This window comes from Pelobates fuscus, chromosome 7, assembly GCF_036172605.1.
Source record: "Pelobates fuscus isolate aPelFus1 chromosome 7, aPelFus1.pri, whole genome shotgun sequence".
NCBI classification, from domain to species: domain Eukaryota; kingdom Metazoa; phylum Chordata; class Amphibia; order Anura; family Pelobatidae; genus Pelobates; species Pelobates fuscus.
The window spans coordinates 83,144,215-83,216,303 of record NC_086323.1 but is presented as its reverse complement, the minus strand read 5'-3'; the positions used below and the strand labels follow the sequence as shown (position 1 = coordinate 83,216,303).

The 72,089-nt window shown below is 41.8% G+C and overlaps 1 protein-coding gene across 1 annotated transcript; it reads left to right on the top strand.

Moving 5' to 3' along the window:
• The first annotated feature begins 15,251 nt into the window (after nt 1–15,251).
• Nucleotides 15,252–46,110, top strand: NUF2 (NUF2 component of NDC80 kinetochore complex). Its single transcript, XM_063427346.1, has 14 exons — nt 15,252–15,307; nt 17,183–17,360; nt 19,254–19,328; nt 21,104–21,180; nt 21,638–21,699; nt 21,801–21,898; nt 37,419–37,492; nt 37,736–37,832; nt 40,154–40,216; nt 40,442–40,579; nt 41,779–41,919; nt 42,023–42,198; nt 43,433–43,568; nt 45,897–46,110. The coding sequence occupies exons 2-14, from the start codon at nt 17,238–17,240 to the stop codon at nt 46,023–46,025; spliced, it is 1,389 nt and encodes a 462-aa protein (XP_063283416.1). The 5' UTR covers nt 15,252–15,307; nt 17,183–17,237; the 3' UTR covers nt 46,026–46,110.
• The last annotated feature ends 25,979 nt before the right edge of the window (nt 46,111–72,089 follow it).

Sequence of the window (72,089 nt, the reverse complement as noted above, 5' to 3'; positions counted from 1 at the left end):
CAAAATGGAACCGAACGCTAGCTCTCTCGATGACGTTCACATGAACCAAACCCACAAATGGTCCACAGCGTTACTTGGCCACGACCGATATGGAACTAATTTCGGCATGAGGAATTTGTGAGTTCTTGGCCACCTCAGAGGGACTTAGCCGCGAATGTTATGGAACTGTTTTTGGCATGAGGTGAACGTACGGTTCCCGGACAACTTGGTTCATAGTATTGAACAACTTTGAAATTCATTAGGAGAGCGCTTTTTGGAGGGAAGGTGTCTGAGACTAAGGGGAAAAAACGCTACCTGAGAAATTAGACGGAGCACCCCATATTGAGGCCGCAGGAGCTCGCTTAAAGTTGACCGGCAAAAGCACCAAACGCCCTGGAATTACTTGGGACATAGGACCACATGTGTGGCCAGTCAAAATTTTTACATGGTACCATTTCACCTACATTGAATGGATCTAAGCGCTATTTGGAGAACTTGGGTGCTGAGATCATGGCTATTTGAAGATGTATTATTTGTGGGGTTATTTAATGTTTTTATTATGTTTTGGGGTACTTTTAGGTTTTTATATTTTTGTGTTTGTCTCTCTGTTTCTGGGAGATATTTAGCTTACTGGTCTTTAACGCATTTATCTCCCAGGCCCATACATTTTGGGTGCTGAGATCACGGCTATTTGAAGATGTTTTATTTGTGGGGTTATTTAATGTTTTTATTATGTTTTGGGGTACTTTTTGGTTTTTTTTTTTTTTTTTCAATTCTTTATTTTTGCTGTGCATGGTTTAATATTCGTATAGCAGTAATGCCACAACAGCATTCAAAAACAAATTTAACAAGCACTTATTCACTAACTGCTGAACAGCATCAGAGAAAACGCACAATTTTTGGTTAATAATACAGGCAAATTACAAGCTGGGTAACTACGTCTGCCTTTGTGAATTAGTTATCGATTAGTGACAGTAGCTTAAGGTTGATTCTGTAGGAGTCATCGCTTTAGAGTCATTGATATGGTTGTGCATGACTATATTGAAGCGAGGGACATACGTTTAGTTCAGTAACATCCTAACATGCGATAGGTAAGACATTAATTTACGTTAATATAGATTACACAGTGCAGACTAAAGAGTATGATATGCTATGGTTAACTTTACGCTTGGCATCAGCAAGAGAAATATGCCAGGTTGCAAGGGCGCAGAACAATGCTTTATAAGAAAGGAGATATATAAATTAGTGCTGCTTAGCAGATTGTTTGTCACTGCTGATTAGTAGAAGTACAGGATTGACTATAAAACATGAATAAAACAGTTTAACTCTTGTGCCGCTGGGTTGTGTGTAGCCTCGGTTAAGGACCCTGTTCAGAGACAGTTCACGGCTAGCATCCAGCTCCCCTAGGTGATCAGTCATCCGATTCCCTGGCTGGGGTTCCACCGTCCTTGCGTGCCATGTCCAGGATTTTCCCGCTTGGGTGAGAGTTGGTCGAACCGAAGGCAGCTCAGGTCCGTGAACAGTCTGCTGTGACCTGTGTTGAGGGCTGCTGTGTGCTGTGCTGTATTGTGCTTAATAGGGATTGCCTGGGCAGTCGACAGGGAGGTAGGTCGTGCACGCTGGCGGTTCTCATTTTGGAGCTTGGGAGCGCAGGTGATCTTGCCCAGCAACCCCGGCGCCGCTCTCTGTAGTGCCGGTCCTCCGCTTTGCTTCCCTCGGGGGGCCACGCCGGAGCCGCGAGGGGGTTTCACATCTAGGTGGCGCCGTGCTGCCGGGCGGATCCAGGCCGTCGCCTCTTTCAACGCCAGCCTGAAGGCCCGTCTCCGGGTGTGTAGCTGCTTCCAGAGGTTGGCACGAAGCCGGTCACAGAACTCCCAGATGAGCGCGGGAGGCTTGGTAAGTGTACTCTTTTTCTTGAGCTGAGTTAGGGTTGCCATCTTGGTTTTGAGCGTTGTTCGTGTCGCTTGATCAGGCTTTAATGCCAGGGCATTTATCTCCAGCTTGGACCGGGATGTCCCCCGCCGGTCCAGAGGGGGGGGAAGCAGGGCTGTGCTTTGTTCATGCTTAGAGGCACAGCCCGCGCCGGGGGATCGGCCGCCTCCCCCTGACCGCGGGCCCCGCTCTGGTTTAGGCCGCATGGTCGGCGTTAGACTTTCCGTAGCGCTTCGGCTCCAGGAAGGTATCGTTCTGTAGTTCTCGGTGTCGCGGGTCGGTTCCCGGCCACCTTGTGTCGCCAGCGTCGGCAATTCCGCCGTTTTTGTTGGGATTATGCCCGTTATGCCCGGAGCTTGCAGATTGTGCGGCCGGCCATCTTGGCTGTCAGGCCCCGCCCCTACTTTTTGGTTTTTATATTTTTGTGTTTGTCTCTCTGTTCCTGGGAGATATTTAGCTTACTAGTCTTTAACGCATTTATCTCCCAGGCCTATAAATTTTTAGGAGGGACTTGTGCTGAATACAATGGAGGCCACCTGCCTAGTTTGGCTCATTAAAATCAGTTGTACTCCCAGAACTATGTGTCTTCAAGTTGCTGGGAAGGGAAGGGCCAAAATTTACTGCTCAGCATCTTGTTCCAGCTCATGGAGGATTCAGTGGGGAAAGTCCTTGTAAGCACTAGAGCACTAGAGACTGTGTGTCGTCCAGTCTCTGGGAGGGAATAGAGCAAGTCCCCTATCCTGTTCAAGTATGGAGAGGCTCCAGGAGGACTTCAGTCAAGCCACGGCGACTGGGGCAGAAGCGCTGAGGTTTTCCCCTGTTCCAGCTAGGAAGAGTTCCTTGGCAGAGGTACCCAGCCGGTACCAAGGTAAGAAAGGCTGAATGGGCCAAGGTAAGATGGCCAAGGTAAGAAAGGCTGAAAGACGACCACCACTGAACAAGACACACAAGCTGAAACGTCAAGACTGGGCCAAGAAATATCTCAAGACTGATTTTTCTAAGGTTTTATGGACTGATGAAATGAGAGTGAGTCTTGATGGGCCAGATGGATGGGCCCGTGGCTGGATTGGTAAAGGGCAGAGAGCTCCAGTCCGACTCAGACGCCAGCAAGGTGGAGGTGGAGTACTGGTTTGGGCTGGTATCATCAAAGATGAGCTTGTGGGGCCTTTTCGGGTTGAGGATGGAGTCCAGCTCAACTCCCAGTCCTACTGCCAGTTTCTGGAAGACTCCTTCTTCAAGCAGTGGTACAGGAAGAAGTCTGCATCCTTCAAGAAAAACATGATTTTCATGCAGGACAATGTTCCATCACACGCGTCCAAGTACTCCACAGCGTGGCTGGCAAGAAAGGGTATAAAAGAAGAAAATCTAATGACATGGCCTCCTTGTTCACCTGATCTGAACCCCATTGAGAACCTGTGGTCCATCATCAAATGTGAGATTTACAAGGAGGGAAAACAGTACACCTCTCTGAACAGTGTCTGGGAGGCTGTGGTTGCTTCTGCACGCAATGTTGATGGTGAACAGATCAAAACACTGACAGAATCCATGGATGGCAGGCTTTTGAGTGTCCTTGCAAAGAAAGGTGGCTATATTGGTCACTGATTTGTTTTTGTTTTGTTTTTTAATGTCAGAAATGTATATTTGTGAATGTTGAGATGTTATATTGGTTTCACTGGTAAAAATAAATAATTGAAATGGGTATATATTTGTTTTTTGTTAAGTTGCCTAATAATTATGCACAGTAATAGTCACCTGCACACACAGATATCCCCCTAAAATAGCTAAAACTAAAAACAAACTAAAAACTACTTCCAAAAATATTCAGCTTTGATATTAATGAGTTTTTTGGGTTCATTGAGAACATGGTTGTTGTTCAATAATAAAATTAATCCTCAAAAATACAACTTGCCTAATAATTCTGCACTCCCTGTATAGACACATCAGCATTAAATGTTACATTAAAAGGGCACTATAAGCATCATAACGATCATTGTCTAGAGATCATTGTCTCTGGGTGCCATCTGCCCCAATTTTCTATCAAACTATTTTGTAGCAGTCTGACAAATCAGGGGTATCCCCAGCACACAATACCAAGCCCCTCGGCAGTGGACTCATTATGCGGAAAATTCGCATTAATCAATACCAGTCTAATTCCGGTTTGACAATGGCAGGCTCCGAGTACTATGGGAAGGCAAGCCGAGAAATCTAAGACAATCACCGCTATTCAAGAGAATATTGATAATTTATTATAGATTCATAGCAAATGCCTTTTCATACACAGCAGAACAGAATATGTTTTTTTTAAACTTTCAAGCCACTTCAGTGGAGTTCCTTTGTTAGGTCCTGTTAAATTGAGAATATTCTTACAAACAAAACAGCTCTCTCTTTATTAGAAGAACCATTTCTAAACATTGTAGTATGCAGTATACAAAAAAAACCCAAAAAAACAGATTAGTCTCCATCACACTATTCACAGGCATACACCTACATAACTGCAGACAATAGCTATAACACATATTTCATGTTCTGCTAGACGCAGGCATAGGCAACCTTCGGCACTCCAGATGTTTTGGACTACACCTTCCATGATGCTTTGCCAGCATTATGGGTGTAAGAGCATTATGGGGGATGTAGTCCACAACAACTGGAGTGCCGAAGGTTGCCTATGCCTGTCCGCTAGAGTATAAACGCCTTGACCCTTTACATAGATCACCAAGGGAGATTTTATTAATGAGCTGATATCAACATATTTTACACTTAAACCCATTGATTAGCTCATAAAATTTAAGTTAAACAATGCATCAATAAAAAGTGAACTTAGAACAATGAAATAGAATAAACTGCTAGAAGACTCTTTGCTGAACAGAACAATCCTGCCATCTAGTGGCAAGAATCAGGTAGTATTATATGGTTAGAAAGATGGTAAACCATATAAGTACTTTAAGACCCCCACTAATTAGAGATTTGCTCTAAAAAGTCAAACTGGGTTATTAATTAAAATGGGCATTGCCTAACAAATTGCAAACTTGACTCCAAAATAGTTGAATTGAAGAAAAAAAGTAAGCTGAAGATTTTTTTTATCCAATTCAGCAATTTGACCTAACATTTGTATTTCCATTGTCTCCATAATGCCCATTTCCTGGCCAAACATGGCAGCAACACTTACGGTTAGCTCCTCCCCAGCTGTCAGGACAGGAATAATTACTCAAACTATCAAGACTCCCCGGTCTTTTTTTCCTGTCCCAGCTGACAGGCAGTGATTTTTTGTGGATGCCACATAAAATACATTTTCTTTTCTGTGCTCATTAGTTTAGCCTCTCTCACCCTGAAGAAACCAGTAAACAAGCTGTGTTGGCAGGACTAACTGGTTTGAGTCCCTTGTTAGCACAAGAGACTCCACCATGGGAATGTCACATAAAATACTAGGTTATGCAGCAGGGAAAAAAATAGCCTTATCTCCCCTTTTTTTTCCCTAAGGAGTGTGGGAAGCCACCAACTTATCTTTAGTTGGAGAGGGGAAGGTGAGGAGCGCTCTGGCTCCACTCTTGGGGGGCGGACTATGCCTACAAAGCCAACCTTTGTGCCTTACCCTTTCAAGGGGATAGACTGTTTAATCCTACCAAAGGCCATTTAACATGTCATGGAGAGATAAGCAAAACAAAGAGAGGGCATTTTGTGACAGCAATTCTTATAAGCCTGGAAGGGAGTTCTCTAGACCCTCACAATGGAGGTTTAAACAATCCACCTCCTCCACTCTTCCAGAGCAAGAAGATTCCGACAAACTCCTAAAAACTTTATGAAGGTTGGATCACCCAGACCAGTATGAGCAGAGTTCATCAAGGTCAATTGGGTCTTGAGTATCATCAGAGACGGTTACAGAATAGAGTTCAAAGAATTCCCAAGAATGTATCAATTCCATCAATCAACAGTGTCATCTGGAATAAAACTGAAGGCAATGAAGAGGTGTTTACAACAACTTACAACACAAGGAGTCATCACAGAAGTTCCTCGTCAAGAGAGATACAGAGGATTCTACTCAAATATATTTCAGGCTCCAAAGCCCCAAGGAAAGTGAAGACTTACACTAGACTTGAAAATAATCAACACTTTCCTCAAAAGCATGTAATTCAAGATGGAATCAATTTCCTCTATAAAGCAGACAATTCACCGAGGGGATTGGTTAACATCAATAGATTTTAAAAATGCATAATACCAAATACCAATACATAATTCTCACCAAAAAATGTTTAGACTCTGTATACTGGGGAAACACTACCAGTACCAGGGGATTCCATTTGGGTTAAGTCTAGCACCCAGAACATTTTCAAAAATTTTAATCACGATTGTAGCAGTTTTGAGGAAGAGAGGGATACAAATCTTTCACTATTTGGACGACATCCTAATAGTAGACCAAGAATATCACATGGCTCTTCATCATACAGAAGTTATCCATACTCTGCAGAGTTTTGGCTGGCTGATAAACAAAGAGCAACCCAGAGTTCCATCCAGAAACACAGTATTCTTTGGGGCAAGAATAAATACGGAAGAATCTACAATTTCCTGTCTCACGACCGCATTGCTCGTATAATGAGCTTCTACAAAGCACAAAAGTTCAAGCCAGAATGTACATGAGTACATTAGGGTTCGTCACGTCATCAATAGGTCTGGTTAGACGGGGACATTGGAAGATAAGACCTGCCCAGATGAACTTCCTTAGGCAAAGCAACAAAATTTCCATGAATTGGAATCAGTGCATAGTAATTCCCCAAGCCCACAAACAGCAATTGAGATGGTGGATGAAAGAGCGCAAAATGAACAAGGGATTTCCGCTGGAAGATCCTCCCTGGGAAATGGTAATGAGAGATGCAAGCACATGGGGGAGCCCACCACAAGAATCTAATGTGACGGAGCTCCTGTACCCTGACCGAGTACCTCCGCCCAATTGACGGGACCCTGGAACGCTTCCACCCCAGTTGCTAAAGCTTGACTGGGGTATCTCAGGAGTTCTTCCAACCAACCAGACTACAGCCACGTAGGTAGGTATCGTCCTCTGCCTATTCCGCTGCAGCCCTGCTTCCAGGGCAGGTATCCACATCCGCCTGCAATGTTATAGCTTTTGTCTTTATAAAGACACTTGCGGCCTAGCTCTCTTGCTTTATCCCAGGGCTAGAGGGATCCTGCAGACAGCAAACAGGTCTGAAGACTCAGTCACTGGGATCCCTACAAAGCCACACAGGACACACAGTCCCAAGTGGAATTAACATACAAAACTTTATTTTTCTTGGGACTAGCCCATGTGTTCATTACATAGAGATTACTGTGATAACTCAATAAAAATACAAACAGTCAAATCACATTAGACAACATACAGGAACTTGTAATAACATAATTACATATTTAGAAAGGGGTGGGAAAGACAATAATTAAAAGAAAATATCTCTCCTGCCTGCAGAATTAGCAATATGCAAATCTACCTGAATATGCAAATTAGCCAGCCTTGCTATTCAGGTAGTGCATATAGCTGTTGCTAGATCCTTGTAACAAACATATTGGCTGTACAGGCTCCACAGCCAAATCAATAAAGTTGATTGCAAGCATTAGCAAGAAAGGAGAGCACATTAACATTTAAACCCAAACATCCACATTACACGCACACCCTGCACCCACAATGGACACAGGGTGACTTAAACATAGGAATCACTGAGATACCTAATTGAATTGTCCATCTTAAGCTCTTGGTGATGAGGATTACTGTCACATAGTCGCTCAAAGACAATGGCACATTGATATACATCTTCTCCATTCCAACTTTCTAGAAATGCGTGCAATATACAATGCAATGATGTCATTTGCCACCCACCTGAAGGGGAAAAGAGTGATAATAAAAGAAGACAACAGAGTGGTTGCTGCATACCTGAATCATCAAGGTGAGACAAAGAGCAAGCAGATACTTCTTCAAATGCAACCTATCATGGAGTGGGCTATGATTTACCTAAAGGATCTGAAAGTCGTGTACCTCCCAGTAATAAAAAAATACCCTGGCGTACTTCCTAAGCAGGTCAAGCATGGATCCAGGGGAATGGTACCTGAACAAAGAAGTACCGTATTTATCGGCGTATAACACGCACCGGCGTATAACACGCACCTCATTTTCAGAAGGAAATTCCAGGAAATTTCCCCCCTCCCATAGTATTCCCCCCCCTCATCCCATAGTATTCCCCCCCCTCATCCCATAGTGTCCCCCCCCCTTTCCATAGTTTTCTCCACCCCTCCCATAGTATTCTCCACCCCCTCCCATAGTATTCTCCACCCCCTCGCATAGTGTTCCCCCCCTTTCCATAGTATTCTCCCCCCCTCCCATAGTATTCTCCACCCCCTCATCCCATAGTGTTCCCCCCCTTTCCATAGTATTCTTCCCCCCCTCCCAAAGTATTCTCCACCCCCTCCCATAGTGTTCCCCCCTCCTATAGTGTTCCCCCCCTTTCCATAGTATTCTTCCCCCCCCACCCATAGTATTCTCCACCCCCTCCCATAGTGTTCCCCCCCTCATCCCATAGTGTTCACCCCCCTTTCCATAGTATTCTTCCCCCCCCATAGTATTCTTCCCCCCCCCCTCCCATAGTATTCTCCACCCCCTCCCATAGTGTCCCCTAGTGCACTTTCCCTCTTGTCCCATATTTACTTACCGGTCTTGAAGCGTGGGCCGGCTTCACAGCGCGCATCACGGTACTGGAACTTCAATTTCAGGTTCCGGTTTCCGGCGGGACTGAAAGGAAGTGTGCACACTATTGTGTGCACACTTCCTTTCAGTCCCGCCGGAAACCGGAACCTGAAATTGAAGTTCCAGTACCGCGGTCCGCGCTGAACACCGGCCCACGCTTCAAGACAGGTAAGTAAATATGGTATATCGGCGTATAACACACACACATCATTTCCCCCCTATTTTTAGGGAGAAAAAGTGCGTGTTATACGCCGATAAATACGGTATTTTGTCAAATAGTGGAAATATGGGGAATGCTTCAAATAGATCTGATGGCTTATTTCAGGAATTCACAAACACCAAGATTCTTCTCGAGGTGGAAAGACCCTCAGGCAGAAACCCAGGATGAAAGTAGGTTGGTCTGGTATGCCTAAAGCAACACTCAGGGATGAGGGAGTCTGACTTGAAATGGAGTGCTCAGAACTGGGTGTAGGCAGAAATTTCACCAAAAATCTGTCCCAAAATGTAGAAAGACAATTATATCATTGTGGATGCAATGAAATAGGTAAACCCAGGAGCTAATTCCACCCAAAAAGGCTTGAGTCACCAGTATGGATATGCAGTGTGAATACCACGCAACTGTTATATATATGGTGTGTATGCCTTTAAATCTGCAAGAAAGGACAGAAGCTTTGAGCCGCTGCCTGCAGGAACTCTAACACATAATGAAAGAGTTCCTGCAGGCAGCGGCTCAAAGCTTCTGTCCTTTCTTGCAGATTTAAAGGCATACACACCATATATATAACAGTTGCGTGGTATTCACACTGCATATCCATACTGGTGACTCAAGCCTTTTTGGGTGGAATTAGCTCCTGGGTTTACCTATTTCATTGCATCCACAATGATACAATTGTCTTTCTACAGAAACCCAGGATGCCCTATCCCAGAACTGGGACTTCAAGTTGGCATATGTCTTCCCTCCATTTCCGTTAATTCACAGAGTATTGAAGAAAATTTGGCAGGTGAATTGCAAAGTGATTGCAATACCATCATAGCCAAGGAGACCTTGGTTTCCCCTTCTGTTACGTATGAACCAAGGAGCCCCCATCATACTTTCACAGAGATGGGACCTGTTACTTCAGGGCTCAGCAGTTCATCCAGAGCCCCAATCCCTTCAGCTAGTGATATGGCGCTTGATTAGAGGAACCTTTTAAATTCGGGCTGTCTGAGTCTGTCTCTAATACCCTATTAAAATAAAGAAAGAACTTTACTTCACCATTGACATGGGTGGCAGTCTGGAGACCGGGACCCCTGTATGCCTGATGGTGGTAGGAGTCACAGTGTGCAAAAGAACTATCAGGGTCTAGTGCAAGGTAACCACATGCCCCCTGGTGTTGAGCACCAGGGTTTGTGCGGCCACATACCAGGGCCCTGATGCAGCTTCTGCAGATCCCAGGAGCTTGATATAATGCAGCCATGTATCCAGTACTAGAAACAAGGTACAACTAGAACAGGCACCAAACAAAATAACAAGACAAGACTAGAATAACACAGAACCGGAGCAGGACAGAAAGCAGAATCCAGAACATGTACAGAAGACATGAGGGAAACAAGAACAAGACAAGGACTGTACATGAACTGGGAATACAAAAAAAAACAAGACAAGAGATACAAGGCAATACAAGAGGAGAAATAACTAAGTACTTTATATGTAATAAGCATTGGAGATTTAGACATACATAAATGGCCAAGATGTATGCAGCCCACCACTGTGCCAAAGTACTCCAATTACGGTGGGTCCTAACCGCCTAGATATGCATGACTAAAAGTACAACAATAAAACACACACATTACTTACCTGCAAAGAAAGGAGCAGAGGGATGAGGCCACTGCTAGCAGGGAACACTGAAACAAAAAGGATAAATGGCAAAGGAACGTGTGTGGCAACAAAAAACAAACATTTAAAGCAGGCTTCTCCAAACTCCGGCCCTCCAGATGTTGCTGAACTACAACTTCCATGATTCTATGAATAAAATATCGTCTGAGAATCATGGGAGTTGTAGTTTATCAACATCTGGAGGGCTGGAGTTTGGGGAAGCTTGATTTAAAGGGATCCGGGAGACGGGGAATTCCAGGAACGGAATAAAGGAATGAACCCAGAAAACAGACATAGAATAGAGAACCAGAAAAACCAAGAAAAACTAAAGAATTGGAAAGAGGATATCAGATGGATAAAAAAAAAAGGATATCAGAACCAAAGACAGAAATGATTCGCAACAGGAACAGGATGTGACAAGCCTCCTATCACAAAGTGTGGGAAACTTTCAGAACCTGGAAATTGGAGAATGGAATAGCCAATGAAGAGTCATCAGTGGCTGATAACCTAAATTTCCTCCAGGTAGGTTTGGACAATACAAGTTTCAGCCATTTCTGCTTTAACCAGGTGAGTTCAGAGCGATTCTAAGGAAAAAGCCTCCTACGAAAAAATTTACCCCTCATTGGGACCTTCCGCTGATTTTAAATGCCTTAACAGGCGACCCTTTGAGTATTTGGAAAAATTGTGCATATATTTGCCAACTATTAAATCACTCTTCCTTATTGAAATAGCATCAGCCAGGAGAGTCTTGGAGCTACAGGCACTACGTTTAGTGGAACCATACTGTCACCCGTGACATCCAGACGGTCATCCTGGCTTGTCTGCAGCACTGGGGGCTGGACTTCGTCTATGGCTGTGCTTCACCTGAGATTGATCAGTCATCGGCTGGGTATAAAAGCACCTCCCTGAAAACATTATCAAGTCTTTGATCCTGTTGTGTGTGTTCAGTTCCTGTGTTCCAGTGTCTTGAACTTATACTCCAAATTGACCCCGGCTTCGGTCTTTGTTTATCCTGATCTCTGGCATCACTTGACTTCAGCTACACTTTGTTAATCCTGACATCTGGCATCCTTTGATTTCGGCTATCCCTTGACTATCCTGCTGTTTGCGTCCTTGTCAGTACTGCATTGGAATCACCTTTCCTGCACAGCACAGATTCACAGTCCAGGTGGCTTCTTATCTGGTCACCTTGGACTGTGTATATCTGCAAGGGTGAGCAACATATCTCCACTACAGACTCCCACCTAAGGTAAGAACCCCTGCCACATACACTGTGTTTCCCCAAGATCGAGTGGATCTTATTCCTAGACCTGAATTTCTCCCAAGAGGTGGTTTATAGGTTCCACATTCAACAGGAGATAGTGCTTCCATATTTTTCCCTAATCCATCTGATAAAGTATTCTTTTAAGCAAACAAAGAAGTTTGAATGACTATCTGTTCCTGTCCAAATTAGAGATGTTTAAATTGCGTATACGCAGAAGTAAATTCACACTGACACACGGAGTTCAGGTTAAAAGCACTTCAGGAGATTTATTGGCATCTTTTAAAAAGCAGGCTTGCAAGCCCTTTTAAAGGCAAAATTACATCATTGTAAAAATCAAGATAAAAAGCAAGAAAACATTGTCAATTGGCTAAAGTGTAAAGTGGTCAGTCAAATGCCCTCCCTGTTGGGTGTTACGTCTTATGTCATAACTAACGTCATGATGAGCCCCTCCAGGTTTCAGCGCCATCTTTGCTAGCACGAGGGAGCTTACTCGATGGGAGGGGGGCTTGGCAGCTCTCCATAAGGAGTAGCTGGTACCTTAGTCTTTTCAAGGTTAGCATCTCAAGGCTTCTTTAGCAATTATACATTCTATCAAGACTATCTGCTACAGTTTCATTTAATCAGAAGATTCTAGCATTTTCTGCTGACATGCTGTTTCTACGAACAAAGGAATCTTGTGAAGCTTAAACTATGAGGCCTGAGAGCTGAATATGAGAATATAGTAATAAAGGGGCCCAGTAAGGATTATATAGTTTATAAGGGGTCTAATAATTCTACAACACATCTACCTCGGAAGAAAATCGCTGGAGTAAATTAGATCTGGTAAGTTGACTCAAAAGTCTATGCACTTCAGAAAATCAGAAAGACTATTCATCCTTTCATCCGGCACCAGGAGTGGCAAAGCAGCTTCCATAGCAACGCTCAGAACATGGATCTCCTTGGCAATTACTAAAGTTAATTCCTCCCAGGGTCTCTAAGCTCCCAGCATCATCAGACCACATTCGACCAGAAGTTTGGCGGCCGGTAGAGGATATTTGTAAGGCGGCTACTTGGTCCTCTCATCATACGTTTGTTAGACACTACAAACTGGATTTGTCCTCCTCTAAAGAATCTCGCTTTGAGAAAAGTGTCCTTGCTTCAGTGGCAGTAAGAACCTAATAAACCTTTTGTGTGTTGAGCATCTATGAGGTCTACTGTTTAATTTATTTATCCCACCCTTCATGGGAGCTTGGGTAATATCCATAAGTAATGTTGCCATGTTTGGCCAGGAAAGTAGAAAATTATTTACATACTTACTATAATTTTCTTTTCCTGGCTATTCTGCATGGCAGCATCACGCTCCCTCTCTTCTAAATTCCTCAGCTATTGCTTTTTAACAAGACTGGGGAGTTTGGTGGTGAGGAGGCTTATATTGGCAATTCTTAATTGTTTGATTAATTATTCCTGTCCTGACAGCTGGGGAGGAGCTAACAATAAGTGATGCTGCTATGTAGAATAGCCAGAAAAAGAAAATTACGGTAAGTGTGCAAACAATTTTCTACTTTGCTGGATTACTTTTAAAGGGACACATTGCACATCATGACCATGTCAGCTTAATGAAGTGGTTATGGTGCTTTAAAGGAACAAAATGAAGTGGTTATGGTGCTTTAAAGGAACAAAATATTCCAAATGAAGTCTTGTAAGAGACAAGACTTGCTTGTCTGAGTCAGAGCCCTCACTGAGTGAAGTTAGATTACTTTCATTATGATGCAGTTTTTATTTTTAGTTGGGTCTTTTGCGATTCCCTTATGACATTTAATGCCTCCCCACCAAGGCTCATGGGTAGATAACCACATGTCTACATCCCCTCTGAATATTAACTAGCCCCCACCAATGATTCCCCAAACATGTCTGCATTTATAGGTATGGGAAGGGTTACTGTTTTATGTTTAGGGATACTGAATAATTAGGGTTGGGGTAATTTTATGGTAGGTGCGTGTTTAACCTCTTAAGGACCAAACTTCTGGAATAAAAGGGTATTATGACATGTCAAACATGTCATGTGTCCTTAAGGGGTTAAAGTTAGTGCAAGCATATGGTTAGGGGTAAGGTTTGTATAGGGTTAGTGTTAACTACAAAAATTATCTTGACCTGCCATCTTTGAATTTCTTTATGGCATTTTCCGGAATTCTTCACCTCTGCCCTCTTCATGTCATTGATCACGTAGGGCGGTCTAAAGACTCTCCTGACCATAGAACCTAATGAGGATTGCAATGCGCTTGCCTCGTGTTTTTGCAAGACTCAACACTCAAGCTGTGGGAGGTAAGTAAAGAACTTGACATCCAATGGCAAAGTTTAATAAATGACTTTAAGCTTGATTGAAGCGCCATCTTTTGTCAACCTAAACTTTATACATAAGGAAAAAAAGTCCCTTCTTTTCCATATGTATAACTTTGAAAATATGCAACAATTTAAAAAAAAAAAAAAAAGTTAGCAGAAGGAGGGATTTTAGACATGCCATTGTAAACATAAAAGTGACAGAGCCGCTTTAATGTTTTGTTAGATACACATATTGGATATTAAAAAATAGCCCTTTCTGTAATATTTAAAAAAAAAAAAAAACAATGTGTGATTTATATGGCTGCAGTTAAAGGTTTATTCCAAACATCATAACTACAGCCTAGTGGTAATGATGCCAGGAGTACCATGGCCTGGTTCCCCAGTAATGGGGTAACAGTTTGCCTACTTATCCAGGTCCTCGCAATGCACCGAGGTCCTAACTACTCTGCTAGGAGCTCCTCCGACATGCTTCCTGCTTCTGCAAAAGTTGAATGATTCACCATTCACTGGCTTAGAGCGTCATTCAAAACTAAACGCTGCACACAGAGACTCCAAACACCATAACCACTTCAAATCACTGATATGGTCAGGGTAAAAAAAAAAAACTACAGTGGAGCATAAACACAGTGCAAATTATAGGTTTTCTTTGGACAATGACCTCCATCCTTAAAGGGTTAGAGAGGAACTGTCACCAACCTGGAATCAACTGGCCGCCTTGATTGACCATATAATTTTGCCCATGCATGCTATTTCCATTAGATGGAAATCTGACACCAGAATGACTGAGGAGAGCTCTATTAACTGTATGTGTTCCACAAACCCCAGTAAAATAATACCATGAGGGTATAAGCCTATGTTTATATGTACTTTTCATCTTATAAATATTGTAATGGGTATTACACACACTGCATATTGAGAGGTAAAATATTGTCTCCACTTCTATCTTGTACCCACTGACCGAGACTCACAGTTAAAAAAAAAAAAAAAAAAAATCTCACTACACTGAGCTCGACTACTGCAGTGACGTAATACTCAACGCGACCGAAAGGAACGCGCCCCGCCATCTTGGTTGTGGCAAACTGTTTGCCAGGCCGTCACGTGCTGGCGGAAATCTCACATCGAGGCGTGGAAGTGGTCGTCGCTGTTTAAACGTGTCTTGATGAAGGAGGGGGCGTGGCCGCAAATTTTAAAAAAGTACCCGGGAAGTAAACGGTTGGGTCTGGCATAGAGACAGACGGTGAGTGTTGTCAGTGGAGTGGCTGTGTTTTGTGTGTTCGTATTTATAGCTGGGTATGAAGGCAGGGGGTAAGCAGGTGGATATTAGGCTTGGTACTCCAGCTGTTGTAGACTATGTTTCCCATGATCCTCTGCCATGGCTGAGTGAAGAATGTAGTCCACTACAGCTGGAGTACCAAATATTCATCCCTACTCTGATCACATGTGACTGCAGGGGGCCAGGAGTCCTGTCATTTACCGGGATATGTATGGTTTGATCATGGGCAGCGTGTGAACATTGTTATTATATGATTCATATGCTACAGGAGACAGGTCAGTTCATCAAAGCATTTGGGTGCTTCCTTGATTTTTTTTTTTTTTTCTGAAGAATGTAGTAAAATTGCTCAAAATGTTCATTTTTATTCCTTTACTTTCAGGGCTAACTGTGAATTGTCAGGAAATAAAAGTAAACTTTCCATTTTTAGGACAAAATAACCCAGCTGAAAACCTCTTGCTTTTGAAACTGTCCATAGAATAAATGGAGCCTATGGAAAATGACAAGATGTCGTAGCAGCTGCCCCCATAGTTACATAATACAATGATCGTATTGGGGATCGACCGATTATTATTTTTTGCAGATATTCCCAATTTTTGTGATTTTATTTTTTTGTAAATCTTGGTATTGGCCTATATTCTTACCGATAGTGAGGTGGTCAAAAGCATGCAATTTGTCCTCTCTCCAAGTCTCGCGACTCACGAGGCATTGGCTGTCAAAGCGTTGCCACTGGTTACCACGGCAACGCTCTGCGCAGCAAAACCAGACACATGTTTTTCTGCATTATGGCCAATGGGTTAACTTGGCAATAACCCCTTCTGTCACTTACCTGGGTCCAGCACCGATGTCCCTTTACTAAGATTTAATCTATAGTATGGACTATGTGCAATTGAACATTGTTCTTGTTACCTTTTGACTGAATTTTTTTTTTTCAAAGTGGTCCACTTTGACCAATTGGGGGGGGGTATGTGTGTGTGTGTGTGTGTGTATATATATATATATATATATATATATTTATTGAGAAAAGGGGGTTTACAGAGTGACGGTACAAAACAAGCAAGCGTAGATGTCAATTTCACAAAGTTTCAGTGTCAGGTGAATGCTGTGTACAATTTAAAGGACCACTATAGGCACCCAGACCACTTCAGCTCAATGAAGTGGTCTTGGTGCCAGGTCCATCTAGGGTTAACCATGCCTGCTGTAAACATAGCAGTTTCAGAGAAACTATGTTTGCCTATGGGTTAATCCAGCCTCTAGTGGCTCTCATTGACAGCCGCTAGAGGCGCTTCTCACTGTGATTTTCACAGTGAGAAGACTCCAGCGTCCATAGGAAAGCATTGCGAATGCTTTCTTATGGACTGACTGAATGACGGGGAAAGGAGGCAGAGAGTCATGTGCATTCGGCGGAAGAGGGAGGAGAGTCCCCGGAGCTGGAGAAAGGTAAGCCTTTAACCCCTTCCTCCCCCTAGAGCCCGACGGGAGGGGGGCCATGAGGGTGAGGGGGACCTATTAACACTATAGTGCCAGGAAAATGAGTTTGTTTTCCTGGCACTATAGTGGTCCTTTAAATGTTTGTGGTTCTACCAAACTCTTTCAGGTACAATGTGGTAATGGACATTGTTGACCATAACCAGTGAAATTTCAAGTTGTGTTGTTAATAAACCCTTTAGGCACCTCACTCTCGTATTTCTCTAACCTTTGTTTGTGAGGTCTAACATACATTCATTGACAGAAGTTATAGGTAATTTTTAATTCTGTATGCAATAGAGTAATAATAAAAATAGTGTAATGTTCACAGAAGTGGCCACTCTGATATATAATATTTTTATTTTCATATTACAGGATTTACTGTGGCCTGATCATCTGTCTTTTGGCACATCTCCATAAGTCGCACAATATGGACAAGCTAACCTTCCCTTTGTTTCCAGCCATAGAGCTGGTGAACTTTTTCCGTCAGAATGTTCTAACTGGGACTGAAGCAAAAAACTTTAGCAAAGTTGATATTTATCCCAACCCAAAGGTGAGTAGTGTGTGGATTTATCATTTTTCATTAATGAAACTGTGATAAAACTTTGAATACCACATTCAGTTTTGTCATTCTGTACAAAATTAAACCAAAAGTGTGTAAAAGAAAGCGTCTAGAAGCAGGATTCACTTACATTGGGAGGTAACTTTAGGGTCCGTACAGATTTCAACAAACTGTCACTTTTATGAATTAAACAAAAAATATATAAGTGTGAAACGGTCACCAAAATTCTAAATAAAGTGGGCAGCAGCATACATAAAAAGAGCAACTTTATCACCTGAGATTTAAAACTTCAAATATTGTATGTGCTCTCCAAATACATAAATGGGAGGAAGCAGATCAAATGTATAAAAAAATATACCCTTTTAATAATAGAAATCAGCTTAATAAGAAAAGCTCAAGACATAGATTCCCACAATCAATGTAGAGCTATTCAGGGATAATATATCTCTAAAAATAAGACTAACGGTATATACTCGTGTATAAGTCAAGAAATTTTTGTTGTAAACTTCGTTTTAAAATGCAGAGTTGACATCCACGGGTCAGTGTTAGTTTCATCAGCATTTTGTAAATGTCGACTCCCGAACGCCGTTCTCCTAGCTGGTTGGGGAGTTGAATGGGGCGGGGTTTGCAGGCTTGCGTAGCTGGCTCAGAGATCCATGCCGTCAAAGACCATGTACCGCTGTCTGCGTTCGGGAGACCAGATGCGTTCGTATATACAATTGGCGGCCACCCAGGGAATGCTTGTTTGTGGTTAACAGCCAGGGTGGTCAGTGATTACAAGGTGTTAACAAAGGGGACCACACTGTCTGTTTGGTAACTGAACAGAAGGGGAACAATTCCATTTGAATGCAGGGGGATATCAGACGAATCAAGGTACAAATAAGGGAACACCTACCCTCGACTTATCCACGAGTCATAACATATTTCACAATTGCTGGTCAAAAAAACTGCACTCGACTTATAGAAGAGATCGATTTATAGAAGAGTATATACGGTAAATCACTATATGCAATGTATCAAAAAGTCTTATGCAATTCTAACAAGAAGATAAGTTACATAAACCTCCCAAAAAAGGGAGAAGAAAACCGTGCTACAATTTCAAGTAAAATAAAGCAGCACGTAGCAGCCTAAAGTGAGAGGTTGTTATAGTGAAAACTATCTGGAAACACCCTCCTGACTTAGTGTAAAAGAAAATAAGAAGAGAAAGATCTAAAATAAAAAGGTCCTCTAGAAAGCAAACATTATCCCCAATATCAATCCGGGTATGGGTAAGGATCCAAAGCTCAAAAGTCCCTTCAAGGGCTGTAAACCTGATCATGCCGAGGTGACAAGCAAATGCCACAGACAATATCTTCACAAAATACTGCAGCTACCCTGATGTTATAAAGCACAGCGACTGAAAATCTAGCTGAACATGGTCCACTGAGTCTACAGTTTTTGTCTCTGTCACAAGACATTCTCAAGACTACTTTCATGAATTAACCTTTTTACACCCCCGCAGCGGTCAGAAAACTGGTTGTTTAGTTCAGTATAGCTAAACTCAAAAGACAGGCACTTGACTTGCAAATACTTCTTATTGAGCTGCATTAGGAAGTCTGTAACTGGATAGCCACTGAAAGTCTGGGCTGGGAAGAAGGGGAGGGCTTGCAAAATCTTCTGACAAGAAATATCTAGCTTCTGGAAGCTGGTTTAAGATATCCCTCCCTCCCGTATCCTTTAACCGCAACTAACTCTTTATTAAAAAAAAAGCACCCAGTGTGTTGTAAATGTCACACGCATAACTTATATTGAGATTGGTTCATATTTGGAATGCATATATTCATGTGAATTCATTTTAAACTGACAAGTAGATGGTTTGTCTAACTGTACTAAAATTATTTACAGCCTGAAGTGATTCAAAGACTCTACATGAGAGTCTTGCAACAAGTGTTCAACTATGGGATGGAACACTTCTATATGGTAAGTGTTTTTTGTTTACTCTGGACATATTGAGTCAAATCCTCGTTTAGTTCCACCATGCTGTTATGTAATGCTAGCCTAACTGTTAACATTATTGAAAGTAGTTCCCTCATTACTATGTGTAATCATTTAGTTACTCCTTATTGAATATTTAAATTGTAGTGCTCTTCTCAATGATGGTGTTTTTAGCCTTGCACTGCAAATATATTCGTAGTTAAAGGGACACTATAGTCAATAGAACTACAACTTATTGTAGTTGTTCTGGTGAGTAAAGCCTGTCCTTGCAGCCTTTTTTTTGCTGTAGACACTGCCTTTTCAGAGAAAAAAATGTTTATATTGCTCCATATGGACACATCCAGTGGCCACTCCTCAGATGGCCACTATAGGTGCTTCCTGGGTCACATTTAGTGTCTCCACCCTCTGCATGGAGATGCTGAACTTTAACCATAGAGCTGCAGTGACTCAATGCATCTCTATGAGGAGAATCTGATTTGGCCAAGCTCCTTGACAAACTCAGCGAATCCAAATATTTTGTATTTATTTTTTCCCTTTTTTTTTTTTTTTTTAAATTCTTTATTTTATTTGACAAAATAATATAGAACAAGGCAAGATGTTCCAGTTTAAGCATAAACCGTAGACAAGCATGACATATCATATCACAGTATAGGCATACAGTTGATGAGCGTGGTAGACATTGTTTGCTACAATAAATGCCTAGAGCACAAGACTCTTCATTAGGGGCTTGGACATCATTTTGTGCTGTCAATTTTTGTTATTTCGTAATGCGTCAGCCACGGGCGGCCAGGGTGGGAAGGTGGGTTTCAATGGGCATTCGGCGGTGCCTATCATATCGCTATTGGGGGATTTTGGGGTTTAGTTGGGCTATGAGTTATCGCTCAATGATGCAGTGGAGTCTCTAGCTATGCAAGCTGTGATCTGTCTAGTGGAGCCCGTGTTTGACTCCTGCTTTTTTGTACCTTATGCAGCTAAGTTTTGCTTTGGCATGGCTGGGCCCCCCTCCACTCCCTGGCGCCTACCTGTCTGGCGTGTGATTGCGTGTGGTTTTGCGCTAATAGTTTGCTTAAGTGAGCTATCATTGCCTGCGTGTGCTTTATGTGGATAAAGTATCGAGTAGGCCCTCGTCTAGAGCGAGGGCCAGGGAGAGGAGATAAGTGAAAGGTAGAGTAAAGAGGGGAAGAAAGGCAGAGAGAAGGGGGTGGGTGGACCAGGCGCCTGGTCAGGCAGGGGGAGCCCGAGGGGACAGGGGAAAGGGGAGGTGGGAAGGAGGGGGGGGGGCGGGGCAAGGAGCCAACCAGCATCCTCCGTCGCTCGGACCCCCTGGGCAGTGGCCCCACCCCCTGAAAAGCGCAGGGACGGTTTTCCCTTTTTATATATGGGAAAGCATTGGATTGACTGAGATCATCAATTCTGATGTCAGCCACAGGGGGTGGATCGGGGGCGGGGCCAGCGCTGGCAGCCTCAAAATAACATGTGGGGTGTTTATTTTTTTTATTTTTTCTTGATGTTTAAGGGGGGCAAGCCACCTAAATGATTTTAACACTACAGGGTCAGGAATACGTTTGTGTTCCTGTAGCTATAGTGCTCCCTTAAGGCCGCCACCCCCCCCCACTCCATGTTTATAGAAAAGTTTGCATATATATATATTTTTTTTTTCTCATAACTATTTCTCAATTACATATACAATGTTACTTATATTTGCAAAGTATATTCAAAATGGTTCCATTAACATACACTTATGACTGTACATCTTGCAGGTGCCTATGAATCTTGAAATCCAGTACCCAGAACTTCTTGAAGGCTTTGCACCTGTCGCTAATATTTTGAAGCTTATGTATGTATGTCTGACCGTTTATTAAGTGATAATAATTGTACCACATTGTCTTTGAGATATTGGTATAAAATTTGTATTAGCTACCCCTAATCATAACAAGTAGAGTCACAGGTGTTTCAGCCCCAGAACAGTTGGCCAATTCTGAATATATTTAACTTCAATGTTTTAACTATTTAGTGCAATTATCCTTTAAGGCTATTTTTCTGCTTTTTACACTTTTTTTTTTTTTTCTCTCTTCTTCTTCAAGGTATATACCAAAACCTACTCCTGGATACCCATTAGATTTTATCTAATACTACCCCTGCATATTTGGGGATTTTTAGTAGAGTTACCTACTATTTCCAGACTAGTGGTTTATAAAGCCATATTACTAACTTTTTTTTATATATATATCTCAATCTCTAATATACCCACGGGAGAGTTCGGAAAGTAATTTGGTTTTTTTTATTTTAAAAAGGGTGCGTTTTATGCCTATGTGTCGTGTGCATGATTTCCAGCCATCTGATGTCTTGAATCCCAGTAAGTGTTCTTGTTTATCCATTTATTTATTCTGTAATGTGAATTGGTATAAGTGCTGGATATGTCATGTATCTCACTCTTTTATGTTATCTTACATATAGAAGGAAAACGCACCCTGCAGCTCCTGAGTGGGATTGTCAACTTTTTTCACTTTAGAGACACTCGGAAGGAGGTTTACAACGAATACTGCTTGAGCTATGTAAGATCAGCACTCACCTGCTTTTAAAGTTTAATAGTTGGTTATGTTGTAATGCTAGAACATGTAACAAATGTCATTTTGCCAGCACTATACTGGTAAATGTATAGATTTTATAAAGGTTTGGCGCCTATTCAACCTGTTAATGAACGTTTGTAGGTTTGACTGATACAAGCGTGCAAGATAGCTCTCTCCTGTAACTAGTTCTCATGCTTGCTTTCTTTTGAAATTCTTTATTTATTAAATTTTTCAAGTCAGGGCGGGATACAAAAAAGAAAGAGGGGTAGGGGGAGAAGGGGGGGGGGGTGTTTATCAGGCATCAAATTACAATGTGTGGCATATACAATAGCAGAGCGTCACCTTTCTATGTATCTACCTGAGCGGTTCTCATTCAGGGGCTTGGGGTGTGGCTCATGTGTGCTATTTGTAATATAGGTGAGTCTGTGATTTTCAGGAGGTTATGGTTGTATGTTGGTACCTGTTAGGAGGTTATCATCTTGCATAGGGGGAGGGGGTGGGAGCACCGTGGGCTATAGGTTTTCGGATTCTCGGCCTGGAAGACTGTCAGAGCTCTGGCGATGGACAGTCATGATATGTCACGGACAAGGGGGGGAGGGGAGAGTGTGTCAGGTTCTGGGGTTCATACCATGGTGTAGGGGTGGGGGTAGCCGGCGTGTCTACCAGGGGTCTCTTGGAAGGTTAGGTATGGGGGGTCAAGCCTGTCCCCGTGCGGTATAAGACGTCCAGGGGTACCATAGAAGGGCACATTTGTCCGAGCGTTCCTGCAGGGACGCAATCAACATTTCCATATTGTGGATTTCCTCTACCTTATCCACCATTGTTTGTAGGTGGGTACTGTCTGGCTTTTCCAGTTCAGTGAGATGAGGCTTTTTGTGGCGGAGAGCAGGTGTATCGTGAGGTATTTTTTATATTGTTGTGTTGGTATGGAAGTGTGGTGGAGGAGCATTGGCAGTTGTTGCAGTGGGGGGTCTGAGTCCGTGATTTCCTTGATCTTAGTGTGTATCAAGCGCCAGTATGGAACTATGCGGGGGCATGACCACCAGATGTGGAGGTTGGTGCCCAAGGCAGAGTTACATCTCCAGCATTCTCCAGAGGCTGTGTCGTGCATGTGTCTTAGTGCATCTGGGGTCCTATACCATTGTGTGAGTAGTTTATAGCTCATCTCTTGGTATTTGGAGCTAATGGAGCACTTGTGGGTTAACCCCTTAAGGACCAAACTTCTGGAATAAAAGGGAATCATGACATGTCACACATGTCATGTGTCCTTAAGGGGTTAAAAGAAAGATTTTATCCCACTCCTGGATAGTCAGGTGCGTTCCCGTCTCTCGTTCCCATTTTTCTGTGAACCCTAGCGGGCTTTCATTGCCCAGTGACTGTAGGCTTGTGTAGAGGTTGGATACCGCATGTTCTAAGTGTTTTCTGTCCGTGCATAGTCGTTCGAAGTCAGTCAATTGTCTGTGGATATGATCTTTACCTTGAAGATTTGTGTAGTAAGTTTTTACCTGGTGGTAGTGGAACATGTCGAGTGGGGTCGGTCGCTGAGTCGTTACGACGTCGGGTAGCGATTTGAGGGCCCTATCAACAGTCCATTGGTGTAAGTAAATCCAGTCCGTCTGGTGGAAGTTACGAAAGGCCGCGGGGGGGAGGCCCCCCGCTAAGTTTGGGTTATGGGTGAGCGGGTTAGGTGATTTGGTGAGTCGGTGTGTAAAGCATAGTTTGCACCAGACCCTGAGGGTGGCGTCGATGAGTGGGTTTTGAGTTCGGAGTAGGTGAGCGAGCCTAGCCAAATTTTGGCTGGTACTTCCCCGTGTGTCTGCTGGACCTCCATGGACACCCACCTTTTAGTACTTGGGCGTGCGTGCCAGTCCACTACCCTCTGCAGGTGCGTGGCCTGATAGTATTGCTGCACGGAGGGTAGCCCGCCTCCCCCCGCAGTCTTTGGTCGTTCCAGTGTGGTCCTGCGTATGCGGGATGCGGAGCGGTTCCATATAAAGCTGCGGATTTCTCGTGTCAGGGTGCGGAAAAATGATTGTGGGATAATTGTGGGATGGGAATAGGTACAGTAATCTGGGGAGGACGTTCATCTTTAGCGCTTGTATGCGGCCGAACCAGGTGAGGTATTGCGGCGACCAGCAGAGGAGATCCTTTTGGCTGCTCGCGAGGAGTGGGGGGGGGGAGAGGGGAGTTCAATTGGTAAAGCTGCGTGAGATCACGTGGTAACAATGTGCCCAGGTACTTCAGCTTGACTGGTCGCCAAGAGAAGGCAAACTTAGCGCTCAGGCGGTCGGCCAGCTCACCGTTCTTTAGTAGCGGCATGGCTTCGGATTTGTCCAAGTTTAGTTTCAGATTGGAAACTTGGTGGTATTAGCGAAATGCCTTGAGGAGGATAGGGATCGAGATTAGGGGTTGTTCTAAAAAGAACAGCATATCGTCCGTGTAAGCTGCAAGTTTGTGCACCTCCGTGTCCAGTGTCACTCCCGTGATGCCCCCGTCCCGTCTGACCGCCTCTAGAAATGGTTCCAGGGAGAGGGCAAACAGGAGGGGGGACAGGGGACAGCCTTGCTGATGGGAGAAGGTTGTGTCAGGGTTCCGTTGATGCGGATCCACGCTGTCGGCGTTGTATACAATGCCGACACCCAGGTGCATAGCTGAGGGCTGAATCTGAAGTGGCGGAGCGTAGTTGTAATATACGTCTAGTCTACCTGATCGAACGCCTTTTCGGCGTCCGTCGATAGCAGCACGGCCTCGAGATTCTTGGTTTTCGCCGTATGAATGATGTTGAGTGCCCATATCGTCTCTGGCTTCCCTACCTGGGATGAACCCGACTTGGTCAGGGTGGATAAGGTCCGGGAGGATCAGGGAGATCCTTCGGGCCAGGTCCTTGGCAAAGAGCTTGAGGTCCGAATTCAGGAGAGAAATCGGGCGGTAGCTTGAGCAATTAGTCGGGTCCTTAACATCTTTGGGAATTATTGTGATCGTGGCGGCCAGGGTGTCTGTTGGGAACCAACCGCCCTCGCGAATCAAATTCAGTCCCGTCAGGAGCCTGGGCAGTAGGGTGTCGCTGAAAGCGCGAAGGTATGAGAGCGGCAGCCCGTCTGGGTCGGGTGCCGTGTGGGGTTTCATAGTTTTCAGGGCTCCCATGAGTTCTTCGAGGGTTAGGGGTTGTTCCAGGTCCTCTGTTTGTTCCTGAGAAAGCGTTTTGGTTACGTGTTGGGATAGGTAGTCTGTGATCTTCCGTTGGTGTGTCTGTAGGGCTGTCCCGTGTGTAGTCTGTGTCTGGTTGTATAGGTCTTTGTAATAAGCCTGAAAAGCTTCAAGTATACCTTTTGGGTGTCTAGTGCTACGTTGGTCCCGTGTGTTTATTTTATGGATATGTTGTGCCCTCCTCTTTGCCTGGAGCATTTTTGCTAGGAGTCGACCACTTTTGTTGGAGTGTTCATAGAAGTACCTGGCAGATTTTGTCAGGGTGTGTAACAGCCCCTGAGAGAGGTGGTCTCCAAGTTCTCTCCGGGCTTCAGTCAGTTGTAGGTAGGTATTATCGTCTAGTGTTTGTTTATGTGTGGTTTCCAAGGCGGATACCTTGGATGTGAGGACGGTGATGCGCCTGTGTCTGTCTTTTTTGCGCTGTGTGCAGATGGCGATGTAGTGGCCTCTCACGACACATTTATGTGCTTCCCAGATTGTCAAGGGGAGTGTGTCTGGGTTGTCATTAGTGTTGAAATATTGTGTGATCGTCTGTAGCGCGGATGCGTGGGAGACCGGGTCATTCAGCAGGGTTACGTTAAGCTTCCATTGTCTGTCTCTGGGTTTATAGAGGGGTGAGCTTGTGCGTACTTTAACTGGAGCACGGTCGGAGTGGGTCACGAGTCCAATGTGTGCGTCGTGGAGTAGGGGAAGGTATTCCTGGGGCATAAATATGTAGTCAGTGCGGCTATAGTGGTGGTGGACATGGGAGAAGTGCGTATAGTCCCTGTCGTCTGGGTGTGCGGTTCTCCAGCAGTCTACAAGACCTAATCCGTTCAATGCCCTGGTGGCGGATCGTAGGCAGTGTGGCGGTAGTGTACTAGTTCCGCGGGACGTATCCAGGAGTCAGTCTAGTGGCATGTTCAAGTCCCCTGCTAGTATCAGGAGGCCCTCCCTAAATTTGTTAAGCTTGGTTAAGGTGCGAGAGAGAAAGGTGTGTTGACCACGGTTGGGGCAGTATATGCAGGCGAATGTGTATGTGTGTTCGGCTATTGTGCCCTTGACAAAAAGGTATCTCCCTCCGGGATCTGTGAGGGTCGCGGTATGGCTGAAGGGTACGGTGTGTGCGAGGAGTATCGCTACACCTGCTCTCTTGGAGTCTGGGTGATTGGCGTAGTAAGCCAAGTTGAAGCGTTTACTTTCTAGCTTAGGTGCGTCCGGGCCCCGAAAGTGCGTCTCCTGCAGGAACGCTACGGACACCCTCTCCGCCCAGAGGCGGCGGGGCAGGTGGGAGCGTTTCTCTGGCTGGTTAAGGCCCCCGGTGTTGTTGGACCAGTATGTGAGTAAGGCCAGGCTAACCCCCCATCTTGGGCCGCGGACTGGTTGCTCGGAGGGGGAGGGAGTCCATTTGGGGAGGGGGCGGGGGGGTGAGTATCAGAGGGGGATCAATGCAACGTTTGAACCTGAACCGGTTGGTAGCGTTCGGGAGACTATTGAACTGAAGAGTCTTGTCGAACCCCGGCCCTATGTACAGGGGAGGTCAGTTGCGTGGGGGGCCACCTACAGAGTCTGTTCCTCAAATAAGTGTGTTGGCAGCACCTGTGTCCCGCGGCTCCCAACCCGCCTTGTGAGGTGGCCGATGCGATCCCTGCGAGTCTGGGGGTAGTCGGGGGGAGGAGAGGTGGGCCAGAGTTAATCGAGGTCGCAGAGGTGCCCAGTTGAGTGTCAGGGTGTGGATCTGCCAGTGGGGGGGGGGGGGGAGGGGTGTAGGTGTGGGTCCTTAGGGAGAGCATTCGGTATGCGACGGTAAAATATATCAACAGTGTAAGTATGGAAATAGACAACAAATATTAACATTGCAACCTGCGCCGGGGGCGAAACAGTGGCGTAGTGTGGGCGACCTAAACATTGGTAAACAAAGTTATATAGTGCACAATGTGTGTGTGCAGTCGGCCTCCGATACCGTGCCCCGTGCGTATGATATATAACTAGACGGTGTTATGTCTATGTGCCTGCGCTTTTCTAAGATATGCGGCCCAGTTTCCTCTCCCAAACAGTCCATCTCTTCAGGACCCACCCCGTAAAGACGGCTGTCCCCGTCTCATTGGCTCTCCTTATGGCTGGTTGTCCCCAAGCATCCCACCCATGGTGCCACCCCAAGTCCCGGGTTACTGCTTTGGTGAGCTATGGGTCCCTGTCTCACTACCCAGCGGCCTAACTCTACAGTTCTCACCCCGCCCAGTTCCATGCTCGTAGAGCACCAGAGGCAAGTAGTTAAGCGCCATAGTTCGCTTGTGGCGGTTACTTGGTGTCCCTCTAGGGGGACGGGGCAGCCTAGAGGGTGGCCCTTGGTACCTGGTATGGGAGGTCGGCTTCAGTGTCTCAGGTGGCTACTCCTCCAGGCCGCCTCGGCGCCGCGGTGGTGGTGCAGCGTGCCCTCCCATCAGGTTCTCTGCTGCTGGGTGGGGTTTTCGAGGATCCGGGTTTTCGAGGATTCAGTTCTGTATGTGAACATGTGGTAGGCCTGCGGACTGGAGGAATCGGGGGACGTCATTGGGCCAGTGTAGTGTGTGCCAGCGATTATCAATCATGGCTTGCAGGCTGAACGGAAAACCCCATTTATAGGGGATCCTTCTATCTAACAGCCAGGCATCAAGCGTGAGGGAAGACAGATCTTGAAACAGCGTAACCTGGGAGTCCATGTAGGCAATTAAACGGTGGGTCCTGGCCGCTCTCATAATGGCGTCTTTCTGTTGGAACGATGTGAGGCAGCAAATCATGTCCCTGGGCTGGCCATCTCTTCTGGGGCCACGTAGCGCTCTGTGTGCGCGTTCCATGGGTCTTTCAGGGGGGGCTTCTTCCCCAAGAAGTTGGGTAAAGAGGCCCATCAACAGTTCCCGTGGGGACTCGTCGTCGGCCTCGGGGAGGCCCCGCACTCGTATGTTGTTGCGGCGGCCTCTTGTCCAAGTCTTCGACCTGCCTGCGCATCTCGAGGAGTATGTTCCCCTGTCGTGCGGTTGCCATGTCTGCAGCTTGTTGGTGGTGCGTGGTGTGGAGGCGGTATTCCTCTAATTCATCAACCCTCTGTTCCAGTACCGTTAGATCCCTGCGCACTGCGGCTATTTCTTCGCGAATGACGGAGCGCAATTCAGAGACCAGGGCCGTTCTCTCCCCTCGCGTGAGCATATTGGCGGAGATAGCCACCAGATCGATCGACATCTGGGTCAGTGCATCAGCGCAGGGTGCGTCGGTAGAGGAGCCTGCTACACTGCTGGTGCTCGGGGAAGTAGGCGCCATCTTGTCCGCGCCTCGTGTACCTTTTGAGGTCCTGCGGGGTGGACAGGAATTCGTCCATGGGACTGGGTTGTTGGCTCATGTGGGGTATAGGTTTTTTTTTTAATTATTTTAAAGCAAGCATGTCAAACTTAGTCTAGCACGGGCAAAAGAAGCAAGGTTTAAGTTTGTGGGTCGCAAAAAAAAATTTCATAGAAACGTAGGTTTATTTTGAAACACAGTATAAAAAAAAAAGTAAGCTCCCCCCTCTAGCCAACAAGCAGACTCCACTTACATTGCCGCTGCCAGTATGCGACTCCGGAGTCCGGCTTCTGGTATACCCCAAAAGGCCCCGTCCGCCCCCTGTGCCAAAGCGAATCCTCCCGCTACTTCTTGATACCCTGTGAAGGTGGGTCACATTGGAATGTGATGTGGTGTTGCGTGCCTCCAGGTACTCCGCGGTCATTGCAACACTGACTGACACACAATTTACACATTCTTGCACACACACATCATTCCCTGGGGTCCAGTGGGGATCTTCTATGTGGAGATCTCCTTCATGCTGCTCGCTGCTCCCTCGCGCGCAGTTTAGTGGTGCCGGAATATGATGTCCTATTCCGGCATCACTACAGACCGCACGTGCAAGGGAGCAGGAAGACTGAGCTCCCTTGCTGCCGCCACCGTCCTGCTTCCTCTCCAGCTGGGTAAATTTTAGCAGAGTAGGCATCTGCGATGTGGAGAAAGCAGATGCATTGTCTGCTTTAACACCAAGCATGTGCTTGCTGGGCCGCAAAGATGTCCATTGTGGACCACATGCGGCCCCATGGGCTGGGAGTTTGACATGCTTGTTCTAAACGCTGTAGTATTATGAGGAATTTTACATTAAATAAAAAGAAACTCTCAACATAACGTAATAAGATTTGAAAAAAAAAATTGTTGGTTTTTCTCAGGTGGCAGTTCCTTTTTGAATGGGTACTTAAGCCCACAAATGATTGATTACATTTAATGCTCTTTTGTTTGTTTTGTGTGTTGTTTTTTTTTTTTTTTTCAATACTTCTTTATTCAAAATGTTTTTTCATATTTTATATTACAGTACAATTCGAAAAATACATACATTACAAACATACATATTGCATATTACACCAAATGATATAAATAGTTCCTACTGTATAGAGAGAATACGTTAATTAAGGTGCAACAGGCCATCCCCCACGCAAACACAAAGAGAAAACATGCCAATAAGAAGAAAAAAAAAAAAAAAAATTAACTGAGGAAGTCGTTATTATATTATATACGCAGAGTCTGTGGAAATATGATAGGGAGTATATCCCTAGAAGATAACCACAAACTAAGAAAGCTATTGTCCATAGAGGTATATCTACTGAGTGGTCAGACCCCCGTCCCCTCCCCCGTCACATGAAAAATTTATAAATTGCCATATAGTAGGGAACAGGTGTTTAACCAAAGTAAATACCAGTCTCTTTTTTTTGAGGCCAGTGACCAGGTATTAAGAATATCATTTTCCATTGTTAATTGAAGTTTAACTTGTTTAATTAGAGAGGCCTTCTGAAAAGGCTCGGAAGATTTCCATTGTCTTGCAATGGTAACTTTGGCTGCAATAAAGCAGTGAGTAGCTAAACATCTATATTTACTTGATTTGAAAGGCCAATTCAGATGAAGGAGGGCCGAGGCTGGATTTTTGTTTGAATCATTAAACGAAGCCTCATTCATTGATATTTCCGAAAAGATATTGAAGGTCCAGGCCCATAATGGCTTAAGTGCTGGGCAATACCACCAAATATGAATGTATGTGCCTGAATAGGTGCCACATCTCCAGCAAGTTGAGTCTTGAGAAGTGTACATTTTAGCCAACCTTGTTGGAGTATAATACCACCTATATAAAAGCTTAAAGTGGCACTCAGTCAGGTTCAATCCATGAACAAATTTGTTTACCCAAATTAAGGAGGAAAACCAGTCGTTTGGGGAGATCACTAGATTAAGTTCCTTTTCCCATGTTTTAACCAGTCTATGCGGGAAGGGATCTAAGCCTTTAAGTAGCGAGTTGGCAACCGAGATAATCTTGGGTACAGTTTGAAAAGAGAATAGAGTTTGCAGCTCTTTAACGCATGGGAATGTAGATTGAACAACATGTTTCTGAATATAGTGTTTGATACGAAAGTAAGTAAATATTTCTTTAGATGGAATATGCAAATTATCTACTAACTGTTGAAAGGGTAAAATATTATCACCCTGCATAATATCCGCTATGGTTAAAGTGTCCTTATTAGGCCAGTGTCTCAATGATAAATCTACTACATTAGCTTCTAATATATTTAATTTGCAGGTTCTAAGGATTCGATTGGTTAAACCCAAGATTTTCTTAATTTCTGTCCATATTTCCAAAGTGTGGGCCAGCGATATTGGGGAGTACGGTAGCACTCTCGAGAGCTTACCAGTATCTGACCAGATATAGGAATAAAGGCTAGAAGCGTGTATAGCTTCGGATTCCATTTTATACCAGGGTTCAGTAAAAAATTGTGGTTCTTGTAAAATGTAAATATGTCGTATAATGTTCGCATGATAAAGATTTATGATATTTGGGAAGTTTAGCCCTCCCTGGGACAGTTTTCTTGAAATATTTTTTTGACTTATTCTAGGCTTTTTATTATTCCAAATGAATTTGTTAATAGCCGATTGGATCATTAAAAGCCAACCTTTAGGGATTTTGAGAGGGACCATTGAAAACAGATACAGCCATTTCGGTAAAATATAGGAATTAATAATATTGATTCTACCTGTCCATAAGGTCTCGAGGTTTTTCCATTTTTTTAAATTTTGATTCATATCTTTCATTAAGTGCATTACATTCCTCTCCATTATATGAGAGGCATTTGCTGGAAAACTAAGACCCATATAATTAATTTCTGTGTCAGTCCAAATAAATTGGTATTTTTGGGATAGTCTTTCAACCTGTGTCGAAGATAAATTGATGGTTAAAGCTGTGGATTTAGATACATTTAACTTGAAATTAGAAATATTAGAAAATGTATCTATTTCTTTCATGAGTGCGGCTAATGATTCCTCCGGAGATATGAGAATAACCAAGGCATCGTCAGCATATAGTGCAATCTTTATCTCCTGAGTTTTAGTGGGGACCCCCTTAATTAAATGGTTGTTTCTAATGTTAACCGCGAAAGGTTCGAGAGAAAGAATATATAAAATCGGTGACAGGGGACACCCCTGTCTTGTTCCGTTTTTAAGATCGAACCAGGACGAAGTAATATTGGGACCTACAGTTCTGGCCGAGGGGGAAGAGTACAGTACCATAATTGCAGTATATATCCAACCTTTAAAGCCGTATGCCTTAAGGAGTTCTCTAAGGTAGTCCCACCCGACCCTGTCAAACGCTTTTTCTGCGTCCAGGGACAGGGCCAGGAGGGGCTCCTTATGGTCTTTTGCTGAACCGATAATATCTATAAGCTTTCGAGTATTATTTGATGCCCATCTTCCGGGGATGAACCCTATTTGATCTGGGTGGATCAGTTTTGTAATGACCGTTTTCAATCTCTCAGCAATAATGGCGGAATATATTTTCATATCTACATTAATTAATGCGATCGGTCTGTAGTTTCTTGGGTCCCTACTATCTTTTCCAGATTTTAAAATTGGGACGATATTGGATTGTAATAATTCCTTAGGTATGGCCTCATTTTCTGCGAGTTGATTAAACATTTCCATAAGAGGTTTTAAAAGATAGGATTTCATATATTTGTAATATAAGTTTGAAAAACCATCAGGACCAGGGGTTTTATTTGTAGCTAATCTCTCAATTTGAAATTGTACTTCTTCGGTTGAAATCTTTCTATTTAAATTGGTCAAATCCTGGGAAGAAATTCTCGGCAATTGGGAATTTAATAAATATTCCTTGATGTCTTTAGTTTCTGGGGATAGCCTTAGATTGTAAAGGTCTTGGTAAAACTGGTTAAACTTTTGTCCAATCTCAGATGGAGTGGAGTATACAATATGGTCAACCACCAGCTTTTCTACCCTGTTTTTTGCTTGTTGATTGCGTAATCTCCTAGTTAAGCCTTTACTCGCTCTATTGCCCGAGACATAATGATTTAATTTTAGTTTATATATATTTTGCTTAATTTTTTCCTCTTCTTTTAAGTTAATTTGAGTTTGTAAAACTTTTAATTGGGTTCTCAACTCCGGAGAAGATTTTAATTTATTCTTTTTAGAACATGAGTAGAATTCGATATATAAGTCAGGCAGTATTGTGCCGTTTTTTTTCTTAAGAAAGTGGTCTATTTTAATTAGATAGCCCCTCATTACCGATTTATGAGTGCACCAATTTATTAACGGAGAGGTATCTCCCGGGTCGTTTTCTGCCCAAAAATATTTCATTAATTTGGTAAGGTCCTCCCTATTACTAGGGTCTTTTAAAATGTTATCATTTAGTCTCCAAGTATTACGATGTAGAGGGGGAGAATCCCCAAGATCAAATAGGACGAAACTGTGATCTGACCAAGTGTTTTCCCTTAGATTAATATGGTTAAAGAGCGGAATGGTGTTGGCATTTGTTAAGCAAAAATCTATCCGGGAGTAAGTACCATACACCCCGGATAGATGGGAAAAATCTTTTTCAGAAGGGTGTAATAGTCTCCACATATCGTATAGATTATATTGTTTACAAATATTATTCAATTTTTTTGCTTGTTTGATAGCTCCTTTGTTGTTTGATAAGGGAGATAAAAAAGTTCTATCCATAGCTGGATCACTAACACAGTTAAAGTCCCCGGCAATGATCAAATGTCCCCTGCAGATTTTATCGACTTTATCCATTATCAGGGAAAATTTGGTCATTGGATCGACATTAGGTAAATAAACATTAACCAGAGTAAAAACTCTATCTTCAATCTTACATAATAGAATAATAAACCTCGCTTCTAAATCCAATTCAATATGGAGAATATCCAAGTTAATATCTTTTCTGAATATAATTGCCACACCTCTTTTTTTTTTTTTCTGTTAGTGAGGCCTGAATCACCGTTGCAAAATTTTCTCCACCCCAAGTTTGTTTAGTGTCTTTAAGCCAGTGCGTTTCTTGTAGAAACGCTACCTGTATGTTTAGTTTCATCAATGAATCATACAGTCTGTGCCTTTTCTTATTTGTATTAAGCCCCTGGACATTCAGGGATAAAAAGTTCAACATAGAAATACATATAGACAATATTTTTTGACTTCCTGAAAAAAACAAAACCAAAGATAGCTTGTCACGCTATCATTTAAATAAAAAAAAGGAATACAACACCCAACATGTATACCGTCTGATGGAGGGCACTGAATAAGCCCCCCATCTACATTCAACCATTTAGGTAAAAACCTAATGCTATTGTAGTCATTGAAAGCCATATAGGTACAATGAAAATCGAGTAGCATAGCTACACAAGAGGGGAACCCTGAACCATGCCTGAGTTAGAAACCCGCCCCTGAATTGCCCTCCCTTTGTTGTGCTGCTTCTCTCCCATTATATAGCAGGGGGAGAGAGACAATGAGAGGGAAAGAGAGGAAAAAAAAAAAAAATCCCCAAATTTTTATTTAATTTATAAATATCTTAATTAGTCTATCATTATTTATACATAGTGCACACAATAAGAATATTTTGTGTGTAAACGTTAATTGCTAGTGACTTAAGCTTGTGGAAAAATTGAGTTTGTGTTGAATTATCTCACTTGGGACCACTCCCTAATGTTAGCTTTTAAAGTGTTAATTGATTAGCAGCAGTTTTACATAAGACCTATAAAGTGATAGTGAATTTACTTAGACATGGGTATCCTTCTTATAATACAACACCTATAGGATACCTATGGTGACTAATTTATATTTTTAATACATTATGCAATATGTGAGCGCAAAAAGTGATATCCTATGTTATTTCCCCCTTTTCTTTCCCTTTTTCTTCCCCTTTTCTCTTCCTTCCCCCTTCCGGGTGGTTTTACCCACGAATATAGAATAAGGACAAATTGTAAAGAAAAAAAAAAAAAAAAAAGACAGAGCATTCTTTTATCTATCAATACCTTAATCTTAATGCCTATAATATATATCTAATTTGTTCTTGCAATTGCTATATAATATGTTACATTTGTATACATTCACAAATATATAGTATATTATATACCACCGCCTAGGGCATTGAGAACAGCATTACCTGTCTTTTTTTTTTTTGCTTTTTGTTACCCCCTTTTTTGACATATTAATTAAATCAAATAAGATTTTCTTTAGTACATGTAGAATAATATTGGAGTTATTTACACATGGATATCCATCTAGTGGGGGACGCCCAGGCAGTGTCTACATTATCAAAGAGTAAGATAATTAGCATATTTATAGAGACCCAATGAAAACAAGTGAATGTTGCTTTTTCCTATGTTAAATTGTTAAAAAAAAAAAAAAAAAAAAAAAAATTTGCCTTAATTAATATAATTTTCAAATACCCTCCCCTCCCTCTCTCTCTCTCATCACATTTCTCTTATTCCACTTTCTGACCACCCTTAAGGGCGTTTTTCCCCCTATATTATACGATTATAAATCTACAGCAATAATTTATTGTTTTTGAGCCAATCTATTAGAGATGCATTGGTCTCAAATATTTCTCTCTTGCCTTCAAAGGAAAGGCTGAGTTTTAGAGGGAAAAGCCACTTGTATTTTATATTGTGGCTTCTCAGAGATCGAGTGGCAAAGCTGAATGTTTTTCGTTTTGTTCTAGTTTCGAAGGATAAGTCCTGAAATACTTTGACTTTCTGAAAAGGACCTTCAGAGACTGGGTTGGTTCTTGCAAGTTTCAGGATGGTTTCTTTGAAGTCAAATGAAAAAAAACATGCTATAATGTCTCGAGGAGAATCATTTTGAATAGCTTGTGGTTTGAATGTCCTATGGCATCTTTCGATTATCAAATCTGGAGATTTAAAGGGGACACCCAATATGATTAAGTACTCCGTCACGGATTGCTTAACATCCTCTTGACTGCCTTTTTCTGGAATATCTCTAAAGCGTAGATTTTTCCGTCTAGAGCGATCTTCTAAATCAGATAATTTGTTTTGAAGATTTAGAATGTCCCGCTGAGTTTTATCGTGATCTTCTGTTAAATTTTTTACTTGGGAGTCTAGTTGTTTGAGATGGTCTTCAAAAGTTTCCATTTTTGCAGCGAGAACTTTTATTTCAGTTTTAATATCCAGTTTGATTTCTGCGGCAGTTGAAGCCAATTCTGCTTTGAACTCATCCAGGTTGGTCTTAAAACTAGTTTGGAGCAAGGAAATGGTTATTAACTCTTTATCAGGATTACTTATTGGTCCTGGATCCAAAGTTTCCAAGGTCACATCCATCTCATTTAATCTATGTTTGGAGTTCTTATGTTGCTGGGGGGAAAAATATGTTGTGAGTGATTTATCCTGAGATTTATCTTGGGAGAGGTCTTTTTTGTCTTTCCTAGAAGAGAGTTTGGTTTCATGTGTTTTTTTCGTAGCCATGTTATAGCAATTCACAGCTTATGGAGAGAACAAGCCCACCAATCAATCTTTATTCAGTCTTTAGTCCGACTTGCTTAGATCTTCCTTAAGTCTTTTCCGTTTTCTTTTAGTTTTTCTTTTGCTTGTCTTTTACTTTCTCTTACTTTCTCTTTCTCCCTGCTACCTACAACCTTCTGTGAACTTTTTTTTTCCCCCCCTTTTCCAGCACTGCTCCCCTCCTCTCGTCCTTTCTTTTTTTTAAATGTATTGTCGAATTTGCCTGATATCTATACTGTGATCAAGGTTCTTTCAGCCTTTGCCCCTTATTGCACGGTAATTGGTGCCTCAACCATAGCCAGAAAGAGAAAAAAAATAAAAAACAAATACAAAACCTGTGTGCTTATAGCGATATCGTGTCTCTCTTGTTTTTTTTTTTTTTTTTTTTTTTTTTTCCCCGTATTTTTCCTTTTGCCTTTTTTACTTATTGAGCTGGATTAAGCTCAGAGTATAGAGAGTTCAGGGTATAAATGTCAGCACTTTTGGGTTTACACTCAATATCAGGCAATTAAGGTATGCGTTTGTACTCGCTGCTACGGAGTGCAGAAAAAATGTAAAGGTTTCAAGTATATAAAGTTCTACTTCACCGTATTATTCCCAGCGTATGTACAATAGGGATACATAGTACACTTCCAGCAGGGCTTCAAAACGTCAACCAAGTGGACACAAAGCGAAGTATGTTTTAGAGAGACAGCACTCCGAGTCTTGAGCTGCGGCTGTTGACACACAGTTTTCGGCGGTTATCGTTGGCACTGTTGTTCGGTTCTGCTTCCGTTCCGACACCAAAGGCCAGCATGGGGACACTCCTTGAGGGGAAAATAAACAGGTTGTATGATCGATCTCTTGCACAGCGTGGGAGAGTTTCAGGCGCGGCTACCTCGGCGAGGCATGGCGGGCTCCCCTCCTACTCCGTCATCACGGCGAACGCACGCACTCACGCCCACACGTCATGACGCCCATGTTTCCGGGATTTTGTGTGTTGTTTTTTTTACAATTTTTTTTTGTTTTTTATCCAGTAAAAAAAAAATGACATCATGATCATCAAGGGACACAGTAGAGGTTTCTGGACATTATAGTTCAACTGTAAGCCAACAGTTGAACTATAACTCACAGACCTCTGCTGCCCACAGAGCACCTCTGTGCAAGGAGTTATGGGATATTCTCAGCACTGTCTTATAAAGCTAATGGAGCATTCTGATTGGCCGAGTCAAGGATTTACAACAAATGCAGGCATTTTAGATGAAGCCATATTTATTATTTTTGAATACTGATGAAACCATTTAAGAAAATATACTAATAACATCTATAAGAAAAAAAGAATCGGATCATAAACCTATACTTGTATATGTAAACTTCTGTTTTTGCCGTACACTAAATGCAAATTTAACTAATGGAGGTTTGACCCCTAATATATAGATTCCTATGGCTGTATCAAATATTCTGTTTTATTCTGACAATTCATTTATTTTCTCTTGAACAAGAAATCTGCTTTGGAGACAAAGCATCAGTTGCAGAAAACAATTCAAGAAGCTGAAACCAAGGTTGAGAAGCTTATGTAAGTTTATAGAGTGCTTATCATATATGGCAATTAACAATGAAATATTGCGCACAAAGGGATATGGGAATTAGTTATAAAGCTTATATAAATGAATTCATGCACGGTGTAGTCTGCAAGTGTTTTATGTGACAGTTGTTAACTTTGTGGATGGCAAGTTTGCTTTCAAACTCCCTACTGGGGTTTTGACCTGTTGTTTCCTTGGTTGTGTATGTAATTCCTAAATCAGTCTCATTGTTTCAGGACTGTTCCACCAGAACAACAAGCAGAGTTTAAAGCCCTCTCCGCTGACATCCATGATTTGCAGCAGATATTAAGCCAGGAATATCGTGCAAAAGATGTAAGTGATGCATGAAATAATGAACAGGTCTGTTTTGTGCTCCTTTGTGGTGACCTGACAAAGTATTTTAATGCAAAACAGCTCTTCAATTTGTATATTCCTGTTCAACTTTGCTTTTTAAAACACTGTTCACATATTCATACTTCTTGTCATCAAACAAAGTAAACAGTGCTCCAAATGTAACACTATACTACCAACCAGGCCTTAAAAGGTTGCTTCAACCACCCAGACCACTTGTGCTTTTAGAAACCCTCCTCCTGTGCATAGGGGAGCTTTGTCTGGGTTGAATTCTAAGTAAGGTTTTTAAAGCTTATTTATTAAGGGTTTTTGTTTTCATCTATAACTGGGGACTCTGGTGAATAATGCCTGATTGGGCATTTTACATGTATTAAAGTTGGATAAAAAGGGTTGGAGTAACCTTTTAACGTTGCTTGCCACTGCAAGCCTTGAGGATAAATGGCACTCTAACCTTGGATACATTTCTGCTTGCTTGCTAGTGGAGGGTGGGAATTTTGAGTCCATACACCTACTAACACCAATGAAGGTATGGCTTATTTTTTTATTTTATTTGTTTAAACCGTTGAAGAGGAATTTATTTCAAAATATTTTAAACTTGTATTGTATTGAGCTTTCACTCAAAATCAAATTCCTCAGAAACCAAATTCCCTCCCTGCTCCCCCCTGTATTTTACTGCCAAAAAAAAATCTACTGTGAGAATGTAATGTCACCTGCTAGTCAAATTTTGAAACTTATGTTCACAGTTGAGATGAGGCGCACCCTGCATAACACAGCACAGAAATGAAGAAAAGTAATGCTTCACTGCAGAGCTGCCTAATGGTGCCAGTTAGTTACATGAAGTCCAGTTTAGTTAAGGAATGTTAAAAATGTTGTAACAAACTTAAAGGGACGCTCCAGGCACCCAAACAACTTCACATATATGAAGTTATGGTGGCAGCAGGCCCCTTGAGGCACTTGTACATTAAGAGGTTAAACCGTTCTTGAACGGTTTAACCACTAAGTTGCCTCCAGTGCCGGTCTCCTCTCCTCCCTTAATGGCATCTGGCTTTTACATTTTCATTACAGGAAGTGCGAAATGCCGCTGGCAGGGGCGCCACTAAAAGTGGTCAGCTGACGCTCTCAGCCAATCAGTGAATCACCATTTGCAAAACTGGCTTTGAAAAGGTACTTTTCTTTCCAAACCAGTTTTGTGAATGGGGAGTCACTGATTGGCTGAGAGTCAGCTAACCGCTCTCAGACAATCTGCTGTATTCCTAAAACTACAGTGTCCTTTTCCCCTGCTGCACAAAGAGTGTTTAAACCCTCTCTGCCTCTTCAGCGCAAGGGGGAATAGGCCTTCCTCATATCAATGTTTTCCTATGGGGCATTGAAAGACATTGACATTGTTGGGTTAAGGTAACAGGGATACTGCACCAAGACTAATTGCATGAGATTACGTGTCTTGGGTGCCTATAGTGTCCCTTTAAAGCGGCACTGTCATGCCGAACTTGCCTTTCTCCTATTGATTCCTCTTCTCTCACTCTCTCAGGATCTGTTCATTTCTTCCTGTCTGCTAGTTTTCTTTAAAATACAAGACAAAGTAGGGACTATTTTGTCCTATGTATTTTTCCTACGCTTGACCAGCTTCGACCGCTCCATTTCCTGTGGTCAAAGCAATTTCCCCACAATTCTCACCTTCCTCCTGCTGGTTCATTTGGCATTCGAACGCCATCTAAACTACCGAATTTCGTCCTAACAGAACAGTTTGTCCATTTGTGTTAAGACACAATTCGGGAGTGTGGAGTTTTTGTTCGCATCGGAATTTAATTTGAATGAATGAAACTCCGATCCTATTAGTGCTGCGAGTAGATGGCTCCCTAATTCCCACGATAGTTTCATCAGCGTTCAAACACCAAATTGTGGGAAAATTGCTTTGACCACAGGAAATGGAGCGGACTTTGCTCCTCCCCGGGTCAAAGCTGGTCAAGCATAGGAAAAATACATAGGACAAAATAGTCCCAACTTTGTCTTGTGTTTTAAAGAAAACTAGAGCAGACAGGAAGAACCTGACCCTGAGAGAGGGAGAGCAGAGGAAGCGATTGGGGAAAGGTAGGTTTGGCATGACGGTGCCGCTTTAAGCGATTAGGCAAACACTTTGATATCAAGACCATCCTGGTGTGTTGTTCATGATTGGGTTAAAATCAACCAAAATGCTCTGACTGTACAGCAAACCTATCTGATTACTGAGCTATTTCTGATTACATATTAGCAAAGGACTGTTTGCTATTGTTTCAAACTATCTTTTTTTTTTTTTTTCTCCTTAGATAGCTTTTCAAGAAAAAATTTCACAGCAAAAGGCAGATTTCACAGAAAAGAACAAAAAATTGGTAAGTACCCAGACACTCACCTGGTAGAGTTGAGTCTGCTTGAATTGAGGAGAGATGGGTTTGTTGTGTTTGTGGTCTCTGTGTACAAGGGGTGTATCAGTGTCTGATACTTTCCCCACCTGCTCCTGTCCCAAACACAAGCAAGATCAAGGAATGTGCAGGATCTGTGAATTTAGCAGGATATATTAATTGTACATTCTTGATTTACTTTTCTTTGGCATTCAGAACCAACATAAACTGGCAATTGCTACCATGAAGGAAGAACAAGAGCGCATGAAATCTCAGATTGTGGAATCTCCAGAACAACGGAAAAGTAAAACCGAGAGGATGAAGGAAACTGTGCACAAGCTGAAACAATCAAGGGTACACAAAGTTTGAGTTTAATAGTTTGTGTTGCACTTTGCTTGCATTGGAGAAAAATTGAGCTCAGGTGTTAAGTTCTCTTTAGCAGATTTGGCAAAAAGCTGAAACAGGAGGCTTTCTCTGCAGATTTTGTGTCCCTAATTTATAATGGTCCCACCTCTCTTACATTGCTAAAAACAAATATAACGAAATCTTCATTGGATTTAAAAAAAAATCAATTAAAGCCTATAGTATAGTGCATACACCCGTATAGTACATACAAGTATTTTAACATAAAAAGTTACAAGGTGGCAGATTCTACCTTACCCAACACTGATGTTTTGGCCTTTATCAAGAAAGGTGTGGGATTTTTTTTTCCCCAACTCCCCATTATTTCTTTGTGGTCTCCAATTAATAGGCTTAATTTAGTAAAACATTGAAAATCACTTATAATTCATGTTAATTTTTATTTTATTTTATTTTTTTGAGGTGCTATGTTTTCTCTTAAATTTTATAGTAAAGAAACTGTGTAGTGACAGGAATACAAACCTGTATTCCGGTCACTAGTGTTAATTCATTTTAGGTAACTTGCTGCCCTCCTTTAAAACTCCCCTTTTTTTCAGCACCGGGCGGATCTGCCGCGGCTGACTCCGCCTCCTTGAATCAGATCATCAAAATTGACAATCTCATCCAGTGCTTTCCCACAAGAAAGCATTGGTAGGCTAATATGCACGAGCTGAAAAATGCTGTGCTGTGCCAATCAGCATCTCTACATAGAGATGCAGAATCAATGGATCTCAATGAGGAACATTCAGCGCCTCCATGCAAGGTGGAGACGCTGCACATTGTACAGTACTGACCCAGGAAGCACCTCTATTGGCAATCAAGATCGCAAAGGGGGTGGGGGGAATGGAGACCTTGTTTCATTTCTTCTCTTCTGGGTGCTTTCTCTATGCTTACTGTCAGGAGCAAAGGACAGAGCTTATTATAAAGATCGTCAGGGAGCCAATTGCAGAATAAACCTGTGTGGATTTCTACATTTAATTTTTTACTTCTCACAAATACTTATTTCTTGGATGGGTAAAGATAAACCTACCATTAAAAGTACTGGGATATAACCGTTCCCATTTAATTAATTCAAATCAGTGGCTACTAGATAGAAATGGTGTAACATTTTATTTACCTTGAGGTTTATGCATTATTTCTTTTGTTTTTAACAGCAAGAGACAGGTGAGAAATGTGATTACTACAGGGAAAAATTATCTCTGGCTAGTCAGTGGCAGGTTGCCATGCAGGGATATATCAAGAAACTACAGAATATCGACGCCAACCTAGAAATGTGCAGAAAAGTTCGTGAAGAGGTATGACAACTGTACATTAGTGTTGCTGTATAGAAATGCTGAACTGAGCTATATGAAATTGCTTCTGCAAAGTTTTAACATGTTAATTGGGGGCCTCTCCTAGACCAGACAGGTGGAAGAGCAGGTTGTCAATGTAAACCTGGAGCTAAAATCCTTCTCAAACGAGGATGCTCAGCTCAAAAGAACACTTTTGCTCAAGAAAGAGAAGCTTGCAAAACTGGACATCAAAAATAAGAAGAAACAGGAAGATTTTAATCAGCAGAAGCAGGAGATTCTAGAGTAAGTAGTTTATTTGAATCCGTATATTCTACATCATGTATGCAGGATCATAAGCCGAACCATCTAATGCTAATAATAGGATGGTAGCGCTGAAAGTAGCCAATTGGCCATTGTATGTGTGTATTAAATGGTTTTGAAGTAGTCATGGTGCCTGGAGTTTGTATGTGCAGCATTTCGTTTTGAAACCCTGCACATACAGAAATGTAACCCTTCTATGCCACAAGTGTAACTTCATCTCCGGCAGTGTCAAAGCAAAATTGTATGCATAATTGCCATCTGATGGTCAATGTCGGCATTTCCCTACCCCCTCCATCCTCTGACAACCCTCCCCTCCAGTGAAGGGGAATGATGTTGGCCAAAACACATCAGGTTGAGAGAGAACTTGGCCTTATTGAGGATAAAGGGTAAGTTAAATCCTTAAAGGACCACTATAGTGCCAGGAAAACAAACTTGTTTTCCTGGCACTAGGGTCTTTAGGTCCCCCCCACCTTCAGGGTCCCACTCCCGCTGGGCTGATGGGGTTAAATACTTGCCTTTCTCCAGCGCCGGGCTCCCTCGGCGCTGGGGAACTCTCCTCCCTCTGCCGATATCAGCGCCGAATGCGCATGCGTGCCTGATCTAAAATAAGCCAGCTTTTTTTTTTTTTTCTCTCTTCTAAATCTGATATGTATGAATGTATTCCTGATCCTGTGTCAATGTATGTATTATGTGTAAACGCATGCATGAAAGTCTTTTTAATTTTGATTACACACCTTTAAACATGTATTGTATGTTTTATATACAAGACAATAAAACATTTTACAGACCTCATAGTGATGCCATCAAGACATCCTAATAAAGCACGAGACCAAACGTTTATTGAAAGGATAATTTCATAATCTGTGCGGTATGTTATTCTAGAACATGATCTGCCTAAATAATGGTCTGATCGTGTGATATTTCTCGGATACTGATATAATATGCTATAAAAGATGCTTAATGGCAAGATGTGTGTCAGAGAAATATAACGCCATTTCTAGGATCTGTATTTATAAACCGCTTAACCCTTTGGTTTCATATTTTATTTTACATATGGTATAGAAATGGGGTTCAAAATTTTCACTAGCCATTTTTGGCCTAAGTGTGCCATGAACCTTTAAAGTTTTTAGTGACCAGTAACTTTTATGGTCCGGTTAATATCCTAGCACTTTAAATTCTATTGTGTGTATTATATTGCACTTTTGTTCCTCAATAGGGTCTGCAGTCACATCCAGGAGAAGAGACAGGCTGTACATGGTCGCGTGGCTCAAGTCCTTCAAGAAATCCAGCAAAAAAGCAGCAAAAAAGAGGAACTACTCGAAATGGCTGATGAAGAAAAAAAGAAATATCAAGTAAGTTCATAATCCTCCCGAGCAAAGAAATCCTCTTACCCCAGGTCTGCCCATATATTTTTGGATTGCATTGCAGGCACCTTAAAGGGACACTGTAGGCACCCAGACCACTTCAGCTCATTGAGGTGGTCTGGGTTCTGTGTCCCTTTAGCACTTAGTGCTGCAATGTGAAACATTGCAGTTCCAGAGAAATTCAAATTCCGGAATCCAAACTTACTTTGTGTCCGTTATCTGACGCTGGACGTCCTCACGCTCTGCATTGAATAATGCTTTTGTATGGGGAGGTCTCATGCGAGCGCCCAGTGCGCATTAGGTCTCCCCTGCCGGCGCCTAACCCAGCGCCAGAGACATGGGCGCTGGATTCAGGTCAGTGGCTGAAGGGGATTTAACCCCCATCAGCAACGTAAAATGGTGGGCAGGAGGGATGGGGGGGGGCTATTCCTGGCACTATTGGATCCCTTTAATGCTATGATTTGTTTCAACAATATCGGGTGGCAAACCTTGTGTGTATATTTCAACTGCATGTGTTGTGCGTTATGTCATTCATCAAACCTGCAGATTCAACTTAAAGGGTAACTCTCACTTTTCTGGAATATACAGCAATGAAATCTTGCATTTAATTTTAAAGCTTTAGCAAATTGCGTCACAATCGAGTTCAGTTTAGGCAAAGCCAGGGCAAGCAAAGAGGCGGAATAGAAACTTTGTTCAATTTCTTCTGTGTGGACGGACAGAGAAATTGTTATAAGGACAGAGCTTATAACAATAATTGGCAGATAGCCAAGATGGTGATACACAGTTGCAGGATAAAGAGTTGTGGATTTCTACGTTTAATTGTATTTTTCACACTTCACAAATATAAATTTGGTAAACCTAATATAAAAAATTCAGGGAAGTGACAGAAGCTCTGGAAACTGTGGATATAGAAAAAGGCAACATAATGAAAGCCATAATTAAAGGAGCACTATAGGGTCAGGAACACAAACATGTATTCCTGACCCTATGGTGTTAAAACCACCATCTGGGCCACTCTTGCCTCCCTAAATATAGTAAAATCTTACATGTATTCAAGTCTGCAGCTCCTGTGAACTGCCTCTGTCTGCTGACCTCATCAAAAGTGGTGGTCTGAGCCAATCTCAATGCTTCCCCATAGGATTGGCTGATACTGTCAAGGAGGCAGATCGAGGGCAGAACCAGCACAAGTCAAACAGTCCTGGCCAATCAGCATCTCCTCATAGAGATGAATTGAATCAATGCATCTCTGAGGAAAATTCAGTGTCTGCATGCAGAGGATGGAGACACTGAATGGCAGTGCTGCATACTCTGATGATTCTACTCACCAGAACAAATGCAATAAGCTGTAGTTGTTCTGGTGACTATAGAAATGCCATACATATGCAATGCTTTAAAGAGAAATTCCATGTATATCTAGTGTTAGACTGACAAGTACTTTAAGGAAGCTAGTGTCCTATATATTTAGTAAAGGGGCACTATACATACCAGAACCCCTTCAGAGAAAAGTCAGTGTTTACATTGAACATTCAGACAGCCACTTGAGGGATTTCCTGGGTTTGGTCCTGCAATGATTGCAAGACAGACATTCAGTGTCTGCATACTCTTCATGGAGTCTCTGGTTGCTCCCCACAGAGCTGCATTGAATCAATGCATCTCTAAGGAGATCAGCGCAGTGACTTGTTGTGCATGAATACTTGCCTCCCTATGGAGAAGATTAATATTAGAATTAATTATCTCCGCTAGAGCTTAAGTAAAGCTGAGTGATATATATTTTGGGAGGGGGAGGCCAATTATCTAAAGCATTAGTATAACAATATATAGCATTAGAAATGCATGTGTGTATTCCTTACTCACACTGTAGTGCTACTTTAAATGGAGTTCTACAATTTAAAGGGCCTATTATGTGGGAGCAAAAGAGGAAATTATTTGTTAAATGTAAGGATTAGTAAACATTTAAAAATCCTGAGAAACAACCACCTGCCTGTAAATTCTATATGTTGTTATCACAGTTGTGCACAAACAAGTAATTTTACAAATCATGTAATTCAATTTAAATGTTTGTTAGTGATATGGTGTGCAAAATGCAAAGATTTTAATTCTGTTTTCGTGCAGGGTTGCTTAATCAAACACTTGTGAGTTCTAAACCACCGTTTCTAGTTCTAGAGTGTTTACCATTTATGACTTTAGCTGTATAGGTTTCTGGAGTTGCCTTTTCTATTTATTCTATTCCCAATTCCTATATTGAGTTCATCCTATTTTTTTCTCCTCCTCGCCCTGTTTTATATATTTACAATCTGAATATTATCACCCTCCCAGGAGGTCATTAAGGATTTCAGAGCTGCTCTGGAGAAATACCATGACAGTTTGGAGAAGGCGTTTGATCGTAGCGCAGAGAGAAAGCGTGAAAAAATTGCCGAGCTGAATCGAAGGTTGAGTCGGAGATAGAAAAGGAGTTTTCAGTAGAGTGGGAAAAGGGATTGGCTTTGTATGTATTTTTGTGTAATAAAGTCTTCTTTTTTATATGCGTTAAGTATGTGTAGACTTGATATATCGTGTGTACATGTTGATAGGCAAACCTCTTTCGGAACCTCCAAATTCACTATCCACTACCATATAAAAGGCCCTGATTACTCCCTAGATCAGTAAGTGTTACCTAGAGAAATCAGTTTTGCCTATCTTTGTCATTGGATGTAAGTGCTCCCCTTTCCACTAAGTGTGTTTTATTTCCTTTTTTTTTTTTTTTTTTTTTAAATAGTCCGGTAATACTACTGTTATGTGCAAATTACAAAGAGTGCAACTGGAACGAAGTTTAAGGATAGTTTCATGCAGGAATCTGTTCTCACTGACTGTTTCACTATGCGTTGGGGGCAGTTTGTCTCTTCTTCCTTTTGTGCCCCTCTATAGATCCTCATCCTAGAGCATCTTCAACACTCCAGATTTGTTGTGTACTACATCTCCACTGATGCATATCCAACATTATGGCTTTAAGAGCATTAAATGTAGTCCACAACATCTGGGGTGCCAAAGGTTGCCTACCTATGTCTTGGAGCATTTGAGTTCCAGTTCTCTGTTGTAAGCTAAAGTTCAGCCATCAGGGTGTCCATACTGTCAGCTCTTGACTGAGTGATATTTAATCTAATGGTAAGAAATGTAAGACTGCTACAGACATCTCCTTCGGTCCTTAAAACCTAGGCGTCCAACCAGACCTCGAGGTGCGTGCCACTGCGGGGCTGTTCTGAGAGGGCCCATTGGGTGGCCCATGCACTTACAGCCACCCGATGACACTGTGTCTTCTGGGATCCAGTTAGCACCGCAACCGTTTAACATCGATTAAGCCCCTGTGATGTTGGCATCGGAAGAAAGTGACAATTGGTCACTTCCTAACAAAGCGTTAGCAGGAGAAGACAGGCACAGACTTCCAACAGCCTCAGCCAGCTGCTGGACCCCAGGGAAGCCAGTCCTTCCATCCAAAAGTTAGAAAACAGGAGAGTGGCTAAATAAAATCTGCATTTTGCATGTTTGTCTGTCTGTGTGTCTGTTTTATATGTCTGTCTGCTTGTCAGTGTGTGTTCCATTTATTAAAGTCCTTAGTTGGAATCTCCCAGACCCCTACAAGATAGGGAATAACAATAGGAGGTCTGGGACTTCGAAAATGACATCACACTATGATCAAGGAAGTGAAAGACTGGGGAATTTCATTTATAAGAGAAAACGGCTGAGAAAGAATAACGCCCACTGGGCCACCAGTGGGACTAGCCCTATATAAACCAGGACTAGGGAGAAGGCTAGATTGCTTTTCCCTATTTGGGAATGGTTTTGATTTTATATTTATCATTGTTACAATATCATAGGGTCCCTGAGGAAGTCTATCTATATTGAACGAAATGTGTAGGACCATATCTTATTCTTCAATTGATATAGCTTTTATATTTGTTTGCAAAGAAAAGCAATTGCTTGCCTTTTCTTGTATTTGTGGCTATGGTTCCTGTTGTATCCTGGTTCCAGCAGATAAACATCTACAGACGGAGAGAAGGTACAAGCCCCCCAACACCATCAGGAGAGGCACCATTGAGGTGACATTAACAGTATATTCTAGTGGGTGCTACCAGTAAGTATTATTTACTGGTTTGACATATTGCACTTTGTATTGTTAATTTATAATTTTATTTTAACCGCTTTGTGTGTCCCTGTGTATCTGTATGAGTGTCACTCTATGTATCTAAATGTGTCATTCTGTGTATGTGTGCTAGTGTGTCTCTGTATGTGTGTGATTGTGTGTATCTGCATATATGTCAGCATGTGATGTATTTCTCTCAATGAAAAAGGAGTGTGGCTCATGTACACTTATTTCTGATGAAGTGGCCCACTGCAGAAAAAAACTTGGACACCCCTGCTTTAAAGGCTTACTCAAAGCACAATGGTGACTTCATTGATTTTTGTAGTGGTCATGGTGCCTGAAGTTTGTATGTACAGTGTTTCAGTAATGAAATGCTGAAACTGAGTTGAACATCTCTGCTGTCAGAGTTGTAACTCTTCCTCTGGCAATGTTATTGGAGTGTTAACCCGAGTTCCAGGCTGGCTAATGTTGTTTGTGTGCAATTTTCATTGTGCAGAATTTCATTCATTGGCTGAGAGCGGTCAGCTGACGTTCTCGGGCAATGGCATCTACTTCCAGCTTATACCGCTTTGTCATTAGTGCATCACCAAACCACCAGGGAGCTGTGCAGCACAGCAGGGATCCAGGTAAGAGGGCAAAACTGCTGCTCAACGGTTTGTCTGATTACTGGGGAACTGAGCTGGGGTATTTCTTACATCATGACCACCACAGCAGGCTGTAATGGTTATGATGCTTGGAGTAACCCTTTAAATGTCAAAAAAAAAAAAGAATTTAGAAATAGAGCGCCACTTCTAAAAACAAATGTGGCTGAAGAATGGGGGTTATCCACTAAATACCGTGCTACAATTGTTGGAAGCGAATACCAATCAAAAAAACTGAATGTTGATGGCAATAATTAAAATATCCCAGTAAACTACTCTGTGAGTAAAATCAGGAGCTAGTAATGCACAGATATGTAATGTGATTATGAGAAACGGGGAAAAAAAACAACCTAAGAATAGAAATAAGATCAGTAAGCAGTAACACTTCAGCTCAGATATAACCACAGACATTGCACAATATATTAGTATTTACAATAGTGTTTAAATTAGTTATCTAAGTACATCCATCCATCTATAAATCTTCCATATAAAAAGTTTATATAAACCCTTTGGAAAAAATGTTCTACTGCCATGCACGTAAAAAGACCAGAGAATAACATAGTGCTCCATGTATAAATGTAAAATTCATTATGAAAAAGGTTTCTGCATCAAGAGAGCATATCGGGAAACCCAGCCCCTGGATGATATTGATGTTGCCTCAACAAAGTTGTGACAAAATCCCTATTTTGCTTTCCGCAGAGTCATTCTCCTACTCCGTTCAGGCATTTTGTTAAGATTTTGTTGCACATTCATCCGAAGAGACTAAGTACCGAACACCGACCACCCCCCTGGCTCATTAAATTCAAACAGGCCACAGGAATTCAGTGCTCTCTTTGTGTGGCCGCCATTTATTTAACTGAACGCCACGTAGTGGAGAAAACGGTGGCCATCTTGTCGCACAAAAGCAGGCAGCGGGACTTGGTAGTCTAGTGCCTGGAACGCTGAGGTGGCCACTCGACAGCCTGAAAACTGGTGAAAACGTACGAACGCCTGCTTCTGTTAGCGGCATATCAGGAGTGCGCTGTTCGACAGGATCTCCCGAACAAAAAACACACTATGAGCCAGGGGAAACGTTCCCCTTTTTTATTCATTCACTTTTTATTTTGTATAAAAACCTCGCGAACTAGACCGACTCCTACACCTGTACCTATGGAACTATTTCTGGGCAGACATCTCCAGAGCGGTCGGTCAGTTCTTCACCCCAGTGGCTTAATGTTTGTGGGATCTGAGTGCTTTTCGGATATGTTGTGCGCCCAGATCCAAGCTATCTGGGGATGTGTAGAGTATGGGGGTTCGGTTGTACAAAACATGACTGTATTTTAAAGTGTTTTTGTGAGTTTATAAAAAATATATATATATTTTCTGTACATGGAGATAATTGAGTTTACTACAGCAACTTAACCCAATTATCTACCAATTATCTACCAGGTACAGAGGAGGGATAATACTGTTTGTGTGTGAGTGTACTGGACCTGGGTGTCAATGTCATTGGGGGTGATTGTTTTGTGTTACTGTCCCCACTCAGGTCCGGGGGGGGGGGGGGGGGGAGTGCCCCTTGCATGGGCACCTGCACAAAAGGCCAGCTGTGGCTTCCATTAAACAGAATGCTTTACCCCTTCATGAAGTCTTGACTTATGTTTGGGGGATTGGGAGTTATAATCACTACACCTTCTTCTATGCTTGGATTTCGGGAGATTCTTCACAATATACTCAGAGTATAGGGGATCCGTTACAAAAGTGTTATTTTAATGAAACACAACTATGTATGACATAATGTAAATGTGCACTGGCCCAATTCCATATGATAGAACATCACACCATGCATACAAATATGCATCCTTCACGGAGTGTTAGCACTATCCTCTATAGTACAGTGTGTTAATAGTTCTGTGATGGGCAGTAGCAGCCTTTTCCATCTCCAATTCCCAGTCAAGTCTATTGGTTTCAATCCAGTATACAAATAGAGGACACAGTTCTGGATCTGCAAAAAGAATACTAATATAGTGTACTTATATAGAGGGAGGTATTAGCAGTAGAAAGAGGGAAGTGCTCATGCCATTGTACAGAACACTAGTGAGACCTTACTTGGCGTATTGTACACAGTACTAGAGACTGTATGTCCAAAAGGATAATTTGGAATTTTCCCACGCTGTGTAATTTGACTCATAACTCTCTGATTGGTTACTTAATCCACCAATCAGAGTTACGAGTCAAATTACACAGCGTGGGAAAATTCCAAAGAACTTTCCCACGCTGTGTAAAATGACACAGAGCACCCTGATTGGTGGATTTCAAACCAACCAATCAGAGTGCTGTGACAGGTAAATGTAGAGACTTACCTGTCAGTCTCTTCATTTACCTGTCAGAGCACTCTGATTGGATGGCTTAAACCCACCAATCAGTGTGCTCTGAGCCTAATTTCAGGGTGGGGCAAGGCTTTATAAGCCCTCGCCGGGTGAAGATGGATTTATTTATTTTTTATTTTATTTTTTTGTGCGTCGGTTATTATGGCTTTTTATTTGGCCTTTTTTAGGGCTGAAAAAATATTTTAGAAGAAAGAAACCATCCAATGGTAAATTGTTTTGTTTTTTTTCAGGTACTTAGTTAAATGGCCCCCCCTCATTATTTTTAGGGTGAGGGGGATAGGTAGGGGTTAATTTTTTTTAGGGGAGGAGGGTGACTAGGGGTTTGGGGACCCCTAGTCACATGGGGGAGGGGGTGGGGGCCAGGGGGGAGGACATTAGGCCCCCCCCTCATTCTAATGTAGGGCCCCCATTCACCGCTCAGGGAGGAGGACATTAGGTCCCCCGTCCCCCCATAATTAGTTTTTAGGGCCCCCACCCACGGCTCAGGGGGGAGGACATTAGGTCCCCCCTCATTCTAATTTAGGGCCCCCACCCACCGCTGGGGGGGGGAGGACATTAGGTACCCCCCTTATTCTGATTTAGGGCCCCCACCCGCCGCTCAGGGGGGGACAATAGGGTCCCCCTTATTTTACTTTAGGGCCCTCACCCACCGTTTAGGGGTGGGGGGGGGCAATAGGCACCCAGACCACTTCTGCTCATTGGAGTGGTCTGGGTGCCAACTCCCACTACCCTTAACCCTGCAAGTGTAATTATTGCAGTTTTTCATAAACTGCAATAATTACATTGCAGGGTTAACTCCACCTCTAGTGGCTGTCTACTAGACAGCCACTAGAGGTCACTTCCTGGGTTCTAGGACCTCCAGCGTCGCTCAAAACCCCATAGGAAAGCATTGAAATTAGTTTTCAATGCTTTCCTATGGGGAGACGTAATGCGCATGCGCGGCATTTCCGCGCATGCGCATTAGGTCTCCTCGGCTGGTGGGCGAGATCAGTCTCGCCCACCGGCCGACGCAATCACAAGGAGGAGCGTCGCGGAGGAGGAGACAGCGGCGAGGGACATCGTCACTGCCTCAGGTAAGTCAGTGAAGGGGTTTTCACCCCTTCAGTAACCGGGGATTGGTGGGTGGGAGGGAGAGGGACCCTCCAGTGCTAGAAAAACGGATCGTTTTTCTGGCACTGGAGTTTCCCTTTAACTGATAAAATCAGAACTCAGAATTTATTCCATGAATTCCTGACTCATAGTTTTAAGTGTTCGCATGCATGTAATAAAGGCTTATGCAAAAATATATTCCTGAAGCAAACATTTCTTGTGTTACAGCTCTATCCCTTATCTGACTGTTCGAGAATAAAACTGAAGATACCATAATAAATATACAGCATGGCTGTACGTTTTAAAGAGGAACTGCAAGTTGAATTGAACATTCTTTACACCTTTATCACAGAAAGCTATGGGAGGTGGAATGGCACACTTATTTTTGTGTTTATCAGAAAGAGCAAGACTTTAGGATTTACTTGAAAGAAAAAAAAAAAAGTAGAAAAAGGTGGTAAATACACTGTGCAATGTCCTTTTAAATCACCTTATAGATTTGCTGGGAGTCACTGATTATATCAAGAGAATGTGTTTTACAAAGTTACCAGTAGAGGGAACAAGTGACTCACAGATGATACAATTTAAACAATACAAACTAAGCATTCTATTTGAACAACATAAAGCTATATACCAACTCATAATGAAATGAAAAAAAAACAAAATATTACATATGGCTAATCACGTTTACTTCAAATTGTTGATACGTTAAAGGATAGTAGTCGCTTCTCTGGAATTTACACTATTAAATCAAACATTGAAAGAAATCTACAACTTGTGTTTTTTTTTATGTGATCTTCTATTTTCTTTAAATGTATATTAAAACATCTGGTAACTGACATTAAAATCCTGTCCAGTCCAGGCACAGCCAGGGCACACAATGCAAAGGAAGAGGAAAACCGAAACATTGTATCTGTATCAACTCTTCTGCTAACTATGTTTATTGGCAAACTGCTACATTTATATAAAAAAAATAAAAATAATAAAACACACCTTGAAGCCCTTTAAATAAATACTTGATATATATATATATATATATATATATATATATATATATATATATATATATCTCAACGGGTTGATCCTGAAGAAAGCCCCGGACGAGGGCTGACACGTTGATTTTATGGAATAACTCCTAATAAAGAAAGCCTTTTTTTTACGTCAAAAGACCGTGAGTGTAAGCCCTTTCTTATTATTCTATTATTTTTGGCTGTGGCTTAAAGTGCACCGGCATTGAAATTCCTGGGTTAGTCTGAGTGCAAGGACCTTGGTGTCTTTTTTATTTATATATATATATATATATATATATATATATATATATATATATATATATAAACACACACACACTTTGATGAAGCTGATTGGACCAGCAAATCGGGTCATAGCTTTGTGACTGAGGTTCACACCCCACACCTTCACCCCTAAAAGAAAGATGTGCGTTCACAAGCAAAAATTCACATTGTACATGTACCAATCTATGAATAGTTTTAACTGTGCCTTCCATGGAGAGGGGATAAATGTGACTTTAAAATTAAACGTATGTACTTACGTATGTTTGCTTCAACCACCATAACCACTTCAGCCTCACATTGCCACAAATCCTTTAAGTTTGTTTCAATATTGTGTTCTACTTTTGATTCATACACTATGCACTATAGCTGCCACACATAACTTTTAGGAGTATTTCTGCTGCACAAATTGGTTTTCTGGCTATGCAGGCAAAGAAGCACTGTGTTATTACAGAAGAAAACAAAAAAACACATCATATTCATATTGGTGACTGTAGCAATCATTAAATCTTCTCTCTCTTCCAAGGAAAACTGGTTGCTTGTAGCAAATCACCTGAGTTCTTCATTGAGAGCTACTTTAATCCATTCTTCTGATTCTCTCTCTCTATCTTATATATCTTCCAGCATGGAATTTGATAATTAAAAAAAAAAGTTGGACTATCTGTTATACATTGGTCTACGAGGAGTCAAATTTGAATTCAACACTCATCCTCTTCCTGCAAACAAAACCTTTATCACGTCCTTACAAATATTCTATTTTTTATTTTTTTTAATTCTTTATTTTTACGAGTATTGGCAAACAGTATAACAGAGTTTTGTGAGCAGCAGGTAAAAGATTTGTACAATACATGAGTACATGTGCCACCTAGCTAAGCCTACTCAGTTTTTATTAGTGAAGGCAGAGTCACCCTGGCTTCCCTATCGGTGGTCCTTGGGCGTGTAACTAGGGGGGCGCTGGAGTTGGGCTATATGTGCCTTGTGGCCAATAGGTGTTGTGCACTAATACAGAAGCAGTTATAAGGCACATAGTTAAGGTATAACTGAGCTAGGGACCTCTCGAGGCCGGGTATGGATTTCGCTTTATGGCGCTGGAACAAGGGTCTCGCTCCAGATAATCAGAGGACTGCTGGTTTTGCGCAGAAGTGTCGCCTGAGAACTTTGTGCTGAGATGGTGGGGAGGGGGAACAAGGGTGCTTCGAGTCAGAGCTATATCTAGGACCTACGGAGCCAGCAACATATGAACAGAGGCAGTATATATGAACGGTATCAACATTTAAGAAAGGCAACAGCTATAGGATTTTATAAGGTGTATCGTGCACAGGGTAGTGCATAAGTAAGTTCAGTCCCTCAGTTCAGGGTGGTAATGCCGCTGTTGTGAGCGCTCCCCCTCTGGGCAAAAATGGGGTGATGTCTGCCACGTTCCAAGCTGGATGGTCTGCCGACAGGCCAAGGGCTTGCAGGAAGGTCGGTGCTTCAGCAGGGTGCGAGACGACGTGCGTTTTCTCCACCCTATTGGCCAGTAGTCTGCGAGGGCCCCATTTGTAAGTGATGGAGTTCTCTTGAAGAATCTGGGTTATGGGCTTGAGAGAGCGCCGCCAGGACAGGGTATGTCTGGAAAAGTCACGGTAGAATGCCAGCTGAGCTCCCTCAAAGGGCACCGTGATAGGACCTCAAACTGCCCCCATAATAATGCCACGGTCAGCGTCTCTCACCAGTTTGAGTAGTACATCCCTGGGCACCTCCTGGGTTGCGTTGGCCGCTTTATTACTGAGTCTGAAGCAGGAGTCCACCACCAGCTGCTTGGATTATTTGGGCGTGAGGAGGGTAGCAAGGAGTCTCCTGTAGTAGTGGGGGAGTTCTGCGTCTGATATAGTATCTGGCACTCCTTTTATCCTTAGGTTGCGTGCCCTGGCTTTGTCTTCTAAGTTGGCTAGTTGGGCCTGGTGTTCTGCACAGTCTCTGCAGCGCACCTATGGCCGGGTCTGTGCGAGCTTGTGGCCTGCCATACCTTCCTCCACTGTGTGCATGCGGGCAGTTAGGGTGGCTACCGCCTCCTGTATTGGCGCCAGGTCTGCCTTGAACATAACTTGAATCTCTGCTGCCAGGGCTTTAATATCTGCCCTTGTGGTCGGAGCCAAGTCCCCAAGTGCTGGAGTCACTAGTGGCTCTCTTCGCCACCTCTATGGAGGGGAGAGATCGGCGGTGCTGCTGTCCTCCTCTGAGGATAGGTGCGTGTATGCCTCTGCGGGCGCCATCTTGGTAGGTGCCGACCGCGCTGCAGTGCGCATATAAGCGCCGATATCCTGAGAACCCGAGCCCGGGTCTGTTATAATGGTGTTCTCTGTGTTTAGAGACCTATTCTCGGGCTGAGTTACGGAGCAGCTCCAAGATGCGTCCTGCTCGTTTAGGTGCCGGATCCGCCCCCCCTATACAAATATTCTGTATATAATTTTGTAAAAGGTATTGTGTCTTATGCTACTGCGAGGTGATGAACTCCTACTCCCAGAACCACAGCCACACAGCCACAAAGTAGCACCCATCGAAGTGACTTCTTCATTGATCATTGTTTATAGCAACATCCAACAGAATGGTCAACAAGTGCAGTGTTTTGTCAAGGTTTGCACATTTCAGTTCTATTAAAAAAAATAAGAGAACATTTTCATTTTGTGCCAGGATTATGATAGTGTGGTTTATCTCCTAGTATGGACTATTACAACTTAGTGGGAATGTATTGCTTTAACAAACTAAATAAACCCACTTTTGGGAAGTTTACAACGCAGTTTTAAATGAGGTTTCTTTCAGGATTCGCATTGCGTGAAGAGGAATATAAATGAAACAAATATAATCAATATGCAGGTATAGGCAACTAATCGCAATGCTCAATTGGCATCTAAACCATGTGGTACCATTATAATCTTCATTTGTACACATTTATTGAAGATCCCTAGTCTTTTTCTTGTAGTTTGCCTTTTTTTTTTTTTTTTTTTAAATCCCATGAAAACCAGCAACATTCACTCAGTATAGCACACGTGTTGCTTTTAAAAAAAATCTGCCCATATTAAGCTTATTGGTGATAATGTTGTTAAAGACGCAGGGTGAAAATGATTGAAGAATAGATTATTAGTACTCATTAATGGAAGTTTAGCTGTCACTAATTAGGTGATATGTATTAGTCGGGTGTAGAGGATCAGGTTAACTATTTTGCTTGTCTTAATTGTTAGAAAGCATGTGTACACTACTCCCCCCCCCATACCACCCCTCCATGACAAGAGGAGAAGGTGGAATTTCTAAGCATTTAGCTGCCCTCTTTTACATAATTGAAATCATTAACCTTCTCATTTAATGGAAAACACATCCTTAAGCATTAGCAGTGAGAACAAGCCCAGAAGACAGACAGAGGATGTGTGGAGTATGTATATGATAATATAGATATAGAAACACAACCATAGGAGCGGCACTGATAAGGTGCTGCCTGGTTTTGCCCCTGGGTGAATCACAAATGTGTCCCTGCAATATCTGTTTTGGAAGCCCTACGCCTGTGGACACATGCCCAGCTCAATGTGGCACTTCATTTCCACTCTAGGGATATTGAGCGATGACCATGTGAAGACTTATGTGCCCGGCAGATATATTCTGCTGCCTATATATAGCCACCAACGACCATGGGACCAGGTTGAGGATAATTCAAAAAGACAGAACTCTGGCAGATAACTGCAGACAACAAGCAATGGGAGGAGTGTGAGATGAGTAGGGGAGGAATGGGAAGAGAATATATTAGAGGAGGGATGAAAAACAAGAGACAATGCATAGAGTAATGACAAGCGACGGTACGGACAAAGTTAAGGGTTGAAGAATAGGAACAGACGACTGAAAAGTAATGAAAAATGGAGAATTAGGGTGACGGGGATCGTAAAGAAATAATTTGGGCAAGAGAATGAAGTTGGTTTGATTTATTCATTCATTCATTCGTACAGCACATATAACATTTTAAATACAGTAGGTAAAGAACATGTGAGAACAGAAATATGTGATTTTTTTATAAGAAAAGAGATGATAAAGGAAACTGAAATGTGTGACTGTTATCTGTGTATGACATGTAGAATATATTTGTTACAAAGGAAAGTATCACATTAAAAACTAAAAATATGTTTTTCACTTTAAACAGAACACCTAATAAAATGATGTACCAAATTTTCCAAAGCATAATTCAGGGGTTTGATGGGGGTGGGATTAAAGGAACTTCCATAACTGATACAAAAAAAATCTGCATCTTAAGTTCAATCAATGCCTTGGGTTTGTCCCTAAAAATGAAACTGTGGAGAAATGACAAGAGAATTGCAAATTTGAGCCCAAAATAACTGAGCTGAAAGGAAAAATGCTGAGTTTCACAGTTTTCCAAATTGGCTATTTCGGCATATCATTTGCAATTCCCTTGACAATTCTGCACTATTCCATATTTGGTGAATACATCGCACAGTGTCAATTCTGAGTTTGGCAGATGTACCTTTTATTAATTATATTTTTCATAACATGACTGCAGTATAAATAGAACAATACAGCAGCAAGGAATGGAACCAGCCTTGTCATGTACAATATGTTGCACAAGGTTAAAACGATGCAATATCCATACAGGTAACTTGAAAACTAACAGAGTAAAAGTAATAAATAGACAGCAAAATAGTAAAAGAAAAAAAGAGAGATCATTTTGTCAGTTTAATAAATGTTGGGACACCAAACGTTGTAAATCAGTGTAAGGGATTAGGATGCTGATAAATTCTTCATCGCCCAGAGTAACCCGCTGTGATTGGGCAGCCACACGTGAGGCCCTGTAGTTGCTATTTGTGCTTATACGTAACTACTGCATTATCCAGTCCAAGTTGACAAGAGACCAGTAAAGGTACATCCAAGAATGAAAATGGCAAGATATGAACACAGGAGAGTATAAATAACAAGAGACAATGCTATAAGGTGCTTCAATAAATGATTAGCAGAACATCTAACGAGCACGTGCTGCTCTAAATAACAAGTGTCTCACACACCCAAAAATACAAATAAACCAACACATATAGTGCACACAGTGCTGTTAACACCCACCAAACACAATGCTCTAACACCCACCTTTTTACCTTATATTGTATACCACAATGTTTGGTGGGTGTTTATAGCACTGTGCGTGTCATGGGCCCAGGGTTTCAGGGTAGGGATCCCTCCTGCTTGGCTGGGAATTTTGCAAGGGGCATTTGATGTTTCACATTGTTTGAATTATATGGACAAAATGTAGCTGAATGTTTGTTTGTTTTGGTAGGACTGTGGGTTGTTTACAGCAAGAAAAGAAAGAAGTTATGGGAAAAGGAACTGTGTGTAGGGTTAATTACCCTATTATATGCAAATGACCCTCTGTGGGTATATCTACCTATGCACAGCTGCAATAAAGTCAGTTCTGTTTGACCTCTACATGTAGTCTCGATTGGTGTGGGGTAAATGCAATAATCACTTGCTATATTTCACCTCTGAATGCGGCTCAGTTTACTTTGTGATGGACATCTGAGCACTTCTTATGGCACCAGAATACTTTGAAACAGCAAGGTGATATCGCGTGGTCAGAAAAGAGCCCAGGGAGCCGAGAAGTAATGGAGGTACTCAGCCAGATCCATCTCAACCATCTGAGAGATCATGGCAGATGTGTCAAGGACCATGGAGAAGCAGTCGTGAGAGGTACTAGGCACATCGCAGGAAGTGTGGAGACACCTAGACAGACTGTTTTAAAGAGACACTACAGGCACCCAAACCAGTTCGTCTTATTGAAGTGGTCTGGGTGCCGTGTCCCTGTTCTCTTAACCCAGCAGCTGAAAACATTGCAGTTTTAGATAAACTGTCTCTAAAGGCACTTCCTGCAGTTTCACAGGGTTTAACTCCATGAGTTTAACTCCACCTTGCATGAGGACGTCCACCATCTTGCAAATCCCTATAGGAAATAATTGATTCAATACTTTCCATGAAGCATAATGCATTTAGGGTGCACGTTTCCCATGCACATTAGGTCCCCCTTGCGCAGACATTGGGGGGCGCAGAGGCAGAGGGACAATATAGAGTTAGGAATACACTCGCAGGAAATCGCAGGAAGTGTGGAGACACCTAGACAGACTGTTTTAAAGAGACACTACAGGCACCCAAACCAGTTCGTCTTATTGAAGTGGTCTGGGTGCCGTGTCCCTGTTCTCTTAACCCAGCAGCTGAAAACATTGCAGTTTTAGATAAACTGTCTCTAAAGGCACTTCCTGCAGTTTCACAGGGTTTAACTCCATGAGTTTAACTCCACCTTGCATGAGGACGTCCACCATCTTGCAAATCCCTATAGGAAATAATTGATTCAATACTTTCCATGAAGCATAATGCATTTAGGGTGCACGTTTCCCATGCACATTAGGTCCCCCTTGCGCAGACATTGGGGGGCGCAGAGGCAGAGGGACAATATAGAGTTAGGAATACAGCATTATATATAGTGTCCCTTTCAACCGGCAGCTGAAAACATTGCCATTCTGCATTGCCATTCTGCAGGAATTAGAGTCGCCTCCATGAAACTTCAGAGTAAAACTTTTTTTACCGCGCATGCCTACTAGCTTCCCGATGCTTTCCTATGATGATTTCAGCCACAGAGGAGACCGGAGCTGCAAAAGATAAAAGTAAAGTAAACGTTCGTGACAGAGCACCACTAAAGGTAGGAAAAAGAGAATTGCAACCTCTCCCTAACCCCAGCGTATGTACAGAGCTGCAGGGGGCTGTGCAATTAGTGCATAGACTGATCCCAGTCGCTAAACAATAGACACCAGGGATCTAAATAAAAATCTAATCTTTATGTGAGTGTCTGTGAATATGTATGTGTGTGAGTATATACATTTCAGTAAGTGTATATGAACATGACTGTGTGTACAGGGTGTATTTGTGTGTATTCATGTGTGTATATATGAATCTGAGTATGTAAATATGAATATGTGTGTGAATATACACATATGAGTACTTGGATTTGAGCATGTTTCTGTATGAATACTTGTTTGTGTAAATTAATGTGTGTGTGTGTATGTAAATGTGAGTGTATGACTTTTTAATTCCCCTAACAAAAAGGTTTTAAAGGCAGCCCCATATGCCAGACAACCTAGGTACTCCTCTGCACATTGGACCAAGGTAATTGTGACAAACCGCTCAAAACTATTTTGACATCTTAATGTGGTTCGGTACCAATGAAATCCTGGTAAAGACATTAAGAGTGTCCCTTTAAGTGCAAGCCTATGGAGACTTTAAAACAGACCACGAACACAACTAAAACTAAAACAAATTTCGAATGGAAAAAGGACCATTGTTTCCTCAAGGTTATGAAACAGGGTTCCTCCAAGAGGGCATCTCATAGAAACAAATTACACTGGGAGACGTAAAGCGACCACCATTAGACTCAGGAATAGAGATACAAGGTATCTGAAATTTGAAATTGTGTAAATGTTCTGTCAGTTTGCAGGTGTAGTGTACCTTATTTAAATAATTGTAAATTCTATCTTAAATAATGCTGAAATCAGGGGATAGGAGGGGGTTAGGTGAGTGTCTCACTTCCACAGCAGTTAGCTTGAGATCTGTAATTAAAAATGTCTTAAAAGCCCACTGAACCATTTTAAAAATGTGTTGGTGACATATAGATCACTTTCTTCTTTTCAGCTTTTCTTCACTTTCTTCTTTTTCAAAGTGATATCTCAAGTATAATTACTACTTTCCAGTTCAGGTCGTTTCGCCTGCATTTTGAAATGCATTTAGATACAAAAAAATAAAAAAAATTAAATATTACATTATTTATATAAAATACTACAGTGAGCTTTTGGTGACCCTACTAGCATAGAAAAAAGTTGGCCAAGGAGGTTATCCAAATATAGAGGGAACAGAAAAGGGGGTAACCCTAACGTGATGAAACAAAGAAGAAAAAAAAAAGAGGGATCTGTCCCTAGAATGGAAAATTATTACAAATCTAGAAGATACTTTATTAATACCAAAAGACGTTTCCTAAGGGGTAGTTTATTTATAGGAAACATCTTTTGGTATTAATAAAGTATCTTCTAGATTTTTAATAATTTTCCATTCTAGGGACAGATCCCTCTTTTTTCTTTGTTTTACCCTACTAGCATAGGATCATTGTATTATTATTATTAGCTCTCCATTGAACTAGCAGAGGAAAATGTTGAAATAAGTCTCTGATTCCATTGGCCCACCATACCAACCACTTAACAATTTTATAAAGTATCAGCTCAAGGTATAGGCAGGTTTAAACTGAAACAAATTGAGACTTGGATAACGGGATCTCTGTGTAGAGCCAGGCTGTGTCTTTTTTTGGTAACCACAGGGCAAATGTTCGGGTACAGAAATATGATTACTCCATGTTTCCTAATGTCTGCTACAATGGTAACCAGCATTTTTCTGAAGATACGTGGGACCGTATTGTGGCCAGATGACACTGCTCATGACTAGTAATGCCTGACAAAAACTGAAAACAGAAGGAGCCTATGATGCACTCCAGCAATCCACAGAAATCACATACTTATGATGATTGACACAGGTTTTAAAACGGACTCTGTGCAAAAATGCTGAATGTGAGGGTAATTATTAAATTCAAATCCAAAACCGCCCTTCATTTGCCTGAGGGCTTCTTCACCAGGAACAACTGGGCAAAACAGCCTTCTCTAAAACAATCTAATCTTGTCCAAGACTTAATATTTCAAGAAAAGACACTAATTGTGAACCAACATATTCAAGTAGAGCTATAATCAACTGTTAATGAATCACATTGAATGAAATTTACAAAACAAAAATGAAAGAACAACATCAAGGCACACACAATATAAAGTATCAATGGATTTAATGTGTGCACTTTCACTTTCTTTATTCCATTAAAATCTTTCAGGATGTCTCTTTTTCTTTCTCTTTATGAATGAGGATGTTCAAAAATCTTCCCCTTGGAGGATGGTTTAAGAACTGTGGACAACAGCCAGTGATCACAGCAGATCATTCCCAGGCATCTGCAATGTTGGCTCAGAATCTCCTGAATCTTAGAAGTCTTTTTCCCATTGGAAAACTCTGATGGAACTCAGCCACTCAGAACTACCTTCCTAAAGAAACAATGCTTGGATTTTGACATTTTGGAAGAATCAAGACCACCATGCCAAATAGAGACCTGTTGTACTGTGAGTGTCAGGAATCCGGGAACCAGAACACACAGACAGAATCCCAAACAAGAATATTTGTAATACCGGCCCTTAGAATGGCCGGGTTATACAAATAAGCAGAGTCAGAATACAAGCCGAAGTCAGAGGATTACAGCGGTAAGGAATAAGGATTAAACAAGCCGAGGTCAAGGATTACAGAGAGCACGATAAACGAGAGACAAAAGTTAGTCAAGGTAGCAAACAACTAAATAGAAGGAACACGCTATTGGGATTCCAAGAAAGCACAACAGGGCAACAAGGAATGGGAGAGGTAAGTATAAATAGGCATCACTTACATCTGATTGGTCAATTTCCGCTTGGAATGGACCACTATTCGTGGAAGGTACTTGACCTTTCTAATCTGACTTCTGACATAATTTTCATGCGCCAAATTCGGTAGTTCATTTGGGTGCATACTTAAACACGCTGCATGCTTGAGACGGAATTCCGGCGGGGATCGCGGCACCCGGAGTTCCCGTGGGAGGTAAGCAGGCAGGAAGCCTGACGGTGAGAGTAAGAATATGAGCTCTCAATTAATCTTTTCCCTAATTGCGGTCAACAAGGCTTTTTATCCTGCAGCATGAAGACTAAAACAGTGCAAGATTTTGGTGAAATAGGAGTCTTGACAGTCATACCAGCCTAGTAGGAACCTGTCTGGCCACAATTCCAGAGGAACAGATCAAAGAACCTGAGAAGATCAGTATCAATTGTACTGCAACCAGCAAGTCATAACCTTACACTTCCATTTCTTGAGCTTTATGTATAGTGTAGGTGAATTACTGTTTTTGTAAAAAAATAAAAATGTATTAAATTTGTATTTTATTTAGGTTATGTGAATAAAGCACAACTTTTCCAACATATATAAGTAATATATATACAAACATTTAACAACCGCTAGCATAGGGCAATAATGCAGAGATAATTCAGTGGAAAACTGTCTGTGTCTATTTGCTAATTGATAAGGGTAATCATCTCTACAAACTGGGGTGAGTGTCTAGACTCAGACTGTAGAATATTTTATTTTTCTTATGTTTTTGTAGAATAAATAGTTACTTTTTATGTAACTATTTGTTTTCTGTTTGCTACCTGGTACCAACATATCCTTAGGTGGGGATTATACCACCCATGCTGTTTTAACTAGAGCACGTCTTGCTCTACAAAATGTAAGTACATTACTTCTTTTCAATTTTATTTAATAGTACTTGCTACACCATTGGAGTTTTCTTGCTTTTTTGCTCCATATATAACACGCATACCTGCAATTCCGCTTGGAGGACCAGCACCACCATATATCCATATCCTTAGACTGAGATTATACCATCCACACGCAATACAGCAGAGCTCTAAAATACCTCTATCAAATGTTAGTGGTTTTCTTACAGCTACTATCTGTATAATCTGCACTTTACCATATTGTACTGTACCATTATTGTCTCTTATTATTCTGAGGTTCAAAGCATTGTACCCTCTGAAGATCTATGTATGTATAATTTTTGGGCGCAGTATACACCATATATCTTTCTGAGTCTCAACTTGGGTTCGGGATTGTGTGTTGTGGTCTGGGGTTCAGCGCCAGGAGGCAGTTCCTCCCGAGAACCTGGTCAATCTCTGCACTGTGTTGGTGTAGGCCTTTGATCTGCAGGTAGAGTCTGGGGTTGCAGGCCTTGGTGTTTGTAAAACGCTTCAGGGTCCTCTGCCGAAGTCAGGGTATGGGATGTGTCTCCAACGGTGACCTCAAGGGACCCTTGCATTCCCCATCGGTATCTTATAGAACAGTCTCTGAGTTTCCTGGCTACAGGTGACAATTTTCTTTTTTCCACCAGCACAGAGAACGGAATGTCTCCATATATAGCCACTTTACATCCCTCAAAGGTTATAGTCCCTTGTGTTCTAGAGAAGCTCATTATGGCGTTTCTTACCGTCACATCACGTGTCACAGCTATGATGTCCCTGGTAGCACCCTCTGGTGCCGCTGTGTACTTGCATATTCTAAACACCGAAGTAATCTGTGGCGTGCTAGATCCTCCTTTGATTCCCATTGTGTCGATAAGGCTCTGTGTGAATTGTAGTAGCCTCTTGTTTCCAATCGCCTCAGGGATCCCACGTATGTTCCTGCGCCTGTGGCGGGTTTCCAGCGCTGTCACTGTTCGGTTTAACCTTTGTATTTGCAAAGCCAGGACTTCTATTTGTATCTTGGCCTCCTGTAGCTGGCTATCCCTGGCAGCCTCATTCACATCCATAGCTTGCACTTTTTTTGGACTATCCCCACCTCGGCCTGGACCACCTGAAGGTCCGTTTTACATACTCTTCTGAGGTTCAGCAGGAGTTTCTTTATATCACCCTTCATGGAGGGGGCTGAATCCTTATCCGATTCGGATGAGTTGTACTCCCTGCCCGACTGTTGCGGCGTGAGAGATTCTTCCTCCTCAGGGGAGACGACCAACATCTCCTGTTCTCCTCTGGTCTTGGGCGCCATCTTAGTTTGTGGCTGCGGCACGGGCCTTTCAAAGGAGAGCCGGATATCTTGCAAGAGAGGGATCTCTGGGCACTAAGTATTTTTAGTCTTGCGCCCCATGATATCCTCCCGTGGGGGGTGACGTTTCTGTCAGGTAAGTCTCGTTTTTTTGCGGCCAAAATTGTGCTTATCCCGTTTCTGTTATGGAGCCTCACACCGAGACGTCCGCTTAGCTATATTCACATCTCACGTCAGAACTCTACTGTCAAGGTTACACCCGGCTTCCTTCTCCGGTCACTCCTTCCGTATAGGCGCAGCATCTTCAGCATCAAGCTCAAACACTCCAGTCCACATCATTAAGAGACTGGGCCGCGGGAAATCCTCTATTTACAATACTTGCATACCACAACCGGAGAGGGAGCTTCGACAAGCTTTCAGAAGTCTAGCTTTGTAACTTGCAGTAAACTGTGTTTTCTTTGAATCCTCCTTTTGCCCTCTTTTTATTACAGGCCTACTTGTACGTTGGTTTCGGTACACCTCAACCAACTTTGCATCTTTGCAAAATCTGAAAGATAAAAAGCTTTACCAAATCCATGTCTATAGGGTTTCTATGGACACCAATCTGAAAGCTTTTTAATCTACTGCATTGCAAGAACAGCAAATAGCACCAGGTTAATGTATTATTAACCCACATCCGGCTGCCAATCTCTAGGCAGTAAGTTAATGCTTATTGAACAAGCTCCCTGCTGCATTTAGCATTTAACTGCAAACAGTAACACAGTAATCCTTTTAATAGAAGAATAGCTATTATTTATGTACACGTGAGATGCGGTGGGTTGAAAGGCAGGCATTCTATATTGACGTGACCACTTTTCTAATCAGTGTGTAACAGCATGAAAGACCACCCACCTTTATATATTCTGATGAATACCACAAGTCCATCCATTTTAGTCATAAGAAACCGTTATATGGATGTGCAATGAGGATTCAGTTTTATAATTTAATCATTTTATGAGAGGAGGCTTCATATTTTGCTATCAAATCTCTTTACTGACTACAATAGCAGCACAAATCAGAAAGAAAATACAATGACCAACCAAAAATAAGTAGGAGGTAATATAAGAGCCCCTACTTTTAAGTAAGCATATCTTGGGGTGAGCCTACATTGCTGCTGTGCTATTAGTGACATACTCCAATCATTACTGTGACATTATCAGGGGGTGAGCCCCAACATTGCCCTGCATGTACATAGGTGAGCCGCCTCTATTATTGTGACACAATTTATAGGTATACTTCTGCTAAGCCTGTGGCATATAACAAGGGCTAAGCCCCCTGCTGTGCACCCCAATTCCAAATTAATATTGGCACACTGTGTCAAAGGGTGGGCTATCGATTTACTGATCTTTGGACAGTATTTACATAATTAAGGCTGCTTTGTTCTACTCGCTGTCCTGACTCTAACTGGGTTAATTTTAGGTGAACCCCAGTTCCGCAGACAGGATTGGAAATCTCCATAGTGATTTCAAGATTCCATTGCATAATATTAAAATATGTTATGCTTCTCTCAGACAAGTTGACACTCTTGACCAGGTGTAACCCCTTTTTGGGTCATGGAAGATTCTGCAGATCAACCTCAGGAATTTAAGGCTATGATTAATGCAGCAGTAGCCCCATCAGTAGAGAAGGAACTGTACAAGGTGCTCACAAGACTTCCTTCAGATCGAGTTCCATGCCGGAAGGTCAGGACTTGTCATGGGAGGCAGAAGAGGTGCTGGAATTCAAAGCATCAGAACGTGACCAAACTACTTCAACTAATGGATAATTGAAAAACTGGCACCTAGCCATTTCAAGGGCTAAGCACCCATAAAACGTGCCAGGTGGGTGGAGAATTTGGATCCTACTCCTAGAGGATGAAGTTGATGCCCCTCCACCCCTTTTGGTCATAGACAAATGGAGGGAATATGACCACTCCGCTTTGAAAGGAGAACCAACTTGGGACAAAGTGCCCTAAAAGGATTCTCCATATGTTTAGAAATCAGTGGTGGATGACACAAACGCACATGGCGGCTCACAGCCTTATTCTTCTCTCACTGATGAGATTTTTCTGAATACATATGGGCTTCCATTATTTAATGCACGGAATATCCAACATCCCAGTTCATCGGAATGGGCGTTACCTGATGACCTTGCTCATTACATGCACCTTTGGCTGTGTGAACACTGTAAAGTACGCAACCGCTTCTGAGCGGAATGACTCAGGCCCAGCCTCTAGGATAAGGTAGTCAGAATGCCTGTTTTTGACTATACAGTAGTCATATGTATGACCCGCACAGGACGTGATCCCCTGAAAGGGATTGAATATGGCTTCCTTGTGGCCCAGGATAAGCTCTTGAATGCTACAAGCCCTATGGCAAAGATAATGTGTATGGCCGATGATACCATGGCACAAGGAGAATCCTCCATTAAGTATATCTGCAGTAGGTGTCTCTCATACTGGTCACCCCTTTCTGGCAGAGTTATGGGTTATTTCCCAACCTGTTACAGCCCTCCTTCCCTTTACTTCTTCGCGACCCACAACGGAATATACACTCACGTTTGCTCCAAGACTGTCTTCATCTGGTGGCTAGGACACTTTCAGGGGATCCTGGATTGTCCACAGATTATCACTGGAAACTAAAGATCTTCTTTGGGATTCGTGGGCCTGAGCAGTCACAGATGATACCTTTAAGCTTGGAATTTATGGAGTAGCTGATGTTTGGAAAGGGATCCTGAACTTTCTGCCTCAGTTATCCAGGTTGAGTAGTACCTTTCAATCAGTATCTCTGCTGCTCAGTGCAGGGAGTGCCTGTCGTTCAGGATTCTCTGGTCTGTAGACTGTTCCAGGCATTAAATTGTCTCATTCTCCAACTCCCAGTTGGACTAAGTCTACGTCAACTCCTGTTTATCTGGTTTTCTTTCATGAGGTTCCTAAACTTTGTGTAATGACTACTCTTGGAAAGTACGTATATGTTATGGCTCCCCTTTATCCTTCCTGGCCTAATACTTCCTTTTCTTTTGGAGCATTAAAACAGCAAAATATGAAGTCTCCTCTCATGTGACAGAATGGAAGATTATGCTTGCTTTGGTATATCTATTATCTTAATTTTAGTAATGTCAGGAGATTAATAATTTGTTAGAAACTCTCTTTATTAACTCACCTAGCAGCAAAAATCAGAAAGAAAAAACATAGACCAATCAAAAACAAGTAGGAGGTAATATAAAAGCAACTACTCTTTCTTTGGTGTGAGAAGTAACAGTAACAGTACAGAAAAAAACCAAAACACAATGAACAAGCAGAAAAGAACGATAGATTGACCTAATCACAGGAACGAAGACGCACCTTCCAAACTTCTGGGGGCACACCAAAATCCAGGGTTAAGCTGAAACAAAAAAGAAAACACGTGAAAGGTATCTCACAATGAAAATATTGCAAGAGTTTATAACATGACATACATAACCAAGCATCCGTGGCATCAATTTAAGCACAAAAAAACAAGTAATGGCAATAATATGAGCAACATCGTCATCAGTGATAAAAAGCGCAAATGGAAAACTTGATGTGTAGAGCAGTAATTTAAACAAACTTTAAGATATATCAAACAAAACATGAGACAAAATCAAAAATAAACCACAGCAAAAGAAGAAAGAAATCCACCGGAAGGAGGGGAAATATTTTTATCCTGACTTTACTAAAAAAAATTCCTAAAAAGATTATAGGTACACAAAAAGATAATCTTAAATTATGTTCAATGTCATTAGTATAAACAAAAAATGAAAACAATATATAGGGACTTAACACACAGAGTCCAAGACAAGCAAAGATATATGTGTGGATTCCAGCTCTATACAATTTCTTTGTATTTGTTTCCTCTTCCAATTATTTTGCCTTACTCAGCCACTATTTCCTATTCTCCATCCCCTACTTCCATATTTCATTTTTCCATCTGCATCCTCTTTTTTATTTTATTTTATTTGTTAGTGCAGCTACTTTATTCTTCCTACCTATCTGCACATTGTCAACAATCAGTTATTTCTTGAGTTCTCGGTTCTTCTCGTTCTTCTCCATTATTCTCAGTTCTTCCATTCCGGCTATTATTCTTCTAGTCCTTGAAGTTTTCCATCTCTGTGCACTTTATCTTTGTTTCCAGTGCACTGTACAAATTAAAACTGTCATGACATATAAAACCATTGTAATATGCTCTGATATGCTGTACAATTTTAGACCCTGGTTTGAAAGAAAACTGGAAACGCAGGCTACAAAATTAAAAAATTAAATTAAAAAGGCTAGAAAAATGGTGTTTGTTTACTTTAAAACTCATATGTCTTAGAGGGGATATGATAGCTCTAAGCAAATATATTCAGGGTAAGTACCTACAGTTCTCTGGTGACCTGTTCATTAACAGCAGTGTACATAGATCAGTTACTTTACTGGCAATATCTGTACATTTGCTTGGAATTCTCCTTCCGTAAGTATATATGCACTATTATGACCTTTCATTTATTATCAGCCTATATGTACCATATACTTTACTCTCTGTGTTCTAAGTGGTCACCTCATCATTTTTATCACTTTGCACAATTTATATATATTGATATATGTTTGTATCATCCATCTATTACCTCTCTGGTAGCATTCTCCTCAATTCCCCCTCCCCACCCTTTTCTTGTTCTTCCTTGATGCTTATATATTGACCATTCACATTGTTTCTCCTTTGCACATTTGTCCTACATCTCCACAAGAAGGACTGTACCTCCCTCCTTCTCCATTCTTTACTCGATCTACCATCGATGTTCCAAGCCTTTTTGACATGCCATCTGCTATTGCACTAGATGTTACCCTCCTCTGTCTCTGTCCTCCCTCTCCACTATTCTCACCAGCTCTCCCCTCTTCTCTGTACTTAGTGAATCAGTCTCAGGACAATTATATATTCAGAAGTCTGTTGCTTCTGTGGGTGCAGATTGTTGAGTATTTGCATATAATAGCAGCAATTTATCGCTTGGTAGCAGTGAGTGGCTTTTAGATGAGGGCAGCTGTTTTATCTGTTTAACACTGACAAACAAACAGCTCTATGTCTCCGAAAGATTTGCAGGACCTTTAACTGTTTCCGTGCCAGAGATGTTCCAAAAAAACAGAACTAATACACTAAATTCAGCCGGACAAAATAGTGAGCTCTATCCGTAATGTGACTGACAAATAATTCAATAGTAATCTAAAATATATTTCAGAAAGTGGTTATATTGCTACTCTGGAATTTCTAGAAAATAATGGTAATTCACCATCCGGAATTGTTCTATTTGGACAACTCACGCTGACAATGATTCTGCCTTTGTTTTATATGTAAATGAAGTGTAAGCTTATTAACGAGATGAGAAACTAGAGCCTAATTACAATCAGAGCCAAGGAAGCATTGGAGACAGATTCAGCAGATAATTACTGTCACTGGACTCCAGTAACATGTTAGAATGTTATTAATTAGCGTTTCTAACGTGTAAAATAAAGGAAGTTGCCTTATTTTCAGGATATAATGTACATAAAGAGCACAAGAAAACAATTGTATTTGTGCATTTTAAATTACACAGAGAAAAACGTTTACTACCTACTGTGGTGTCTCCAGGTGTACTATATAAGGTCACACTCAGTCTAAACAGCAACCGTTCTAGGTCAAACTTCAGGGCTGCATTCTAACAGTCAACGAGGAGGGGGTCTGAATGGACTACTATGATTATTTGCTCAATATAGTACTGATACTTATTATTACTCTACATGCAGATTGGAAGCATTATGGCAAAATTATTAAGAAATATTTTTGAATTGGCAGGCAACTGTAACCTAAGACATTCCATCAGATATCTCACGCGTACCTAAAACCACTATGATTTTCTGGTAGTTAAAAACTGGGGAAATTTCAAACCAAGAAAAGCTAGAGAGGTACAATTGGACACCCTAATTATAATGAATGCCAAATGCATTAGACTACTTAACAATTCATTTCTATATCACATTTTATTACTAACTACTCCAAGACCTTAATACCTTGACTTTAATATATATACATACATACATACAATCTACCTTCTGCCATTGGTGATGCTGTCACTTTGTAATGTCACTCCAAGTATGTTAGCATGCATTCTTTTAATTATGCATTGTTTTATTGGAGGTATATCTAAAAATAGCTTGCAAATGCAGACGATATCTTGTCTGCAGCCTCTGAAAGCCCTCCCCTTCTTCCATAGACTGGGCTTTCTGTGGATGTCCAATCACAGACTTCTCAATGCAGCTGAATAAAAAGTATTTGCAAGGCAGGTGCACTGGGCAACAGCCTACCTCTTGAGTGTAACCAGGGCTGGATTAACATAGGGGCTAATGGATCTGAAGCTCCAGGTAGATGATATATCCATTGATTAAAATTAAAATAAAAAAATAAAAAAAACACTTTTTGGTTTTTACTACTCTTCACATGCTCTTGCTTTGTGAAAGGGGAATTAAATATAGGAACTTAGGAGGAATGCAGGGGAACAAAACTTGTGTGGACTGGCTGACAATGAAATTAGTTAAGGAAAAGCTGATTTTGCACACTTTGAAAATGCTCTTGCTGTTTCAGTCTCTAACAATATGGCATGTCGCCTTTCTTATACACTCACTACACCCACCTTTTCTCTGTCCCAGACTGCATATCAGTAGCTTTTTATTTTAATAATAAAAATAGACAGGTTAAACAAATAATCAATAAACTTTGGAAAGGAGGATAATATTCTAAAAACCATTATACCAGACAGACCCACCGTCATTTTTAGAGGTGCACCGAATTTGAAATCTGAACTAACAAAAAACTTCACAAAAAATCATACACACAGCTCCAAAATATTTTTTTCAATGTAAATACATTTTTTTTTCAAAAGTAACACAGAAAACAGATAAGTATAGATCAAATGTTATATCCAACAACACAAAAAATCTTTTAATTCCAAAAACATAATTACATGCAACAGAAGATTTATTATATACCTATTGGAATGTCCTCGCGGACTCCAATATGTAGGCAGAGGAATCAGACCACTTAAAATAAGAATAGCAGTACACTGCCGAAACATAGAAAAAGGTTATAAAAAACATTCAGTTTCCGCACATTTCATCCAAGACAACAAGGGCCCTGGCCACCTTAAGTTTATGAGCATTAACAAATATACACAACATTGGAGAGGGGGGTGATGCCATAAAAAAAAAAAAATAAGAAAACTGGAAATGGAATAGGTGTATCGGTTGGATACCCGCC

Excerpts from the sequence above, each read along its gene's own strand:
- NUF2 (XM_063427346.1), top strand. The coding sequence starts at position 17,238 with ATGGACAAGCTAACCTTCCCTTTGTTTCCAGCCATAGAGCTGGTGAAC. Across the intron at positions 40,217-40,441 it reads CAGAAAAGAACAAAAAATTG|AACCAACATAAACTGGCAAT; the intron begins GTAAGTACCCAG and ends TTTGGCATTCAG. Across the intron at positions 43,569-45,896 it reads AAGAAAAAAAGAAATATCAA|GAGGTCATTAAGGATTTCAG; the intron begins GTAAGTTCATAA and ends TCACCCTCCCAG.